Source organism: Eriocheir sinensis, chromosome 13 (genome assembly GCF_024679095.1).
Source record: "Eriocheir sinensis breed Jianghai 21 chromosome 13, ASM2467909v1, whole genome shotgun sequence".
NCBI classification, from domain to species: Eukaryota; Metazoa; Arthropoda; class Malacostraca; order Decapoda; family Varunidae; genus Eriocheir; species Eriocheir sinensis.
The window spans coordinates 5,914,338-5,982,732 of record NC_066521.1 but is presented as its reverse complement, the minus strand read 5'-3'; the positions used below and the strand labels follow the sequence as shown (position 1 = coordinate 5,982,732).

Genomic DNA, 68,395 nt, shown 5'->3' with positions numbered 1-68,395 from the left:
CATATGGTAAGTTTAGTAGCCACTCAGGATAATATTTATGGGTCACTTTATACACCATTATGCACTGATCGAATTTCACTTTTTCTTTCATCTTTATCCACTTTAGTTCTTGTAACACAGGAGTAGCACGGTCGCGTCTTTTGTAGCCCCCAGCAGCAACTTTGGCAGCGAAGTTTTGCAGTTTTTGCACTCGCTGCATGAGGGTCTCATTGGTGTTGCCCCATATTTTTAGTCCGTAATTGATTAGACTTAACACTAGTGTCTTGACAACAATCACTCTGGTGTCCTTATCAAATATGTTCTTAATTCTGTTTATGAACATTATAACCCCTATTACTTTTTTGTTGAGTTGGTGTATGTGTGTGTCGAACGTCATGTACTTGTCAAAGTAAACACCCAATATTTTAACATGTTTGCTTATTGGTATATCACTTCCGTCAAAGTTGATGGTCATATCATCTGGTAAGCTCGATAACAGTTGCCGTGTGCCGATAAATATAAATTGGGTTTTGTTAGAATTCAACATAAGGCCACTTTTTAGGAAGTAAGTCTTGGCATTCGACAGTGTTACTTTAGCTCTGGTTATTAGAGAGAGAGATACCGACAGAGATAATGAGGTGTGAGCTTGACCGGCCAAGGGATAGAGGGGTCAGCTCAGGTGAGTCATGGGCTGGCAACGTGGAGAGAGGGAGTGTGTGTTTGTTTGTTTGGTAATGGAAGTATAGTATTTCCACGAGAAACTGGCGGGTGGGATAGTGGCGGCTGTGGGGTCAGCCCCGCCCCGCACACACTCAAAACCTCTCGCTTCCTCTCATATGTCAGCTATTTACTACCTTTAAATGAATTTAACTAAATAATTGGATAATCCAATAAGGTCATATAGTGTTAAGATTGTTTCGTTTTTAGGATAATAGCAAAGATTTTGTATAAATACTACGACACTTGACATGGTTGTATTCCAACGTTGTCACTGTGCTCAACCTGAGCCAGACCACTTCCCTCAAGGTCACGTACCAGGATGGAAGGCTCAGGGGGTGTCCCACCTCTCCCAGCTCTCCCTCTCCCTGCCTCTCCACGGAGGAGGAGGAAGAGGAGTAGAGAATGAAGGGAGATTTAGGCGGAGAACAAAATTAATTAAGAGGAGGTAGGGACTATGTAACTATGAAAGATTCTGGGAGTGGTTTCCTTTCCACAAGCTGATCTACTTAACCTCAATTTCTCATTTTTTTTATTTTATGGAATGTATGAAATAGTCCTCATAATTTTCATATATGTTGTCTTATAAGCAGAGAGAGAGAGAGAGAGAGAGAGAGAGAGAGAGAGAGAGAGAGAGAGAGAGAGAGAGAGAGAGAGAGAGAGAGAGAGAGAGAGAGAGAGAAAATTACATAGAATTACATAGAATTACATAAATAACCAGACCACACAGGCCTTAAGGCCCAAACTATAGGTGGTCTGTCCTAAACCTAAGTGAAAGTTGTTATGCGGCCACCATGACGTTGAAACTGACCTATAGTCCGCCCAAAATGTCGACTCCAGTCTGGTGGTGCCCCGAGAGGGGAATTCTCTTTGTGCGGCGTTGCCTGGTGTACTAGCAACAATTATTGTCTTATTGTTAGATTACTTCTAAATGAAACTTCATAATAATGCATTTATATAAATTTCTAATAAGGATGTACAGAGAGCTTTGAATATTGTTCTAGTGGAATGATAACAATGACTTTGTATAGATACCACAAAATGTGGCAGTCTGTTCTCCAATGTTGCCATTTTTGAGACTGGGTCAGGGGTACATTGACCGCGCTAATCCGCAGGTAAACGGAGAGGTCGATTCTCATGATAACCTGTAATGTGTATATTATAATGTACATGTGTATGTATGACTGTACGTGTGGCGACACCCGCTCGGTGTCGCACAACAGGATGTCTAACAACACGTCGTGCTTTTGGCCGTGGGAAGCTGTGATGAACTGACACTAGGATCAGCAAATGATGACTTTCACCAACAGTCATCAACCGAAACCCACTCCCTTCCGGACGAACTACAAGCAAATAAAACGGGCGAACAACGCGGAGAAGGGAGAGAAGACGGGTGACGGGCAAGCGAGTGGTGCTCTGCCGCCCCGCGCCCTGCAGTGGTGTGGCTGTCTCTGATTTCGTGCGTCTCGCTCACGCAAACTGTAAACCTTGTATACAACTGTTAATATAGTTAAAATACATTTGGTATTTGTATTAACCTGAGAGAGAGAACTAAAGAGAACTAAAGTGAACTTATAACGGCTACCGCTCGGCCACACATCACTTAACTAAAAGGCTATTTTGTTGTCTCACGACTTCTATCAACTGGAGAAAGCAGGCAACGGTATATCGGACCTGACGTGAGATAGCAGCTCGCGCCTTAAAATGATTAAATATTAACACATAACACAAACCACTTAAAGTTGGTAACAAGAAAGGCTTACAAAAGTGGTGGATAGCGTGGATACGAACTACTCCGAATTGTTATATATCTCTCTCTTAAACGTAGCTTCAGTGACAGTGTGTGGGGGCAGTGAACGGTATCGGACACAGCAAGCATACGCTGACATCAGCGCGCGGCTTTTCCTGCCCCAGTGAGTCGAGTCAGCACACAGCAGCGCCCGAGAGCACACCCGCCCTGCCCCGCACCTCCACAGTCCACACAGCCCGCGCGCCCCGCCTCGCACCTCCACACAACCAAGTTTCCTTGGAGGTGTTCAGGCATTTGTTTCTTCCTACGACACAACTCGTCGTAGGTGCACACTTATCTTCGCCAGGCAACTCGGACCTTTGAGGGTGACTGGTGGGCGTATATTGTCTGCCCGCCACTACCAGACGGGGGACGGCAGACCCTGCCACCCCTGCAGCCCTGCCCTTGCCACCGGCGAGGCGAAGGACGCGAGCGTGCTGAGTAGTGGGGCATCGAGTTGCTGTCTTCGAGGTTTTTAACACATTATAGCTGACACTCATTGATACGGTCTCAGTAATTACACCACTTGCAACATTATTTCAGGTGCATTACTATTATTATGTTCACATGTTTAGGCGTGTGGGGCCGTATCTAATCCATTAGATTTTTCAGCTGTTGATTTTTCTGGCGTGTGGATGTTTAATATTTTTCTTGAGTAACATTGTTACGCATTTTATGTATAATCATTCATTTTCTTTTCTCCTTTCTTTTGTGTATTTTATTGCACAGTGGAGATGTTTAATATTTTTCTTGAGTAACATGGTTACGCATTTCATGTATAATCATTCATTTTCTTTTCTCCTTTCTTTTGTGTGTTTTATTGCACAGTGGAGAAGTTTTGTCTTGCTAAGCCTCACTCATTATTCTTTTTCCTCTTTTATTATGCATTTTAAAAGCATCGGGGAGGAGTGAGCACATACTTAGCGGTGAATGATTATTACTTTACTTATTTTTGCAGCAATATTTTTTTTCTTTTACCATTTTACTCCTCATTTTACTAGTAACTCTTTTAATGGCAGAGAAACCTGACCCGAGGACTAAGAGAGGTGGGTAGAGAGAAAGAACAGTGCCGTCAAGGATGACGGTAACTGTTCTCATGTAAGGAGTGTAGCAGTCTTCAAAGGGTGCTTGCTCCTCCTACGCTGCATGTGCAACCAAGAGGTATTTACTTACCTTACCAATCCCACAATGGCTTCTGCCCCTAATCACCCACTAACAGCAACAGCAGTTAGGCCTTTCGCAGGGTAGCAAGGGAGGCAGATTATTCGGCCAGGGACTTCTTGTTTCAAAGTGAGATTGTCATGGACATTTCATTCGTGTCAAATCCGGGAGATTAAATATCTCTCAGCCGCTCGAAGGTCAATCCCGGGAACGGGCGCAGGGCCCTCATAAACAGGAGCGCGTTCACTGGACGGAAGGATTATGATGCGTTTCGGTCACTTTTTCTTGAAACATTTGGGGAAGATGGGCAACACAGCCTCGTAAAGGGTATAAATTTTGCTGTGGACACTGTGCAAACGAGTGGCCTTTTTAACAGTGGACGCCTATAGGCTATCTACTGTCTTTTTCATTTGATGTTTATTAATGCTCGAATTACTTTAATCAATTATGCTGGAATTATATATTTCAGTGAGATTTGTTACAACAGTGATTTCACAACTTGGTGACAGGATTTTCTTTTATAGTACTGTAGACCTGAAAAACGGAGTATTAGGCGTTAGTGGTGCTGACTGCCGATGCTTCTAAGGTTCTCCAGACTTGTCCTTGTTATCACATTGTAACTATTAGGAGACTCTACGGATAACATTACCTCTTTTCACACAACCTTATCTATTGTTGTAAGCCCCACCCGTCTCGAAGGCGTGCCGAGGGTAACGACACTGGCAATTAATTGTCACGCAACGGATGAGTGTTTCTCTGCGAGAGTTTTGTGTCCAGGTGTGACTCGAAGGTTCAGTTTGTAGCAGATCTTCTTCAAGGATTGTTCCTTTTTCTTTTTACTATTCCAAATAGCTCCATTACCATGTATCCTAATGACAGTTTAGTCAATTTAATTTTTCTAGGATGTATCATGTAAATAATTTTTCGAGCTATTATTTTGTTTTCTCGGAATAGTACTGAGCTTCCATGTCCACGACTCTAGCCCTGTTTACCTCGCCCTGTATGTACTTTGCCCATTCCTTGTTACTTCCATGATTATTTTTGTTATCATTGTCATTTCCCGATGTTGTATCGTTAGGCGGGCTCTGACTTGTATATGTTTTTTTTTAATGCAATAACAGGACCTCGTTTAACTAGTACACATTGTGCGATAATGGTGCCTTATAAGACTGGGTGAATAAACTACTAATTTTACTCTGTGGTTTAAATGATCAATAATTAATTCTACTTTGAGGTATTATGAACCTACATAATTAATTAAAAAGAGTGCCCATGAACGGCACGACACTGGGAAAACTTGAGATTAGACGCGACTGTGACGACAAGATTTTTGACCGAGTGAAAGCTTTTGATTTTAACGCCGCACATTTCATAGTCCTTTATATTTCTAGATCCAGCCTGCAGAATCTGGCACTTGTTTATATTAAAAGGCATTTCCCATTTTACTGACCAATCTGATATTTTACGCAAATCTTCTTGTAGGCTCCGCCTGTCACATTCTGTAAGTACCGCATTGACGATCGTCCGCAAATTTACTAATGAAATTATTAAGACCTAGGTCAATGTCGTTGATGTAAATGACAAAGAGAACGGGTCCCAGGACAGAGCCTTGGGGGACACCACTAGTGACTGGCATCCACTCAGAGGTCACTCCATTTATTGCAACTCTTTGCTTTATATTGCTTAGCCAGTGCTTAATCCATTCGTGAAGCCTAACCCCGATGCCTATTTCCTTGAATTTATGAAGCAACTTGTAGTGTGGAATTTTATCAAACGCCTTCTGGAAGTCCAAATAAATAATATCAAGTGATTTAGAAACATCATAGACTGCAAAAAGCTCTTTATAGGACGTTGATAGATTCGACAAACAAGATCTGTTGTTACGGAAACCATGTTGCGAGTCTAGGATTAGCGAATTACACTCTTGGTAGTTAACTACTTTATCTCGAATAATTGTCTCAAATAAATTACCAACCAACGGATATGTTGATTTTAAATTGAGCGGTATTTGTACTCACGCTCAAGTGTTCTACATTACTGTCCTTTAGTGTTTTATCAACGGGCTGTAAGTTACTTTTGACGTAAAGAGCCACTCCTCCACCTCTACGATTATCTCGGTCTCTATTGAAAAATATAAAGTTATTTAATTATATTCAGAAATTAAGTCATTAAGCGATGTCAATAAATGTTTCAGTTACGGCAATTACATCAAAGTCCTCTGCTTTAGTTAGGCACTGCAATTCATCGATCTTATTTCATAAGCTTCGAGCGTGAAAGCTAAGAACCCTTAAATTGTCTTTTGTTATAACTTGAGAAACGGAGTTGTTAGTTGTTTTACGATTTAGTGAAGTGGTGGCCGCATGACAACTATTTATATTTAAGTGGACGGGGTGTGAACGCGCGACGCGTTTTTTTGCTTTAAAGTCTCGAACAGCGCCGTGAAGCAGCCTCCCAAATCTTGCCTCTCCGACAACAGGCAAATGGAGTCCATCTTGTTGAAATAGACTCCTCATGCCATAAATTTGATCACAAAAGTTTACGTAGCCGACGTCCATTTCCCTGCAAAGAGTTTCAAGTCTGTTATTTAGGCTAAAGGCCTTACTGTAAAAGACCGAAGCAGCCGACATTCTGGGGAGAACACCTGAAATGATAACATTATTTGATTTAGTCTTGTACTGCTGGATAAGTTTACGGTACTTCTCCAGCAGTTCCTCAGACCGGACATTGCAGACATTGGTACCTGTGTGAATAACAAACAGTGAGTCATTACTAGCCCGGGGGGTAGATCTCAAGAGCAGCTGTTACATCGTCGATCCCAGCACCAGGATAGCAATAGTTCCGTCTTCGACGAGGAACTCTGCCGCAAAACTCAGCGACCTGCTGGCGAATCATGGAGTCACCCACCAGGAAGGTGCTCTCCTGCTCGTGCTCCTCCTCCAGAATGGCAAACCTATTGAAGCAATGAATTGGATAAATTGCTTGTCTGGCTGGTTTGGCTCCTCCCTTCACGACGGTGAAGCCATCATGGGCAGTGTCACCACCACCCTCTCGCTGCGTGGTGTTGTCCGCTGGTGTCGACGGTACTGCTGAAAGCCTGTTGGCGGTAGTGAGTGTTCTGAGTGCTAATCGGTTCACGGATAGAGAAAGTCAATATCCGTCAGGGTTACTTTATTCACAAAATCATACATAGGTCATTGACATGGACAAGACACATAAAAGAGGTGGTTGAGTGTATATGCGTGTGTATGAATGCTGTTAAGCGTGAATAACATTTACGTGTTGGTGTGTGTGGTAATCAACATGCAGAAGGTGTGTACAGCAGGACGAGGACAGACAGTAGAAGATAAACGAGTAACAAGAAGAGTTAACAATGAAGACGCGACACAACAGACAGGGAGACAGGGACAGCGACAATGAAAATACATAGACGGCACAGGAGATACAAAACGAAGGGAGACGAAAACATTGCACACGAATACACTTAACGAGTCTGTGCTGCAGCGCCACATTTACTTGGGTAACCGGGAAAGCAAAGCACACAGCTTTCAGCGGTGGCTGCTACAGATACTCCCCCCCAGTGACGAGAAAGGAGGAATGAAATCTTCCTGGTGCGAGGATGCTGTGGCACAGACGGTGTTGCGTTGCGGTGAGTAGCGTTGCACGGTGAGTTGAGCTGAGTTGAGTTGCGTTGCGCGGTGAGTTGCACTGAGTTGCGCTGAGTTGAGTTGCGTTGAGGTGCGCGGTGAGTTGCGCCGAGATGCATTGCGTTGCGTTGCGAGTTCAGCTACGGCGAGTCGAGGTGAGGTGATTAGCGCAGTGAGGACAGCTACGGTGAGTCGAGCTGAGGTGAGCTGCGCGGTGAGGACAGCTACGGTGAGTCGAGCTGAGGTGAGCTGCGCGGTGAGGACAGCTACGGTGAGTCGAGCTGAGGTGAGCTGCGCGGTGAGGACAGCTACGGTGAGTCGAGCTGAGGTGAGTAGCGCAGTGAGGACAGCTACGGTGAGTCGAGCTGGAGTGAGGTGCACGTTGCGTTCAGCTGCAGTGGGTCGAGCTGAGGAGATGAGCAGCGAGTTGAGCAGCTGAGGGGTTGAGCAGCGAAAGTGGGGCTGCGTAAGTTGGGCTGCGTAAGTTGGGCTTCGTAAGTTGGGCTGCGTGAGTTGGGCTGCGTAAGTTGGGCTGCGTAAGTTGGGCTGCGTGAGTTGGGTGGTTGGCCGTTTTAAAAATCCTGGAAGGCTTGAATCCGCACTCCAAAATCGCGAACCACGTAGACGGGTCCTGAGCAGAAGAGTGGTGCTCTGGAGGACACCGCTGTTGCAGAGGAAGAGTTGCATGTCGTCGACAGGTATGGTGAAGTCGAGCGGCGTGGAGATGGGCAAAAGGCACTGGCGTAAACGCGCCGGGGGCCACGGCAGTCCGAGAGAGCGTCGAGGGAACTGCGTGTGAAGGCGCTAGCTGCCAGCGGTCCAGGGACCACTGCAGGTTGAGGAGTGAGTGGCGCTAGCATGTGGCAGGGGTCGCGGCAGTCCGTGAGAGTAGAACGAACTGCGTGTACTATAGGCGCTGGCGCGTGCTAGGGGCCTCAGTGGCTCAGGGAGCGAACCAGTGTTCAAGAAGGCAGTGTAACACAACACTGCACGCTTAGAAGGTAACACTGTGACACTAACTGTTGGTGGGGACTTGCTGCACTGAGCTGTTGATAGACACTGCACTGTACACAAGGATCCACAGGTGTAGGATAATCCAAGAGGGCGGTGGTTAATCCAGGGGGCAGCTAGTATTCCCAGTGGGACGTCACACTGTGTTTGCGTGTCACTCTGAGTCTGTGTGGCGTGTGTTGGCGTGTACACTGAGTCTGGTGTGGCACTGTGTCTCAGTAATGTGTCGCACTGTGTTTGAGTGTTCACCGAGTCTGTGTAGTGTCACACGGTGTGCGTGTCTCAGTCGTCGTACCAATGGGAGGGCAGGGAGGAGGAAGGGTGGGGTGGGGTGGGGGGGAGCGCACAGAAGGTGCCTGTAGAAGGCGCTGAAGGTGCACTGAAGGTGCACTGAGGGTGCCTGGGGGAGGGGGGGCACAGAGAGTGCTGTGGAGGGCGTGGGAGAACCCTGAAGGTGGCTACTATGCCTAATGCGTAATGCTTCTCCTGGCCTGAGGCTCAATCTCACGGACCCCTTGTTGGAGGTGAGACTTTTTGCCCCGAGGAGAGGATAGACAAATAGCTCAGATGCTCTGACCTAGGTCCACCACTCTGGGAGAGAGTGCCCTTGAAACGACACCGGTTTATAAGCCACCTTAAACCAAAGCAACACTGCAGGGTCACCAGTTGTAAGTGCCGTTAGTGAGTGCTCTAAGCGCTAATTGGTTCACGGATAGAGAAATGCAATATCCGTCAGGGTTACTTTATTCACAAAAACATACATAGGTCATTGACATGGACAAGACACATAAAAGAGGTGATTGAGTGTATATGTGTGTATGAATGCTGTTAAGAACATAAGAACATAAGAACGCAGGAGTTGACCCACCTATTATCGCTGTCCATGAATTTATCTAGTCTATTTTAGATGTGACAATTGTATTGGCACTCACCACATGAACTGCTAAGCCTATTCAACTCATCCACCACCCTGTTAGTAAACCAATTTTTGCCTATGTCCCTGTTGAATCTGAATTTATCCAGTTTAAACCCGTTACTTCGTGTCCTACCCGGTTCTCTTACCAACAAAACCTTATGAATGTCTCCCTTATTAAAGCCCTTCATCCATTTATAAACCTCGATCATGTCTCCACACCCTTCGCCTTTCTAGAGAATGCAAGTTTAACTGTTTGAGTCTTTCCTCGTATGGCAAGTTTCTCAACCCCTGAATCATCTTAGTCATCCTCCTCTGCACCGATTCTAACATTTTGATATCTATTCTATAGTAGGGTGACCAGAACTGAACCGCATAGTCAAGATGAGGTCTAACTAATGCCAAATATAGTTTGAGAAATAAATCCCAGTACCCTATTAGCTCGATTTCTAGCTTGAATGCATTGTGCCCTTGGACGGAGATCAGAGCTCACTAAGACCCCTAAATCCAGACCTACTTATGAGAGTGTCATTTAAGCAATAGTTATGTGAGGATTGAACTCCATCTGCCATTTATCCTCATATAATCTGTTGAGTTCACCTTGGAATACTAGCGTCCTGATCCGACTCAATTACTCTACCGATCTTCGTATCATCTGCAAATTTACTAACATCACTACTAATTCCTGTGTCTAAGTCATTGATATAAATAATAAACAAAAGTGGACCTAATACCGAACCTTGTGGGACCCCACTCGTAACACATCCCCAGTCAGATCTTTTACCATTGATTTGCTTTGCTTCCCTATGCTAAAGCCACGCCTTGACCCAGTTCAAAACTTTACCCTCTACTCCGTGAGCCTGTAATTTAAGCAACAGTCGTTGGTGAGGAACTTTGTCAAACGCTTTACTAAAATCAAGATAGATTACATCATAATTTTCATCTCTGTCAACCGCCTCAAATACTTTATTGTAGAAGGACAAGAGATTGGTGAGGCATGACCTACCTTTTGTGAACCCATGCTGCGAGTCGTGAATTAAGCTATGTTTCTCTAAATGCTCCGAATGTTTCCTGGCTATTATGGACTCCAGCATCTTCCCTATAACCGATGTTAAGCTAATTGGGCGATAGTTTGAACAACTGACCTGTCCCCTTTTGAAAATCGGCGTCACATTAGGACATCTTAAAGATGTTGATTATATCACCTAGCTCCTTTAATACAAATATCCCGTCAGGACCTGGCGACTTGTTCTTCTGCTTATCTATCTCATCCTGAACTACTTGCCTGGTAATGATTATATCCCTCAATTTATCGCCATCCCGCCCTCGTACACCTGAACTCTTTCCGGTATAGTCGTTCGATCCTCCTGTGTGAATACTGAAAGGAAGTAGTCGTTCAACAATGTGCTCATATTTTCGTAATTTTCTACTAGCTCCCCTGTGTTTGTTTTCAGCGGTCCAATTTTCTCCCGTGTTTTTGTTCTATACATCTGAAAGAAGCCCTTAGGATTACTTTTCGCCTCATTTGCTACTTTGATCTCATAGTTCTTTTTGCTATCCTGGTGTTTTTCTTAACTAATCTAGATAGTTCGACGTGGCCCCCCTGATGTGTTTCCCCATTCTTTATTTTCTGATAAATTCCTTCTTTAACCCAATCTCGTGTTTTAGTCCACGAGTCATCCACTTAGGATCATTGTTTTCTTTTCTAAGTGTTCGCTGTGGTATATGCTGTTCTTGCCCTCTACTATTACTCTAACTAAATTATTACATTTCTACCTGGTTCTCCTGGCTCTCCAATCCGCAGTTCTGGCCCTCATGAATCCTAAATTATCCCAGTTTACCCCTTCAAGATGTCTTCAAGCCCCTCGTAGTTTGCTCTTCTAAAATCTGGCACTAACACTGGGTGGATCACGGGGTACCGCCCAGTCTAACCTAAAACGAACCGTTCTGTGATCACTATTTCCTCTCCGCCCACCTCCAACTCACGTAGCAAGTTCCCATTATTGGTTAGGACTAAGTCTAATATGTTATCTCCTCTGGTAGGCTAAACTACCTGCTTAAGGAAATTATCTTGTATAACTTCAAGAAAGTCCTCGGCTTCCAGGTCACCCACTAGATCTTCCCAGTCTATATTCCTATAATTAAAGTCCCCATTACGCAGACATTTCTACTCATACTCCCCTCCAATCTCCTGTAGTAATATACTCGTGTCCTGCCTGTTAAGGTTGGGTGGCCTGTATATAACTCCTAGAGTTAGTTTTTCCACCCAAACTGATTCTGAATCCATGTTAGTTTTGACTGAGTTGTTAACTAAACATTTAAGTGAGTCTTTAACATATAGCGCAACTCCACCTCCCTCTCTGCCCCTTCTGTCTTTGTGAAACATCTGATAACCCGTTATTTCAAATTCTGACCTAAAATTTCTATTAGCAAAGTCTATCCATGTCTCAGTGATCGCTATTATGTCAAAATTTTCTGAACAAGCTTCACCCCTTAGTAAGTCTATCTTGTTTCTGAGGCTCCTGCTGTTAGTATAGAAGATTCTTAGCCCGTCCTCTGTTACTCCTCTAGAATTACTTCTAAGCTGCCTGGTTATATTATGAGCTAGTTGTCCCCTCCCATTACTCCTCCCATTGCTCCCATTACTTCTCCCCCCCTCGCCTATACTAAAAAATCCCTCAGGTCTGAGAGAGCCTCAACACCCTTGAACGTCAAGTGTATCCCGTCACGGGCGTAGAGGGCGTCGTTGCCAAAGAAGAGGTCCCAATTGTCGACGAACAGCCACCCATTGCGCTCGCAGTGCTCAGCAAGTCTGCTGTTCACTGCTATCGCCCTGGACAGCCATCCATCGCCAACGCCCCTCCTTGGCAGGACGCCACACACTACTGGTGACCCACCAGCGTCACGTATCCTGCCTAACAATTCTCTAAAACGCCTGAGAAGGTCCTCGCTTGGCACGAGAAACGTCGTTTCCGCCACAGCTGAGAAAGACAATGGGGTTCGATCCTCGCTTGCCATACACGCCTCAATCCTGTCTGATATGTCCTGTTCTTATCCTTGGAGCAAAAATACCTGTCAACATAACGAACCTGACTATCACCAACAACAAGAACCCGACGGTCGGAAGGGGAGGGAGGGACCTGCCTGAAGAACGAGGAGAAATTGTGGAAGAGGTGGAAGGTGGAAAGGGGAGGAGGAGGAGGAAGAGGAAGAAGGAGAAAGGGAGGGTGGGTGTGGTGGAGGAGGAATGGGAGAGGAGGAGGAGGAGAAGGGGGGAAAGGAGGTAAAGGGACAGGTGTTGGAGGGAGGGACGAGCGAGGAGGCGGAGGACAAGGAGGAGAAAGAGGAAGGCGAGGAATTTGAGGCGGAGGAGGAGGAGGAGGAGGAGGTGAAAGGGAGAGTGAGGTGGGGGAGGAGGGACGGACGAGGAGGAGGAGGAGGAAGGGGGAAGGGGAGGAAGGTGAAGGACAGGTGTGGGAGGGAGGCAGGCGGAGGACAAGGAGGAAGAGAGAGGGAGGAGGAGGAGAGTGGGGGGGGGGAGGGGGAGAGGGGGACGGAGGAGGAAGGCGAGGAGGAGGAGGAGGAGGAGGAGGAGAGGAAGAAGAGAGGGAGGGTGGGGAAAGGGGAGAAGGAGAGGAGGGGTGGGAAAGCAGGAGATCGGAGATGGTCGAGGAGGAGGAGGAGGAGGAGGATGGGAGGGGCTGCTGTGGTTGAGGAAGAGGAGGGGAGGAGGCCGCGGACGAAGAGGACGAGGCCGGGGAGGCGGCGGAGGCGGGGCTTGGTGCTGCTGCACTAACCAGTAAGTGTACCTGGGCGGCGAGAGTCGTAACCCTATTCTCTAACTCTATGATCCTCTGATCATCCTTCTGAGTCTTAACGCAGAACAACGCTTGAGGGACGTCATGGTGAAGATATGGGCGAGGCAAGACGGAAACAATTAGGCGCGTTAAGACGATAACAAAGTACGCAGCTGCGGTGAGGTCGTCAGGTCAAAATGTATCTAGGAAAACAAACCAACAGCTGGGGTGGAGGTCGTCAGGTCAAAATGTGTATCTAGGAAAACAAACCACAGCTGCTGTGAGGTCGCAGTCAGGTCAATTCCTTATTTCTACCCACCAAGACAAAACATAGGCCAATATTAATACACTGAGAAATCACTTATGTAAAGAAGATAATAACTGTGTCACTAGGTTTTGCGCGGAAAGTGGATTATCTAGTGTTTTGTGTGGACTTAGAAATTAACGTAGCTTGGCGCGCCTGATTCACGTAGTCCTATTATCACAGCACAGTAAAGTATCCTAATAATAGAAGGAGAAGAAAACACAAAAGCAATATAAAAAACACAAAAGCAATATAAAACCGTGTAGCACTGGGTTGGCGTGAAAGAATGTTGAATTTAGTGTAGATGTGGGAAGCTTAATATACTTGTCCTAGGAGTAACTGTGGATCACTATCTAACTAAGTAAATACTAAATCAGAACACTTACGTGAATAACATTTACGTGTTGGTGTGTGTGGTAAGCAACATGCAGAAGGTGTGTACAGCAGGACGAGGACAGACAGTAGAAGATAAACGAGAAACAAGAAGAGGACGCGACACAATAAACAGGGAGACGAGGACAGCGACAATGAAAATACATAGACGGCACAGGAGATACAAGACGAGGGGAGACGAAGACATTGCTCACGAATACACTTAACGAGTCTGTGCTGCAGCGCCACATTTTCTTGGGTCACCGAGGAAGCAAAGCACACGGCTTTCAGCGGTGGCTGCTACAAGCAAGGGGGCGGTGGGAGAAGGGTTAGGCACCACAGCAACGTTAGCCTGGATGAATTCCTGCAAGGAGGCTACGGTGCGAGAAAGCTCTATTATTTTATTCCGACTTGCTTCATTCTTCTCTTCTTGCTCCTTCAGTCTTGTCTCGAGAAGCTGCCTGGTGAGACAGTCGACAAACAACAGAACGCCCTGTAAAAAAGTGAGCTGAGAAACTTCCGCTCCAAGTACTGCACTTCTTTAGCTCCATCTTAGCTGAAAGTGATTATTAATTGCCTGAAATGAAAGAGAGAAAAACAAATACTATTAGTAGTATATAATCGTCAGTAGCACCACTAGTCGTCGGCAGCACCTGAAGTAATAAAAAGAAGACGCGGAAACAATACCAGCAGACAGTGTTGCAGCGGCAGCAGCAACAGCAGCAGCAGCTGTAAGGAATGTTGCGAGGGATGAGTACGAGGTACGAGGTAGACTAGAGTGAGGTGAAGTTAAAGTGATGTGAGGTGAGGTAGGATAGGAATTAGGGTAGGTACAAGATAAAGTGAGGTGAAGTTAAGTGAGATGATGTGAGGTGAGTGAGAGGGGGTTTAGGAAAGGAGGTGAGGTGAGGTGAGTGAGAGGAGGGATAGGAAAGTAGGTGAGGTGAGGTGGGTGAAGGGGTGGGTAGAAAAGGATGTGAGGTGAGGTGAGTAGAGGGGTGTTAGGAAAATATGTGGGGTGAGGTGAGTGAAAGGGGGACTAGGAAGGGTTAAACCTCTAGGGAATTTAAAGGGAAAGTGTAGTGAGGTGAGAGGATGGCAAGGGAAGGAGGAGCAGATTGAATCCTCAAGGGAATTCAAAGGGTGAGGTGAGGTGAGAAGGGGGCCAGAGAATCAAGAAGGGGGCCAAAAATCACTCTCACACGCACGCAAATTACACACGCAACACACAAACACACGCACAGAAGTCACCCAAAACCACGGCAAAAAGCGTGTCGGCAAGCACAACGCAAAAACACTCGGAAACACAACACACTCGAAACACGCGAAAAACACTCAGAAACTCACGCAAAAACACTCGGGAATACCCAACACACCCAAAACACACGCAAAAACACTCAGAAGTACAACAAAGTTCTCAATTTCTGCACCAATTGCGGTCTTCGTTCTAATTTTCATTCTGTGGAACACCATCTCTCCTCCTCTAAACCTCACCTTCTCTTCCTCACCGAAACACAGGTTTATGAGGCTACTGACAGCAATCTCTACTCTGTTCCCTCCTACGATCTCTATCCTAAATTTCAATCCAAAGCTGGATGTTGCGTCTACGTGCGCAACGACATCACTTGTTCTCGTGCCCACGACCTTGACTCTTCAGAATTTTCCACCATCTGACTAGGACTTCATTGTCATTTTATTACTAAATACATCTGTGCTGTTTATCTCTCACCAAACTCTACTGACTATGTAAAATTCTTTGACTATATGAACTCTAAAGTGGAGCACATCTTGACTCACTCTCCCTTCGATGAAATCTTCGTCTTGGGAGATTTCAATGTTCACCACCAGCTTTGGCTTTCATCCTCTTTCACTGATCAGCCTGGTGAACAAGCCTACAACTTTGCTCTCCTCAACGATCTAGAGCAGTTGGTTCAGCACCCTACACGTATCCCCGACCTTCTTGGAGACATGCCCAACATACCAGACCTTTTCCTTTCTTCTAACCCTTGTGCTTACTCTGTCAAACTGTTTTCTCCGTTGGGCTCCTCCGATCACAACCTTATATCTGTATCCTGTCCTATCGCTCCTGTACACCCTTTGGACCCACCGAAGAAGCGATGCTTCTGGCATTTTGCTTCAGCTCGGTGGAACGACCTGAGGATGTACTTTTCCGATTTCCCTTTTAATGAGTACTGCTTCCAGGAGAGAGACTCCTCTGTGTGTGCCCAGCGCATCTTTGGAATGGAGGCATACATTCCACGTACTTTCTCTACTCTTCATGCTAAAAAGTCTTAGTTTAATCACGTTTGTTCTCGTGCTGTCGAAAATAGAGAGGCAGCTCACAAAAGGTACCAGAGCCTTCGAACTCCCGCTAACCATGATCTTTACATTTCTGCCCGGAATCGTGCCAAATCTATTGTCCGACTTACCAAAAACTCCTTCATTAATAGAAAATGCCAAAACCTTGCTTTTTCTAATTCTTCCCGGGACTTCTGGCATCTAGCCAAAAACATCTCCAACTTCACTTCTTTATCTTTCCCTTTTCTCCTTAGTCCTGACGGCAGCACTCCCGTCTCATCTATCTCTAAGGCTGAACTCTTCTCTCAAACTTTCTCTAAAGACTCCACTCTGGACGATTCTGGGCATAGTCCTCCTCATTCCCTCTCTGACTCCCTTATTCCTGTTACTAAGATTCTTAAGAGTGATATTTTCTATGCCCTCTCTGGCCTCAATCATCAGAAGGCTTACGGACCTGATGGAGTGCTTCCTATTGTCCTTAAAAACTGTGCTTCCGTGCTGACACCCTGCCTGGTCAAACTCTTTCGCCTCTGCCTGTCAACATTTACCTTTCCTTCCTGCTGGAAGTATGCCTTCATACAGCCTGTGCCTAAGAAGGGTGACTGTCCCAATCCCTCAAACTACCGTCCTATACTTTACTTTCTTGTCTATCTAAAGCTTTTGAATCAATCCTTAACCGGAAGATTCAAAAGCACCTTTCCACTTCTGATCTTCTATCTGATCGCCAGTATGTGTTTCGCAAGGGGCGTTCTACTGGTGATCTCCTTGCCTTCCTAACTGACTCTTGGTCATCCTCTCTTAGCCGTTTCTGTGAAACCTTTGCTGTTGCGCTGGACATATCAAAAGCCTTTGATAGGGTCTGGCACAAAACTTGTTTGTTTAATCTTGTTTTATTGCCCTTATGCCTCTGGGTGGGCTTTTGCAAGAGGCCAAATTCTTAAACACTTCAGCGCCCAAGCACACACATTTGATAAGGCTGTCGTAGGAATTGTGGCATTTCCAGGGGTAGTTTTTAGACCCAGGTGGAAGATGACCCTTCATCTGTACCATGAACCTACAAAAACACTCAATAGAACCCGACTAATCTCCTTTTCGGCCTTTTTATTCTCAATTCTCACGCCTCAAAAAAACAATTTCTCAACCTATCAACTCGACACAATCTTCCAAACACCTATCCCCTATTCTTTGACAACACTCAGCTGTCACCTTCTTCAACACTAAACATCCTCGGTCTATCCTTAACTCAAATCTTAACTGGAAACTTCACATCTCCTCTCTCACTAAATCAGCTTCCTCGAGGTTAGGCGTTCTGTATCGTCTCCGCCACTTCTTCTCTCCTGCACAGTTGCTATCCATATACAGGGGCCTTATCCGCACTCGTATGGAGTATGCATCTCACCTGTGGGGGCCTCCACTCACACAGCTCTCTTGGACAGAGTAGAGTCTAATGCTCTTCGTCTCGTCAGCTCTCCTCCTCTTACTGATAGTCTTTTACCTCTTAAATTCCGCCGCTATGTTGCCTCTCTTTCTACCTTCTATCGATATTTTCACGCTGACTGCTCTTCTGAGCTTGCTAACTGCATGCCTTCCCCCTCCCGCGGCCTCTCCACACACGACTTTCTACTCAAGCTCATTTTTTTACTGTCCAAATCACTTACGCACGAGTTAACCATCATCTTTACTATTTCATCCCTGACGCTGGTAAACTCTGGAACAATCTTCCTTCATCTGTATTTCCTCCTGCCTACGACTTGAACTCTTTCAAGAGGAGGCTATCGGGACACCTCTCCTCCCGAAAATGACCTATCTTTCGGCCACTCCCTTGAACTCTTTTCAGGAGCAGTGAGTAGCAGGTTTTTTTTTTTCATTATTGTTTCCTTTTTTTTTTTTGCCCTTGAACTGTCTCCTTTGCTGTAAAAAAAAAAAAGTGGGTTTATTTTTTTTACCTTTTATCTTTTGCCCTTAAGCTTCACTCAAAAAAAAAAAGATAGTCGTTGCTGCATTGCTTGTCACTTTCACTTTTGCGCCTTGTATCTAACACGGCTTAAAGGTTTGCGCAAAAAAAAAATTATGGCGTAGCTTGAGGAGGGGGAGCGTGCGGACGCGGTGACCTGGTGGACCTGGGTTCATATCCCGGTCGCCGTTACAATCTGACAATTTTCAATCATCGCCGAGTGGCCTAAGACTACTCACATGAAGTCCTGATGACCGCCTATCAACCCGGACTTTGGATAAACTCTTTAAAGAGGATCAAAGATGAGCTCCAGGGGGCAGCATGAGCCAAGCAAGATGGCGCCATTATAAAACACTTGTTTGCGCCACTAATGGGCTGGGACAAACTGTGGCGTCAAATCTCATCCCTCCGTCATATTCCATCCCATCCTGAACTGCACATGCGCGGGCTTTGCTATTTTGTCCATTTCATTCACTGTAGTGTCTTTCACTAGCTTATACTAAGCTTGCCTTTGATCTAATCATAGTTTTCATGAAAAAGATGCCAAATTCGAGGCTGCCATGGACCCCGTAGCTCAGCAACTATTGAATGGAGAGTATTTCATAAACCTGACTTCAATCCGAAGAAAACACTGAGGAGACAGAAGGACAATCATGAAATCAAGGGTGAGCATTGTATAAGCTATTAAAAAAACAGTGCAGTGAATGAAATGGAGAAAATAGCAAAGCCCGCGCATGCACAGATCAGGATGGGATGGAATATGACGGAGGGATGAGATTTGATGCCACACCGACCACCAGGTCCCACCAAGAAAGCCTATCGGCCAAACGTAAATAAATAAATAAAACACAGGTCAGGCTTGTGTATGAAGGAGTGTCCGGATCAGGCGGCCACGGGCAAAGTAGGGAAATCGCAGGAGTGAGAGTGAAAGTGTTAGTGGCTCCGCCTGCCCTGTGCACCGCCTGCTTAGTTGTGCCTGGGCCGCGCCTGGCTAGTGAGTGTTGCGACGAGCTGGCCCACGCAACACCTGTGTGGCGTCGAGCCTCGTTCATTTGCTTTAGTCCGTCCGCCTTGTTTACATACACAGAGGGATGGGTGAATTTCGGCACGGTACCGTGTCTATTGTCGACTGCTTATCATGCAAGGGGTGCAGGTTATCTCCTTTATCACATTTACCGGCATACAAGGGGTGCAAGAACAAACTTTCATATCTCAAGCATTTTTCAAATTCAAAACATACGTCATCATTTACTTTTATAAAAATAAAAATAAACTTGGGTGCATGGGACAATGTCGGTAAATGTGATAAATAAAATCTGCACCCCGTGTATGTCGGTATAAATGTGATTAATGAGATAACCTGCACCCTTGTATAAACAAGCAAAGTGACAAACAGACAACAGACAGTGTGATGCCGAAATTCATCCATCGCTGTGTATGTAAACAAAGCGGACGGACTAAAACAAGGGGACAAGACTCGACGCCACACCGGTCTGGCTGTGTTGGGGGACTAGTTGTGTGTATGTGTGTGTGTGTGTGTGTGTGTGTGTGTGTGTGTGTGTGTGTGTGTGTGTGTGTGTGTGTGTGATATATATATATATATATATATATATATATATATATATATATATATATATATATATATATATATATATATATATATATATATATATATATATATATATATATATATATATATATATATATATATATATATATATATATATATATATATATATATATATATATATATATATATATATATATATATATATATATATATATATATATATATATATATATATATATATATATATATATATATATATATATATATATATATATATATATATATATATATATATATATATATATATATATATATATATATATATATATATATATATATATATATATATATATATATATATATATATATATTCATATAGTTAATCCATCTCATTAGCTAATCTGAGTGTTAGGGTCGTATTATAAGACATTTCGTCACCCAAGAACACATATTTGACAAGGCTTTCGTAGGAGTTGTGGGCATTTCCAGGAGTAGTTGTATGACCCTGGTGTTAGTTTGACCCTTCTTCTGTACCATGAACCTGAAGAAACACTCATTAGAACCCGACTGACCCACTCTTTGACCTTTAGAAAGAGATGATGTGAGAAGCGAAAGTGTCTACCAATACCAACCTTAGTGTCATGAACAAGCACCCCCAGTGAACCTACCGAGGCGCCACTGTCACCGTCACAATGCGGGTCACTTTCTCCTGGCTGGACTACCTCGTCTTCAGCCTCGTGCTCCTCCTCTCGCTCCTCATCGGCGTGTACTTCGCCCTTCGCTCGCGAAATGAGGCCAACGAGGAGTACCTACTCGGGGGCCGCAATTTGCATGCTGTCCCCGTGTCCATGTCCCTTGTGGTCACGTATATTTCAGCCATCGCGGTGCAAGGTATATGTATTAATAGACTTCCTTTATCTTCTTGAATTTTCCTCTGGTTAAGGAGTCGCAGGTTAACTTGTCTCCCTGTGTCCTTGCTAGACTCTATATGAAGTGCCGTGATCCTTATAACCTATCTCATTATGTTACATTGTCTCATTGTCTACATTGTCTCCACTCAATCCGGATGTTGCACCTGCCCTGTGTCCCGAGGTAGTATAGTCCTTATTCTTAAATGTATCGACCCCTCAGTTCGCCTGTTTGAAAAGCCTCTCGACGTTGAAGAATATGGACCAACGATTTTTCACACCCCAGACTCAAGGGCCAATGTAACAGAAATGAGCACCCAGGCCACGCGCAACTAAACATATGCCCCTAACTTCCCCTTCTCCCCGCCGCAGGAGGCCCGGCGGAGACGTACTACCACAGTATCCAGATCCTGTGGGGCAACTTCGGTGCCCTCGCCATCCCCGTCGCCGCCCTCGTCTACGTCCCCTTCTACTATGAGCTCAGGCTCGTCTCAGTCAATCAGGCGAGTGTTCACCTTCTGGATGTTTTTTACCGGTGTGGCGTCGAGTTTTGTCCCATTGATTTGGTCCGTCCGATCCTGATCTGCGCTTGCGCGGAACCCAATGTTTACTATCACAGAGTAACTAAGTGAAGCATCTAGTCAGTTACTGTAAAGAAGTACCAAGGAGGACCTAAGAAGAGATACAAAGCGGAACAGGTCAAAAGTAGAATTGTTTATATCCTAGTTTGTCCAGGCAAGACTCTTTGACAGCAGATTTTATAGGAAAATGGCCAAATTCAAGGAAGAAATGGACCCCATTATTCAGATACAAGTGGTGGAGGTTATCTCATTTATCACATTTACCGACATACAAGGGGTGCAGGTTATCTCATTTATCACATTTACCGACATACAAGGGGTGCAGGTTATCTTATTTATCACATTTACGGACATACAAGTGGTGGAGGTTATCTCATTTATCACATTTACCGACATACAAGGGGTGCAGGTTATCTCATTTATCACATTTTCCGACATACAAGGGATGCAGGTTATCTCATTTATCACATCTACCGACATACAAGGGGTGCAGGTTATCTCATTTATCACATCTACCGACATACAAGGGGTGCAGGTTATCTCATTTATCACATCTACCGACATACAAGGGGTGCAGGTTATCTCATTTATCACATCTACCGACATACAAGGGGTGCAGGTTATCTAATTTATCACATCTACCGACATACAAGGGATGCAGTTTATCTCATTTATCACATCTACCGACATACAAGGGGTGCAGGTTATCTCATTTATCACATCTACCGACATACAAGGGGTGCAGGTTATCTCATTTATCACATCTACCGACATACAAGGGATGCAGTTTATCTCATTTATCACATTTACCGACATACAAGGGATGCAGGTTATCTCATTTATCACATCTACCGACATACAAGGGATGCAGGTTATCTCATTTATCACATCTACCGACATACAAGGGATGCAGTTTATCTCATTTATCACATTTACCGACATACAAGGGGTGCAGGTTATCTCATTAATCACATCTACCGACATACAAGGGATGCAGTTTATCTCATTTATCACATTTTCCGACATACAAGGGGTGCAGGTTATCTCATTTATCACATCTACCGACATACAAGGGATGCAGGTTATCTCATTTATCACATTTTCCGACATACAAGGGGTGCAGGTTATCTCATTTATCACATTTACCGACATACAAGGGGTGCAGGTTATCTCATTTATCACATCTACCGACATACAAGGGGTGCAGGTTATCTCATTTATCACATTTACCGACATACAAGGGGTGCAGGTTATCTCATTTATCACATCTACCGACATACAAGGGGTGCAGGTTATCTCATTTATCACATCTACCGACATACAAGGGATGCAGGTTATCTCATTTATCACATTTTCCGACATACAAGGGGTGCAGGTTATCTCATTTATCACATTTTCCGACATACAAGGGGTGCAGGTTATCTCATTTATCACATTTTCCGACATACAAGGGATGCAGGTTATCTCATTTATCACATTTTCCGACATACAAGGGATGCAGGTTATCTCATTTATCACATTTTCCGACATACAAGGGATGCAGGTTATCTCATTTATCACATTTTCCGACATAGAAGGTGCAGGTTATCTCATTTATCACATTTTCCGACATACAAGGGTTGCAGGTTATCTCATTTATCACATTTTCCGACATACAAGGGATGCAGGTTATCTCATTTATCACATTTTCCGACATACAAGGGATGCAGGTTATCTCATTTATCACATTTTCCGACATACAAGGGATGCAGGTTATCTCATTTATCACATTTTCCGACATACAAGGGGTGCAGGTTATCTCATTTATCACATTTTCCGACATACAAGGGGTGCAGGTTATCTCATTTATCACATTTTCCGACATACAAGGGGTGCAGGTTATCTCATTTATCACATCTACCGACATACAAGGGGTGCAGGTTATCTCATTTATCACATTTTCCGACATACAAGGGATGCAGGTTATCTCATTTACTGACATACTTAAAAGGGGTGCAGGTTATCTCAATTATCACATTTACCGACATACAAGGGGTGCAGGTTATCTCACTTATCACATCTACCGACATACAAGGGATGCAGGATATCTTTTTTTTTTTTTTTTACAGCACAGAGAGGCAACAAAAAGAAAATGTAGAAAAAAAAAATGTAAATAGCAACAAAAAGAAAATGTAGAAAAAAAAAATGTAAATAGCACAGAAACTGTGCTAGATCGGCGTCACATGACCCTCCAACACCCCCCCAACAATCTATATTATGCAACTCGTATGGAGTATGCATCTCATGTGTGGGGGGGGGGCTCCACTCACACAGCTCTCCTGAACAGAGTGGAGTCTAAGGCTCTTCGTCTCATCAGCTCTCCTCCTCTTACTGATAGTCTTCTACCTCTTAAATTCCGCCGCCATGTTGCCTCTCTTTCAATCTTCTATCGATATTTTCATGCTGACTGCTCTTCTGAACTTGCTAACTGCATGCCTTCCCCCCTCCCGCGGCCCCGCTGCACTCGACTGTCCACTCTAGCCCATCCCTATACTGTCTAAGCTCCTTATGCAAGAGTTAACCAGCAGCTTCACTCTTTCATCCATTACACTGGTAAACTCTGGAACTGCCTTCCTTCGTCTGTATTTCCTCTTGCCTATGACTTGTCCTCTTTCAAGAAGAGTGTATCGAGACACCTCTCCATCCGAAATTGAACTCTTTTGGCTACTCTTATTTATTTTCTTTTGTGGGAGCGGCAAGTAGCGGGCTTTTGTTATATATATATATATATATATATATATATATATATATATATATATATATATATATATATATATATATATATATATATATATATATATATATATATATATATATATATATATATATATATATATATATATATATATATATATATATATATATATATATATATATATATATATATATATATATATATATATATATATATATATATTTATATATATATATATATATATATATATATATATATATATATATATATATATATACATAATTTTTGTTGCTCTTGAGCCGGCTCTTTTGTTGTAAAAAAAAAAAAAAAAACTTAGGGTCTCAAATGGAAAATGCTGAAAAGTAAAGATGGCGCCACTATAAATACTTGCCTGCGCCACAACGGGCTGGGGCCGACCATCAGGCCCTGCTATAAAGGCCTACCGACGCCACAGGCCAAGACGTAAAAAATAAAAAATAAAGAAATTAAAAAAAGCTGACTTTGTTTATAATGCCATGCTGTAGGGTTCATCAGGGCTAACAAATGTTATTATACAATGTTATGTCTACAATGCATGGGTAAGCCAGGAAAACAACTTGAAGAGAACAACAGCAACAAGATGGACAATCTGTTGATAAAAAGCCCGCTAACTGTTGCTCCCACAAAGAGAAAACTATAAAGTGGCCAAAAGAGAGGTCAACTCTGGATGGAGAGGTGTCCCGATACATTCTTTTTGAAAAAGGTCAAGTCATAGGCAGGAGGAAATATAGACGAAGGAAGGCTGTTCAAGAGTCTACCAGTGAAGGGGATGAAAGAATAGAGATGCTGGTTAACTCTTGCATAAGGGGTTTGGACAGTATATATAGGGATGAGCTTGAGTAGAGCTCGGCTGGAGGAGGTAGGAGGACACCTACCGAAACGGGCGCAAGCCACTCCCGGTGAGGTATATATGGGAAGTGAGGAGGGTGCTGAAGACCTCCAAAGACCCTTCCCATGTCCTCACTAACCGTTTCCCTATTGTCTCATCAACACCAGAGAGTAGTTCAGCATGCTCTCTAAAGATAAAGCCTCTCTCAATCCACACTACACTACCTTCACACAACGTACACACCTTTTCCCAAAATTCAAAATTCAAAATGGCGCACCTTTACCCTGCCTCGGAGTCCCCGCCTAGGGGGATGGGACCACAAACTCCCCCAGGGAGGACTCCCCTTCTGGCTGGTGACTTGAGAGGTGTCTTGATAACTCCTCGAAGCTCTTTCTTATCAATTTCTGCAACATTTGCGGTCTTCCTTCTAATTTTCATTCTGTGGAACACCATCTCTCCTCTAAACCTCACCTTCTCTTCCTCACCGAAACACAGGTTTCTGAGGCTACTGACAGCATTCTTTACTCTGTTCCCTCCTACTATCTCTATCCTAAATTTCAATCCAAGGCTGAATGTTGCGCCTACGTGCGCAACGACATCACTTGCTCTCGTGCCCACGACCTTGACTCTTCAGAATTTTCCACCATCTGGCTAAGACTTCATTTTCATTTTATCACTAAAATGACTAAATACATCTGTGCTGTTTATCTCTCACCTAACTCTACTAATTATGTAAAATGGGAAGAAATATGGTTGAAACTAAAAGAAAAATATAAATAACATGTATAATAAGGCTTTATATAGGTTGATTTATATATTGAAATGATTATATAAAAATAGTAACATTTTATATAGATATCTTAAAATGGCTGTAATACAAGATAGTCAACATATTAAAGTGTTCATTTATGATTTTTTATGCAGATATATTAAATTTTTGTGGCGTCAGGAAGGTTTTTCGACGCGGCGCGTGAAATGAATCAGATTCGGCGAATTTTTGTTGCGAGTTCTGGTCAAGCTCGAGCAAAAACTAATGAAGCTAGGAAGGCGTGTTTGGTGGCAAATGAAACCTCTATTAATATAGATTAATAATCAGAAAAACAATTGGAAAGCACTAAATAAATAAATAAAAAGTTATAAGCAAAAAACTAGGACGTGTCCAAATCGCGGCAAAAGGGCCGAAAAACAGGCTATTTTGTGACGGCTCGACGACAAACTTGGAATCCAGCTATCAAAAAATCCTTCGAGCAGGTCAAACTACATTGCTAAGAGGGGTTACATGCCAAATTACAGCCTTCTAGAGGCAATAGCAATGCCACACTAGACAAAAACGTCAAAATCGCTCTCAAAAGGGTTTACGTTTCGGGCTCTAGCGACGAAACTACTGGGAGTAGGGAAATGTTTAGCATCATATTGGAAAGCAAATTGGTAGGGCTAAAGTATTTGTTAAATAAGTTTATTGAAATTCTCAAAAAATGAGTGGGTTTCAAGGTTGGCAACTCAAAAATAGTTTTTTTTCTGTCGTTTTTTGCGAATTTACTCGATTTTTTACCCTTTCGAGTCGGTTTTTGAGCCCGGTCGCTTTTTAAACCAATATAGCCCTTTCATTTTGCCGTCGTTTGATACCAACAACATTTCTGTAGCCCCAGAAATAAGGGAGTTATGGCGACTCGCACCAAAGTGGTTGATTTTCCAAATTTCGCGGCTTAATGACAAGGGCCGGGGCAAGTTTCCGGTCCATAGTGTAGAGTTAACTGGTTCTTCCTACCACAGGCTCAAGGGCCAATGCTACGGAGATGAGCACCGCGGCCACACTCATCTATAGCTTATGCCCCCATCTTTACTCTTTTGGTTGGCCCCAGCCAATTGTTGACGCAGGCAACTGTTTTATAGTGCCGCCATCTTGCTTGGCTAATCCGCCCCCCCCCCCCCCTCCTTCTCGGAGCTTCATTTGATCCTCTTTAGAGAGTTTCGCTGAAGTCCGGGTTGATAGGCAATCATCAGGACAGCATGTGAGTAGTCTTGGGTCCCTCCAAACACTCAAATGAACTAAAGAAAAGATATTAAAAGGGACAAAAAACACCAACTATAGGAAGTGGCAGTAAAGGAAATATTTGAAATATATACCCCTATTTTTCAACGAATCACTTCACATACATACATGGATCATCCATTGACTTTTCTGATACTTTCATTTGAAGCTGCTGTCATTTTTCTTTGTGCAATTTCAGTCAGAACATGTCCAAAAACATGACATGATCTGGTAAGACTGTTAAGAGACTAGACAGAGTCGTGGTGTGGTGCTAACCATGGCTGGCTGGCTGTGGCTGGTCAGTCTTAGGACTGGCTCACACAGCCAGCCAGGTTAGTTATGATAATGGAATATGATACAAGAATACTCCAACATGTGTTTTAAACTAATGTAGAGAATATAGAGGTTTACATTCCTTTACTTATTTTCATTAATAAGATAAATGAAATAAAAAAAAAATTAAATAAATAAAAAAATCTGATTTAAATAAAAAAAATCCGATTTTTTTATTTAAAAAAAAAAATCAAAAACCCTGCTTTGCACCCTTGCATTTGTATCGAACACTTCTGTCCTCTTTCAGCATCTGGAGATGCGGTACAAGTCGTGCCGGCGAATATATAGACGTAATAGTTTATTCCACCTCAGGTAACAATGATTCAAGCGAAGTGCAGGGACGATAGCTTGTTTTAAGAGTAGACTGGATAGCTACATGGACGAGGACGACAGGTGGCAGTGAGGTGTGTGTGCAGTAAGGTGACGGGGTGCTGGATGCGTGCCTGGGTACTGCCGGTATAACGAGGATCAAGCCTCTACCTGTAACCCCTGTAACTACACCTCACCCACCGTGAGTAGTGGGGGGGATTCTGGAGCTGCCCTGTGTAGGCCACCCGGCCTCTTGCAGTTTCCCTATGTTCTTATGTTCTTATGTTCTAAAGACTATGAAGGAAGATCATAGCCGCTCTGTTGCTGGTGATTGGTTACAGCTAACCCGATGGGCGTTGGGCAAAACCTTTTGGAGAGCGGGCACTCAACAACGCTTCCTCATTTTATTGAAGTTTCTTCGTATTCGTTGTCGCCTGAGGTGGAATGGACTATAGAACATAAGAACATAAAGACGTAAGGAGTCTGCAAGAGGCCGGTTGGCCTATACAAGGCAGCTCCTGTACACTCAACCCCACCTTACCTCACCATCCATGGCTTTATCTAACCTCATCTTGAATGTTTCTATGGTATTGGCACCCCCAACATGGCTCCCAAGCCTGTTCCATTCGTCCACCACTCTATTGGTGAACTAATTCTTGCCTATGTCTTTGTTGAATCTGAATTTGTCTAACTTAAAACCATTGCCATGCGTCCTACCTGGTTATTTAACTATCAAAATCTTATTGACATCCCCTTTATTAAAGCCCTTCATCCATTTATAGACTTCGATCAAGTCTCCTCGCAACCTTCGCCTTTCTAGAGAATGTAGATTTTAGTGCTTCAGCCTGTCTTCATAAGGCAAGTTTCTTACCCCCTGAATCATCTTTGTCATCCTCCTCTGTACAGATTCTAACATCTTGATATCCATTCTATAGTAGGGGGACCAGAACTGAACTGCATAATCGAGATGAGGTCTAACTAGTGCTTGGTAAAGTTTGAGGATGACTTCAGCGCTCCTATTGCTTACGCTCCTTGAGATGAAACCAAGTACTCTGTTTGCCCGATTTTTATCCTGAATGCATTGAGCCCTAGGACGGAGGTCAGCGCTCACTAGAACTCCTAAGTCTCTCTCACGCCCAGACCTGCTTAGAGGAGTGTCATTTAAGGAGTATATATAATTGTGTGAGGGGTTATTTATGCCTACACTCAAAATGCTACACTTCCCGACATTGAATTCCATCTGCCACTTCCCCGCCCAATCATATAGTCTGTCAAGCTCATCCTGGAGAACGGTAGCGTCCCTGTCTGATTGGATTACTCTACCGATCTTGGTATCATCTGCGAACTTACTGACATCACTACTAATTCCTTTGTCCAAGTCATTGATGTAAATAATAATAAAAGAGGAGGAGGACAGCGAAACCCTTGTGGGACTCCACTCGTAACACTGCCCCATTCAGATTTTTTTACCATTGATTTGCAAAGATATCGGTAAGAGGGCCACTAAGGACCTATTTGCACTCTTTCAGAACCCTTGGGAATACTTTGTCTGGGGCCGGCGATTTGTTTTTCTTCAACCTACTAATTTCATCCTGGACTACTTACCTAGTATGATCACATCCCTCAACTTGTCGTTCTCTTCGCCCTCATATACCTGAACTCTCTCCGGAATGGTTGTTAGATTTTCCAGCGTGAAAACTGAGAGGAAATAGTCATTCATTATTTGACTCGTATCTTCTCCATTCTCAACGAGCTCACCCGTGTTTGTTTTCGACGGTCCAATTCTGTCCCTTGTTTTCGTTCTGTACAATTTGAAGAAGCCCTTGGGATCGCTCTTGGCCTCGTTGGCTACCCCAATCTCATAATTTCTTTTTGCTAGGCGGATGTTCTTCTTCACCGACCTGGCTAGCTCAGCATACCTACCCCTGAGGTGGGTTTCTCCGTTCTTTATTTTTCTATAAATTCCTCTCTTCAAGCCAATCTCGTGCTTAAGTCTGCGGGTCATCCATTTGGGGTCGTTATTTTCCTTCCTACGTGCTTGGTAAGGGATATGCTGTCTCTGACCCTCTGCAATTACTCTAACTAAATTATTGTAGGTCATTTCTACATTGTTCCCCTGTCTTTCCGGTTCCATCCCTGAGATCTGGCCCTCATCCAGCCCTGAGGTTCCCCAATTTACCTCCTCAAGGTGTCTTCTGAGCCCCTCATAATCAGCTCTCCTAAAGTCAGGCACCAACACAGGGTTGAGTTCATGGGTCACTGCCCAGTCTAATTTAAACCTAATTTCCTTGTGATCACTGCCACCTAATTCTACCCCAACATCTAGCTCGCTGATCATATTCTCGGTGTTAATTAAGACCAAGTCTAGAATGTTGTTACCCCTAATGGGCTCAGTTACTGTCTGCTAGAGAAAATCATCTTGTATTACTTTCAGAAAATCCTCAGATTCTAGATCACCCACCACGCCTTCCCAGTCTATATTCCTATAGTTAAGATCCCCCATTATGCAGACATTTTTGCCCCTGCTATCCCTGCCTATTTCTTGGAGCAATATATCAGTGTCCTGCCTGCTAAGGTTGGGTGGCCTGTAAAGAACCCCTTGAATTAGTTTGTCTTTCCCTTTGTGGACGTCCACCCAAACTGATTCTGAGTCGCCATATTTTGTTTGAACAGAGTTGTTAGCGGAACATTGAAGTGTATCTTTAACATAAAGTGCCCCCCCCCCCTCCCCTTCTTCCCTTTCTATCTTTGTGAAACATCTGATAACCATCTATTTCATACTCCGACATGAAGTTTTTGTTTGCATATCCGCCCATGTTTCCGTGATAGCTATAATGTCGAATTTCTCGACACATGCTTTCCCACTCAGTAGATCTATCTTGTTTCTGAGACTCCTACTGTTGGTGTAATAAGCCGTTAGCCCATCCTCTCTTACATCCTCTCCATTACTCCTGCGCCCCCTAGGCCCAGTCTGCGATGCATAGCCACTGATGATTGGCCCTACCCCCTCGCCCACTCTAAAAAATCCTGAAGGGTGTTAAGTGATCGCTCGAGGGAGTCTGCGAGAACCTCCACCCCCTGGAGTGACAGGTGCACCCCATCCTTGGCATACAAGGTGCCTTTATCGTAGAAGAGGTCCCAATTATCAAGGAAAAGCCAACCATTTCGCTTACAGTGGGCCGCCAGCCTGCTGTTTATTGCTAAGGCTCTGGAAAGCCATCCCTCACCTACCCCCCTCCTCGGGAAAACACCACAAACGGCCGGCACCCCTCCGAAGTCTCTCACTTTAGCAAACAATTTCCTGAAGCTCCGAAATATCTTTTCGCTACCCACTATACCGATGTCATTACTTCCGAAACTGCAGAAGACGATATGGTGTGTCCCCTCCCCTGTTAAAATTTCTTCCATCCTGTCAGATACGTGCTGTATGCCTGCCCCAGGAAAGCATCTCATGTGTGGGGGGGCTCCACTCACACAGCTCTTCTGGACAGAGTGGAGGCAAAGGCTCTTCGTCTCATCAGCTCTCCTCCTCATACTGATAGTCTTCTACCTCTTAAATTCCGCCGCAATGTTGCCTCTCTTTCTATCTTCTATCGATATTTCCACGCTGACTGCTCTTCTGAACTTGCTAACTGCATGCCTCCCCCCCTACCGCGGCCCCGCTGCACTCGACTTTCTACTCATGCTCATCCCTATACTGTCCAAACCCCTTATGCAAGAGTTAACCAGCATCTTCACTCTTTCATCCCTCACGCTGGTAAACTCTGGAACAATCTTCCTTCATCTGTATTTCCTCCTGCCTACGACTTGAACTCTTTCAAGAGGAGGGTATCAGGACACCTCTCCTCCCGAAACTGACTTATCTTTCGGCCACCTCTTTGGATTCTTTTTAGGAGCAGCGATTAGCGGGCTTTTTTTTTTATTAATGTTTACTTTTTTGTGCCCTTGAGCTGTCTCCTTTGCTGTAAAAAAAAAAAAAAAAAAAACACTCGAAGCCTATTTTCCTTATCCCTTGAACAAAAGTAACTGTCAATGAACCTGACTTGACTGTCGCCTACCACCAGGACTTTCCTCTTAGAAACTGTGTCAGTAGACGGAAGGGAAGCCGCTACAGGAGGAGAGGGAGGGGCGGCAACAGGGGAAGGGGAGGAGGAGGAGGAAGAGGAGGAGGAGGAGGAGGAGGAGGACGATGAGTGGGAGAAGGAGAGAGAGGAGGGGGATGACGTCGAAGAGGAAGGAGGAGAAGAGGAGGTGGCTGAGGTGGTGGCGGAGGTGGCGGAGGAGATGGTGGGGAAGGCGGGGGAGGAGGGGAAAGAGGGGGTGGGGTGGAGGAGGGGACAGGGTGGGAGCTAGGGGAGGAGGAGGAGGAAGAGGAGGTAGCGGTAGCAGAGGAGGGGGGAGGTGATAATTATGATGGAGGACAAGGAGAGAGAATGCGAGGAAGAGCAGGAAGAGCCGGAAGGGGGGGAAGAGGTGGAGGAAAGGGGAGAGGGGGGTGCTGAATGAGAGTCAGCGGAGGCAAAAGGGAAGAGAAGTATGGCGGGTGAGGAGAGGGGAGAAGCGGCGGAAGGAGTGGAGAGGAAGAGGGAGATGCAGGGGGAGGGAGAAGTGAAAGGAACAGACACTCGCGAGGAGGGGCAGGCAGGCGGGAGAAGAGCGGCGTGTTTTGCTGTTGTATGGGAGAAGCAGGGGTGGAAGGAAGTGGGGGTGAGGTACCCCCGAGAGTAGATGAGCAGGAACACCCGCGACACGCTGTGACTCGCTCCGCCAAATATTTAATGTTCCGTGTAAACGAGTGGATCGTGGATTCCAGGTGCTTGATTTTTCTTTCATCATACCCTGCCTTGACGCAGAAACGGCAAGTCTCGCTTGTCCCGTTACTTGTCCTAAAGTATTGCGGAGCTTGGCGAAGGCCACAATTAAAACAACGTTTCAAATTTGAGGGCATATTGGCTGATCCTTCCGCGGAGCGTATAGTGAAATAAAGGGTCCCAGATGAAACAAAGACTCCCAGAAGAATACGGCCGGCGAGCGGGGAGGTGTCTGGTGGCCTGGAAATCTCCGTTTATCAAGGAAAATTACAGCCTGAAACAGTATCTAATATAAACACTTCCTGGAAAATTAATAGGAAAAAAATACGTGTAGAACGTTTAGAAGTAGCTTGCGTGCAGCACTGTGAAGTTGTGAGATGTATGGGGTTAGTACAGCAAGGGAAAGGAAGTGTGTTAGGGTGAGGGTGATGGAATGTAATGTATCAGAAATAACACTTAGCAGAGCAGAGTGTTGGGTAGTAGTAGGTGTTGTTCAGTCACAGCAGCAGCACTACAGCAACAGAACAGCCTCAGGAACCCCTGAGAAGCAGATAAGGAGAGCCAAAGCGCCGAAGCACTGAGAGCAAGCTGACACACGTGTACCCACGAGGCTTTAGCACCCTCGCACGAGTACCTAACGCCTCTTCTCTACTCTTTCAGTACCTGGAGATGCGGTACAAGTCTCTATGGGCGCGTCGGGTGGGCAGCGCGCTTTTCATCCTCCAGATCTTGCTCAACCAGGCGGTGGTGATCTACGCGCCCGCCCTCGCCCTCGCCGCCGTCACGGAGTTCCCCATCTGGCTCTCCATCGTGGTTGTGGGCACTGTGGCCTCACTATACACGGCAATTGTTCGTTTCAAGGCATAGTAGGCCCTATTGTTACAGTTACAGTATTTATCACGAACGTTATTCTCTTTCGCCATTATTCTCTCTCTTCTCCTCTCGCTCGTGTTTCCAAGGCTGCATGAAGGCGATGGTGTGGACGGTCGCCTTCCAGTTCTGTCTATCACGCCATCATTTTAATTTGTTTTACGTACTTACTCTTCCATTTCATACACTACAGACCTTCTTCTCTCAATATACTTCGATGCTCTTGCTATCGTTCCCAGGGCGGCATGAAGGCGGTGGTGTGGACGGACGCCTTCCAGTTCGTCGTGCTCTTCGGTGGCCTCATCGTGGTCGTCGTGAGCGGTGTGACGGAGGTGGGCGGCCTCGCGAAGGTGTGGGAGGTGGCGGTGAAGCATGAGAGGGCAGGGCCGCAGATTAACAAGTAAGAATCATCCTTTCTTGCCACTTAATGAGTAACAACAGGTAAAGTTATGTTGGGGGAATACAGCCCATATAACGACATATCGGTTACCGCTTTCGTGAGTAGATATGACCAAACCTTCTATGAAACCCTTGTTAAACGTGGGTATGTAAAGCTTGAAACGTTTAAGAATACGTCCAGAACGCGGTTTCGCGCCCCGCCCGGTGCCACAAGCTGGGATTTTTCAGTCACCGCCGAGTGGCCAAGACTATCATATGTTGTCCTGAAGACCACTTATCAACCCGGACTCTAGATTTTCTCTCTAAAAGAGAGAGCCAATGTTGAGCTCCGGGGGACAGCATGAGCCAAGAAAGATGGCGAAACATCGGGCTAGTGCCAACCATCAGGCCCACCAAGAAAGTCTACCCCAGCCATAAGCGGAAACGTTAAAAATAAAAAAAAATAAACAAATACCAGGTGACGATTGATTGATAGTTGGCAGTGATTGATAGCAGGTCAAGCATATCGAAAGGGGGTGTTTAGGCCCCGAAATTTTCAAGAAAACGACCCATAGATGACACATCAACCAGTACCATACCCACAGACAAACAAATACCAGCTGACGAGTGAGTGTTTGTTTATAAGTTGGCAGGTCAGCATGTTCGAGAGGCATACGGTGTGGGGTCTCGCGTGGGCTGGCTTTCTGAACACCCTGTCCACGTATTGCTGCTCCCAGACCGCCATTCAACGATATTCCAGCATGAAGAACCTCAAACACGTCTATATGTGAGTATTTATAGTGGTGGTGATGGTAGTACGTAGTAGTAGTAGTAGTAGTCCTAGTAGTAGTAGTACTAGTAGTAGTAGTAGTAGTAGTAGTAGTCAATTTGTAACTGTCGGAAGAAGAAGAAGAAGAGCTGATGAGAGGAAAGAAAGGAAGGAAAAGGAATTAAGAAAAAGAGAAAAAATGAGGAAACTGATGAAACAAAGTAAAGAAAATGAAAAAAAATAGGAAGAAAGGGAAAGATAGTCTAAATAATATATAATGATTCTCTCATTAATTGGGGACTCACAGCATGGCTTCCGTAGCAAAAGATCCTGCCTTTCAAACCTATTGACCTTTTATAACGACCTCTTCTCAGTTTATGACGTAACCATTGGACGTAGTCTATCTTGATTTACAGAAAGCGTTTGATAAAGTCCCACATCATAAATTACTTTACAAATTAAAGCAAATAGGTATTGACGGTCAAGTACACCAATGGATCGCGAATTGGTTGAGCAACAGACAGCAAAGAGTGGTGATTGACGGATTTAACTCGGTGTGGGCGCCGGTCACTAGTGGCGTCCCTCAGAGCACGGTTCTTGGCCCAGTGCTCTTCATTATTTGCATCAACGATATGGAGGTTGAACTCAATAATCGCATTAGTAAATTTGCAAACGACACAAAGATTGGTAACTCGGTTCATACTGACGAAGACAGGCAAAGCCTCCAAGAGGATTTGCACAAAATTTCAGCTTGGTCGGATAGATGGGAGATGCCCTTTAACGTAGACAAGTGCCAGGTCCTTCAAGTCGGAACAAGAAATAAGAAGTTTGATTACGAAATGCGCGGCGTTAAACTCAAAAATGTTCAATGCATTAAGGACCTGGGAGTCAAAATCGCGTCAAACCTCAAATTCTCACATCAATGCATCGATGCAGCAAATAAAGCGAACAGAATGTTGGGCTTCATTAAAAGAAACTTTTTATTCAAGAATAAAGATGTAATACTTCCGCTCTACAATAGTTTAGTCAGACCCCACTTGGAATATGCGGTACAGTTTTGGTTTCCCCACCATGCAAAGGACATTGCTAAATTAGAAGGTGTTCAGCGTCGGGCAACAAAAATAATTCCTTCCTTGCGCAACAAATCCTACGAAGAAAGACTTTCCACCCTTAACATGTTCTCTCTTGAGAAACGTCGCCTCCGAGGAAAACTGATCGAATGTTTTAAAATACTTATGGTGTCACGAATGTAGACAGATCAACATTGTTTATGATCGATGACACTTTGCGTACGAGGAACAATGACATAAAACTCAAATGTAGACAAGTAAATTCAGACTGCACCAAATTTTTCTTCACCAACGTCGTAGTGCGAGAATGGAATAAGCTCCCACCTTCAGTGGTCCAGTGTAACACGATTGACTCCTTTAAAAACAAACTCGACCGTCACTTCCTTGAACTTAATATTAACTAGAATTGAAATGCAACGATTTGGAGCCACCTGATTAATATAAAATCACTTAGGTTTAAGGACAGACCACCTAGTCTGGACCATGGGGTCTGTGTGGTCTGATTTTTTATGTAAATCTATGTAAATCTCTCTCTCTCTCTCTCTCTCTCTCTCTCTCTCTCTCTCTCTCTCTCTCTCTCTCTCTCTCTCTCTCTCTCTCTCTCTCTCTCTCTCTCTCTCTCTCTCTCTCTCTCTCTCTCTCTCTCTCTCTCTCTCTCTCTCTCTCTCTCTCTCTCTCTCTCTCTCTCTCTCTCTCTCTCTCTCTCTCTCTCTCTCTCTCTCTCTCTCTCTCTCTCTCGTTGCAGATCAGTTTTTCTCTTACTTCCCTACGGTTTCCTCCTCTCTGCACTCTTGTCCCTCACAGGTAACTATATTTATGTTCTCCTTTGTTATATTATAATAAGTAAATGAAAAAGATCTTAAAAGTCCTTACCCTGAACAATATATAAGGCCAGTTTGGTCAATCTTTGACTTTCTACTCTAACTCATCCCTATTCTATCCTAATCACTTCTGCAAGAGTTAACCAGCATCTTCACTCCGGTAGACTATTCAACAGTCGTCCTTCCTCATTATTTCTTCCTGCCTACGACTTGAACCCTTCCAGGAAGGGAGTATCAAGGCACCTCTCCATCCAAAATTAGTCCTTTCTTCAGTTCACTATTTATTTTTTTATTTTTATTGGAGCGGTGCTTAGGGAGCTTCTATGATTCTTGTTTTTGTCCCTTGAGCTGCCCCCCTTCCTCTTTAAAAAAAATCTCTCCTTCAGGACTGGTTCTTTTTGCCACCTATGTCGACTGTGACCCTCTCGCGGCGGGCCTCGTGGAATCCAAAGACCAAATCCTTCCCTACTATGTGATGGACCGCCTCAGCTCCATCCCGGGCGTTCCCGGAGTATTTGTGGCCTGCATCATGTCCGGGGCCCTCAGGTAAGGCTTGTACTACCTGGGGATTTGTTGGGAACGAGATGCCCTCAATTAGAGGTTAGATATAGATAAGGAAGATTAGTGATGACATATTTTCGGGTGATAAGCGTTGGATAAGGAGGTGGATTGGTAGTATTACGTTTTCGGTTGTTGGTTTTCTGGCATCTTGGAGACTCAGGCAAAGTTCACACTACCTGGGGACTTGTTGAGGACGAGATGCCTTTAATTAGAGGTTAGATATAGATAAGGAAGTTTGGTGGTGTGGTGCCGTTCATGGGCACTCATTAATTATTTGGGTTCAATATACCTCAAATTAGTAGAATTAATTGTTGACCATTTAAACCCGAGATAAATTAGTAGTTTACTCACCAAGTATTATAAAGGACTTATCATACACCTGATTAGCATCTGCCAACTAATAAGGGTAACTTGACTCAAAGAGCATTACTTGAGGTAAATAGATTTCTTCCGGAGTTTCTGATGGTGGACTAACTAAGAGTCTAGGGACAGGGTCCAACCATTTGAGACAATTTCACATCCCTCATAACATTTGTAAATATCCCCCGCATACAGGTCAACATTAATAGCTTAAACTAACATGCAAAAAATAAAGACATGAGAATAGGTAACACCGACAAACAGGGAGAAACATAACTAGTGTTACCCCTAGTACAGGGAAACAGCCTCCCAATCTGACTCTGCACCACTTAACACCTTAAGCCCTAACTAAACTAGTGTGTTTGCGCTTAACCATTGTTACCCCTGAGAAGGACACACAATCACACATACCACCGTTTTGCCCTTTCCTTCCTTCCTTTCTTCACACATCCTGCCAACCCAGCCACACGCAGCTTCAAAAGTGTTTACGGTCTTGTTGGACTTGATCTTGGCGACGCCAAGCCTGCCATGTCAGGCTTGCCTTCAGCATACCTGAAGTGGCGATGGTTCGCGTCAGAGTCTCGGATATATTATTATAGCCAAAGTATGTTGAACACTGAGAACGGCTCCTTCCTCACCTGTCAGCGGCGATGGCTCGTGTCAGAGTGAGTTCGCTCCCTCTGCCTTGGGCGAGGGAGAACAGTCAGTCTAGGCCCCAAAATACTTTGAAGGGCCTAAAAATGCTATGGTGACGTCACGGAATACACAAGTATTTGTAAATAAAGCTTGCATGAAACCGATTTTCTTGGCGGGCCTCTAATATCAAAACAAAGCTACTGGTATTTTAATTTCATTATAAATATTCGCCGTTCTCACAATAATCAAAGAAAGCTGATTAACAACCCTCAGCAACGCGACAGTTACACTATGTCTCGCCATAATTACACCATGTTTCTCCCTCGGCGTGACGCCTGAAATTTCACTGATGTTAGCAGATTTAGGGGAGATAAGGCACAAATGTCTTCGATCCTTGTTTAAATTCAATCCAGGAGAAACTGGTGGATTGGGGGGATTCTGCGGGGGTCTCTCCTTCCGTACCACTCTGCCACATCTGTCTCCAGTTGTGGGATTAGAGTCAAGGTGTTAATTGGACCACCATTAACCTCCCTTCATTTCCTCCTCCTCCTCCTCCTGCCAGCTTTGGCTGCGGAGGGATGGGAGAGTGGGGAGGAGCCTTCGCCTTTGCTGTCCTTCATCTTCCACCTTTGATTAGATAGTTAGTGTAGCTTGTCACAAACAACCTCGTAAGGACCAGCAGGTTTGTTCTCCCTTTGTGTTCCCTTTGTGTTCCTTCTCTCTCTCTCTCTCTCTCTCTCTCTCTCTCTCTCTCTCTCTCTCTCTCTCTCTCTCTCTCTCTCTCTCTCTGCCTATAAGACAACATATATTTGGTACATTCCATAAAATTAAAAAAAAAAAAAAAGAGAAATTGAGGTTTAAGCGGATTAGCTTATGGAAAGGAGGCCACTCCCAGAATCTATAGTTTTATAGTCCCGGCCTCCTCTTAATTATATTTGTTCTCCGACTATAATTATATTTGTTCTCCGCCTAATCCTCCTTTCATTCTCTAATCCTTTTCCTTCTCTATCTCCTCCTCAGTTTGGCGCAGACTCTTTCAATAGTTCTTGCACTAACATTAGTGGCTTTCGCTGTTCTTGCAGTTACTCTTGTGAGTGGTATGATAAATCCTCTGTTGTTTTTTTCGTCTAAAAAGTACTTGTTTACTTTGTAAATGAGTTCTTTCCCGCGGTTGAGCAGCTAACGACGTGGAGAGGCAGGGAGATGGAGGGAGGGGAGAGGCAAAGGCGGGAGCGGGCCACCCATGGGCCTGTTGGTGGTAGCGAGTGTTATAAGTGCTAGTCGGTTCACGGATAATGAAACTCAGTATCCGTTAGGGTTGCTTTGTTGCACAAAAATACAACAAATCATTAAGACAAACACAACACAAAAAAAAGGTGTTTGTGTGGGTATGCGTTTGTGTGAATGTTGTTTGTGTAGGTTAACATTTAAGTGTTGGTGTATGTGTATAACAATGTGTAACGGTGGACAACAAGAGAACGTGGACGGACAGTCAAAGGTAAACGAATACAAGGAAAGTTAACGATGAAGACGCGACAAGACAGACTGACAGACACAGTGACGATGGACATTACATGAAAACACTGAGAATCTTAGTCTCTCTTTGTAGCACCCCGTTTTCTTGTGTCACTGAGGGGAAGGAACACGCGATTCGAGCGGTGACTGCTACAGATATTCCCCCCCAGTGACTTCATAGAAGGAACGATATCTTCCTGGTGCGGAGTGGTGCAGATGGTGTTGTTTCGGCGACGGAGAGATGGGGCGCCTGGTCTGGGGCCAGTAGGTAAGCCGGCTTGACCCTGTCTACGGAGACCGCGTCCTGAGAACCCAGTCTGTCTATCGTGACAGTCTTTCTGGTCCGTCTCAGGACGCGGTAGGGTCCTTGGTAGGGCTGCTGCAAGGGCCGCCGAACGGCATCCACGCGCACGAAGACGTGGGTGCAGGTGTCGAGGTCCTGGTTGACGAAGGTCTTCTTCGGGGAAGAGCGAGGCTGCACCGGCTGGAGGCTCCTCATGGCACCTTTGAGGCGGGCGGCGAAGTCCTGGACGCCGCAGGGGGCGGTGTCAGGTGTGGGCGCCAGAAGTTCGCCTGGGAGCCGGAGGTTGGTGCCGTACACTAGTTCAGCCGAGGAGTGGTGCAGGTCTTCCTTCAGGGAGGACCTGATGCCGAGGAGGACCAAGGGAAGAGCCAGGGACCAGTTGTCGCGTTGGGTGGATGCCATGAGGGAGGATTTCAGCTGCCGATGGAAGCGCTCGACCATGCCGTTAGCCTGCGGGTGGTAACTTGACGTTCTGTAGCGGCGGATGCCAAGGAGGTCATGACTTTGTTCCACGTTAGCCTCGAACTGGCCGCCGCGGTCTGAGGTGAGGCTGAGAGGACGCCGAACCTGGAGACCCAAGTAGCAATGAAGGCGTGGGCGACGGCGTCCGTAGTGATGTCAGCGATGGGGGCGGCCTCAGGCCAGCATGTGAAACGATCCACGCAGGTGAGGATGTAGCGGTGGCCTGCGGAGGGCGGCAGGGGACCAACAAGGTCGATGTGGACATGGTCGAACCTCTCCGTGACGGGCGTGAAGGTGCCGGGTGGAGAGTGTGTGTGTCGCGTCACCTTGGAGGCTTGGCAGTCAGTGCAGGTTTTGGTCCATAGTCTGACGTCTTTGTTAATTCCCTCCCAAATGAAGCGGGACGTCATCAAGCGCTGCGAGGCTCGAATGCCAGGATGAGAGAGGTCGTGAAGCTGACGGAAGGCCTGGTAGCGGTGTCGCTGTGGCAGGTAGGGACGGATGGTGGCCGTAGAGACGTCAGCGTAGAGAGGACCTTGGTGCCTGGAGTGTGATTTTCTTCACTTTAAGCGCCGGGTTGTTCAGAAGCCTCTCCAGCTCTGCGTCGCCGGACTGATCGGCGGCTATGGCGGCGTAATCAAGTGAAGAGGACGTCACAGCGGTAATGTTGCGGAGAGGGCGTCAGCTGGAGCGTTGTCTGCACCTTTGATATACCGGATGTCAGTGGTGAACTGCGAGATGTAGTCCATGTGGCGGAGTTGACGTGGTGTATAAGTCTTTGTTCCTCAGGAAAGTTGTAGTGAGGGGCTTGTGGTCGGTGAACACGTGGAAACGCCGGCCTTCAATGAAGTAGCGGAAACGTTTGACAGCCTTGAAGATGGCGAGAAGTTCCCGGTCGTAAGCGCTGTACTTGGCTTCAGACTTGGAGAGCTTACGGGAGAAGAAGGCGATCGGCTTCCAGGCGTTGTCGACGAACTGTTGAAGGACAGCACCAGTCCCAGTGTCGGAGGCGTCTGTTGCAATCGAGATCTCCGCGTCATGGGCAGGGAAGGACAACATGACTGTGTCGCTGAGAGCCTTCTTAGCAGCGAGAAAGGCGGCGTCAGCGTTCGGAGTCCAGGCGAGAGTGACAGACTGGCCACGCTTGCAGGGCTTCACCATGGCGTAGAGGGGCTGGAGCATGAGAGAGCAGTGTGGGACGAAGCGGTTGTAGAAGTTAACCATACCCAGGAATTCCTTGAGTTGGCGCTGGGTGGACGGCTTCGGGAACTGCTGGATGGCTTCAGTCCAGGAAATTCCCTTAATACTATATATATATATATATATATATATATATATATATAGATATATATATATATATATATATATATATATATATATATATATATATATATATATATATATATATATATATATATATATATATATATATATATATATATATATATATAATTTTTATTTTGTGCAGAACCTGTTCTTAAACAGAGGTATAATGGAAAAATTACAGTTAAACTTAAATTTAAACAGACTACACCCAGCATAGAAGTATAATATAATCAACACACAGCTTTTGAGGATATTAGTTTCTTTATTTATTTAAACCCTCTCATAGTAGTGAAGAGAGAGACCAAACCTTTTTTTTTCAATAAGCGAATGTGTGAATAGGGATGAAAATTATAACAGTACGTATGTGCGAAAAAAAAATCGTTAACGGTCTCTGCATTTCGCACAAAACAGAACTTCGAATGACTGCTCCGAGATCTCAAAAGCATTTATTTATATGTGTTTTGTTTCTAAGTACTATTTTATCGCCTTAGGAAAGCACAAATGTTAGTCATCACGAAAATATAACATGAAAATAGAGTTCGAGTGATACATTTCTTTTTGTCATCTATCTATCTATCTATATATCTATATCTATCTATCTATCTATCTATCTATCTATCTATCTATCTATCTATCTATCTATCTATATCTATATCTATATCTATATCTATATATATATATATATATATATATATATATATATATATATATATATATATATATATATATATATATATTTATATTGTGTGTGTGTTGTTTGTGTGCGTGTGTGTGTGAGAGAGATTTTGACTGTCCTTTTTTCAAGAAAACTTGAGGACAAACAGGCTCAAAAAAGGACAGACTGTCCTTAAAAGGACAAACATGGCAACCCTGCCACACACAGTACGAGTCTGGTGACTGCGGCAGTTTCAAAAGAGCAACCTGCATTGTGAGTCAGTAAATTTAATTTTTGTGGAATGAATGACACACAAAAGTTGATGAATGTGGATTTTTGGTCAAGGTGCTGAAGGTTAACGAACATTATTCTCTCTCTCTCTCTCTCTCGACCATTGGGCCACCACAACTTAAGTCCCCAGGACCCCAGTGGGCCCTCAGTTACCAGTGGGCCCTAGGCCAATGGCCTATGTTGCCTATTGGCAAATCCGGCCCTGTCGGGAACTGCTGGATGGCTTCAGTCCTTGAGTTGAGTGGAGCGATGCCCTCTGGAGTAACAGTGTGGCCAAGGAAGGTGAGGGAAGTAACACCGAACTCAGACTTGTCCACGTTGATCTGTACTCCGTAGTCTTGCATGCGGGTGAGGACTTGGTGAAGGTGCTGTTTGTGAGAGGCTTCATCCGGGCTAGCGATGAGTAGATCGTCTATGTAGGCGAAGCAGAAGGGTAAGCCGCGGAGAACTTCGTCGATGAAGCGTTGAAAGGTCTGGGCCGCATTCATGAGTCCAAACGGCATCCTGACGTATTCAAAGAGACCGAAGGGCGTGATGACGGCAGTCTTCGGTATGTCGTCAGGATGGACTGGAATCTGGTGAAAGGCCTTGACGAGGTCCACACGTGAAAAGATGGTGGAACCAGCAAGTTGAGACGAGAATTCCTGGATGTTTGGCACCGGGTATCTGTCCATCTTGGTGCGCGAGTTAAGGGCTCGGTAGTCTCCACAGGGACGTATGTCGCCGTTCTTCTTGGGGACGACGTGGAGGGCTGATGACCAGTTGCTGCTACTGGGCCGTACAATACCTTGACGCAACAGGGACTCGAACTCTGCCTTGGCTTGACGGTAGCGTTCAGGAGCTAAGCGACGGGCCTTGGCGTGTACTGGAGGTCCTGTAGTCTCTATGTGATGCGTAACGTGGTGCTTGACGGGCAGGCTGGCTGAATAGGGCTGTGTCAGCGTGGGAAAGGACTTGAGCAGGGCGGCGAACTGGTGGTCCTTGTGAACGACGGCAAGTTGCGAGCTGTCACCTGGTGCTGGTTGAGCATTGGAGAAGATTGAAGTGAGCGGGTCAACCAACCTCCGTCCTTTGACGTCGACTAAGAGGTTGAAGTGCATTAGGAAGTCAGCTCAGAGGATTGCCTGCGAGACGTTCCCGACGTAGAAGGTCCATTCGAAGCAACGTCGTAGGTAAAGGTCCACTTGCATGGTGTGTCGCGAGTAGACAGGTATTTTGGTACCGTTGGCGGCGTACAGGTGCAAGAGTGGAGGTAGAGTTCGCTGACTGGCGGTTGCTGGGATTATACTGACATCAGCGCCGGTGTCAATCAGGAACTTTGTGTTGGAACGGCAATCATGAAGGTGGAGCAGCGCTGAGGGTTGATGACGAGCGCTATGCTGCACTAGTGCTCGTCCTTGGAGTTTGACGCCTTGTAAGTGCACGGGGTGGTACACCTCGTAGCTTTCTCGCCGAAGTTTTTGTGGTACCAGCAGAGTCCTGGGCTTTTCGAACGGGAGCGGCGCCGACGTCGGTGAGGAGTGGGGGAGCGAGAGCGGCGGCGATCGAGCCGCTCCTCAAGAGAGGTGACTTTCGTCGCGAGCAAGGAGACTTGCTTGACGAGTTCGTCAAACTGAGTGGTCCTTTCGGAGACGACGGAAGACACTGAGGAAGTTACCGGTCCAGGTAGAGTTGCCATGAATTCGTCTGCTAACTTGGCAATGGCGTCGGGCTTCAGGTCGTCCTTAACGCTGAAGAGGCTGCGCTGGACAGCTGGGGTCAGACGTTGGTAAAACAGCTGTTTGAACAAGTCTGGGTCGAAAGACTGGTACTTTTCGCCGAGCAGCTGCTTCATGCGGCGTAGGAGGTCCGTCGGTTTCTCATTACCCAACTCTTCTTTGGAGAGGAGTTCACGGAGGCGGGTGGCGACAGAAGACTGAAGGCGTTGGAGTAGGGCAGTCTTCAGGTCTTCATAGGCATGATCAGAGTTGTAGGCTGAGGCGATGACGTCAGAGACTTGTGGAAGGACGTCGGCGGGCAGGAGGCTAACAGCGTGAGTGTACTGAGTAAGGCTGTTAGTAATTTTGGCGGTCTTGAATCCGCACTCCAAAATCGAGAACCATATGGACGGGTCCTGTGAGCAGAAGGGCGGCGCTTTGAAGGACACCGCCGCCGCAGCGGAAGAGTTGTCGTCGTCAGACATGGTGAAGTTGAACGGTGTTGGCAAGGGCGCTGGCGTACAACGGGCCAGGAGCCACGGCAGTCCGTGAGAGTAGAACGAACTGCGTGTAGTATAGGCACTGACGCGTGCTAGGGACCTCAGTGGCCCGGGGAGTGAACCAGTGTCCAAGAAAGCACTGTAAAACAACACTGTACACTTAGTGGGAACACTGTGACACTAACTGTTGCTGGGGACTTGCTGCACTGAACTGTTGCTGGACACACTGCACTGTACACATAGATCCACAAGTGTAGGATAATCCAAGAGGGCGGTGGTAGATCCAGGAGGCGGTGGTTAATCCAGGGGGCAGCTAGTAATCCCAGTGGGGTGTCACACTGTGTTTGCGTGTACACTGAGTCTGCGGTGTGTGGTGGCGTATACACTGTCTGTATGGCGTGTACAATGAGTCTGTGTGGCGTGTACACTGAGTGTGTGGCACTGTGTGTCTCAGTAATATGTCGCACTGTGTTTGAGTGTTCACTGAGTCTGTGTAGTGTCACACGATGTGCGTGTCTCAGTCGCCGGACCAGCAGAAAAGCAGGGAGGAGGAAGGGTGGGGGTGGGTGGGTGAGCGACGGGAGAAGCACCATGGGGCACAAAAGATGCCTGAAGGGCGCTGAAGATGCCTGGAGGAGGCGCACAGAGGGTGCCTGGCAGAGGCGCACAGAGGGTGCCTGGAAGAGGCGCACATGAGGGTGCCTGGAAGAGGCGCACATGAGGGTGCCTGGAAGAGGCGCACATGAGGGTGCCTGGAAGAGGCGCACAGAGGGTGCCTGGGGAAGGCACAGAGGGTGCCTGGGGAAGGCGCAGAAGGCGCCTAGGGGAGGGCGGGGGAAAACCCTGAAGGTGGCAACTACGCCTATGGCGTAATGTTTCTCCCGACCTGAGTGCTCAGCCCCACGAACCCCGAATGGAGGCGAGGATTTTTGCCCCAGGAGAGGGCGGACGAATGGACAAGTTACCCTGCCCAGGTCCTCCACTCTAGGAGAGAGTGCCCTTAAAACGGCACCGGCTATAAGCCACCTTGAACCATAGCAACACTCCAGGGTCACCAATTGTTGGTGGTAGCGAGTGTTATAAGTGCTAGTCGGTTCACGGATAATGAAACTCAGTATCCGTTAGGGTTGCTTTATTGCACAAAAATACAACAAATCATTAAGACAAACACAACACAAAAAAAAGGTGTTTGTGTGGGTATGCGTTTGTGTGAATGTTGTTTGTGTAGGTTAACATTTAAGTGTTGGTGTATGTGTATAACAATGTGTAACGGTGGACAACAAGAGAACGTGGACGGACAGTCAAAGGTAAACGAATACAAGGAAAGTTAACGATGAAGACGCGACAAGACAGACTGACAGACACAGTGACGATGGACATTACATGAAAACACTGAGAATCTTAGTCTCTCTTTGCAGCACCCCGTTTTCTTGTGTCACTGAGGGGAAGGAACACGCGATTCGAGCGGTGACTGCTACAGGCCCACCTGCTTTGCCTTCCATGACCTTTAGAGAAGTGACCTGGGCAAGCTGGGCTTTGGATGTGTAGAATGACAACGTTGGAATACAACGTTGTCAAGTGTCGTGGTTAAATACAAAATCTTTGTTAATATCTTAAAATCAAAACAATCTTAACGCTATATGACCTTATTGGATTATCCAATTATTTAATCAAATTCATTTAAAGGTAGTAAATAGCTGACGAGAAGTGTTGAGAGTGTGTGGCAAGGTGTGGGGCGGGCATGGAGGTATAAAGGGTGGAGAGGCCGTGAGGCGCTCGGGCTGATGCCAGCGAACTGTCAGTCGGCCATCTTTTTGTAGGGCTCGGCAGCGACTGCTGGGTAGTGATGAAACACGTCATGGAAGTATTTCGCTACGTTGGAATGCATGTTTGTCCCCTGTCTAAGAAGTGGGGTTGGGGTGAGGTCACATAGTTAATGGGGAGAGTCAGGTCTGTTTATGGGTTGGGCTATGATGACTCAGGTCGAGAAAAACCGAGGTCAGGGTGAGGACAGATAATTAATAAAGGGTGTCAGGTCTTGACCCAAGTCGATCCACACATATTCTCTGTCTATAATTCAGTAGAGCTCTCGTGCAGCGAGAGTAATAAAGGCAGGAGTGTCGCTCCGTGTGTGGTCTGGAATGCTGACTACCTGTAATTCATTTGGGTGCAATGAACAAGCGAACAAAAATCTGATCCATCCTTTACTTTTCACCAGTAAGTTATTTATTAATTCATTTTTATATCTGATGTTGAAGCAAGCGTGCATAACTTTTATAAACAAGACTGATGCACAGGACATATGCACATTGATTATTTGATCAAAGTGTTAGCAACATCTCTCTGACAAGATCGTTGGCTATATAGCCGGATTTGTCAGCTTAAAACTTAAGAGATCTTTAAAGTGTGAGTCGTGCTGCAATGCTTTATTTACCCAACATCTGGATGCAACTCACTGATTTATCTCAGTTGAAAATAAAGGCCACCTATCTTTTCCATCCAGAGATGTTGCCATTTGTCTTGTGTGTGAAAAAAAAGTCAGAGAGAAAGTTTTACAGTATAGTGACCAGCCATATGCAAAGTTGTCAACACATGCTTGGCACAACATTGTAACACTTGTACGGTACTGTCCGAGTTCCAGGAGAGGGCTGTCTTCTCCAGCCTGGCACAACACATGTTAGAGTTAGACAGTGATCCGTTCACTAATCATCTTGTGTTACTGATATCAAGGCTGTAGGCGAGACCTGTCTGCAGGTCAGGTACAGATATGCAGCCAGACAGTTTACTGCACGACTAATATCCCTTACAGGCGCCAAAAGTAGAGCCAGGATGAATAAATTAAGTACTATTTAGTGTAATGTGATTCTGTGTATAATATATAATATCTAGTCTGAAGGACCTGTTGGCATGCAGTATATGGGTAGCAGTAACACTGTAGTTCATTTGACACGCCTGCATATTATAAGTAAGTATAAACAGTGTAAAATGGGGTAAAAAAAAAAAGTGCTACTGAAGTGACAGCCCCTACAACAATATGGCGGACGGGGGAGAGCGGTGGGCTCACCCAAGACAGTACTGACCGCGCGCCTCACAGCCACTCTACCCTCCATGGGGGCGGGGCTGACCCGCACCTTTCACCACCCCCCCCCCCACCCCACCCGCTACTTCCAAACAGATTTACTATAAATATCCTTTTCCTCTCTCTCTCTCTCTCTCTCTCTCTCTCTCTCTCTCTCTCTCTCTCTCTCTCTCTCTCTCTCTCTCTCTCTCCTTCACAAGTCATGAGAAAACCACGTAATAATGGTTGCGCAAACATGTTGCCAACTATTTACTTGGGAAAAAAATACAATTTTTTTTTTTACATTTCGGTCCATTACAGTGGTGTCATGTTTTCGGGTGTAGGTTCTCTGGGCGCTTGCAGAATCAGGTGAAGCTTAAGTCCATATTATTAAACTCTTCAAAGGCTTAGTACATCTATTTACAAAGGCTCTCGTGGTTTCCTGAGCCTGGTGGTAGTTTTGCAAGGCTTCAGCGCAGTGAATGAGAAAAATGCTCATAACCCGATGTAGCTCCTCTCTGGAATTAAAAATAGTCGTAACAAGACCCTGTAGCGTTTGATAATACCAATCTTACACTACCTGACAACTTGTTAAAGACTAGACAACTGCCAGCAGAGGTTAGATAAGCATAAAGTGGTACTACATTTACAGGAGCTGCCCAGTGTTGGCTTTTGGACCTCTTGCAGACTCCTTTTGTTCTTATGTCCTTTATAAGTCACTCCTTGCAGCACCATCTCGTCCGGGGTCAACTCGCAGGCCGCCGTGACTTGGGAGGACTGGCTCTCAATGACGGACTATTTCGGCAAGCTTTCCTCCAAGACCCAAGCCTTCATCACCAAGCTTATGGGTGAGGAATGTGTGAGGAATGATTAGGTGGTTGGATGCGGTATGAATGTGGAAGCAAGAGGTGTCAAGAGTGAAATAGTGGAAGGAGTGAGGTATAATAATATATGATTATCACATCTATGGAGCAAAGAAACCTGAAACTAGAGACTGAAGTGTTTTCTCAGCCTTCGGGTACGGCATGGTGGCTATCGGACTTGCCTTCATCGCCGGCAGCATGGGCGGGGTGCTGCAGACCGCCGTAGCTGTCACCTTCGCTGTGGCCGGGCCCCTCTTTGCTGCCTTCACCCTGGCCATCTTCGTGCCCTTTAGTAATGCCAAGGTGAGTCTTAGGAGACGTTAAATCCTTAGAGACAGACAGATTGGTTTGGGATGGTCAAAGCCACACTTATTTCTGCTGTTTCTATAGTCTTTCGATTCTAACTTGAGTTACTTGGGTTCCGTGTCGCCGTCAGGAGACTCCGTGGGAGGGAGATATGTAAACACTTTGCACAGCTTCTGTAGTTTAATATTCTTCCTTAGTAGTACACTTCACTCCAAGGGCGGATCCAGCCTTGAGTTTTGGGGGGGGCCAACTGTTCATCGACGACGGACTGTACACATGGAATTAAGCCTAATATGAATAATCGAGCTGGTAGGAAAGGATGCCTACGTACTGTGTGATGGCGCGGGGCGAGGCAGGAGACCAAGGCCCAGGTCAACAGCACCCGCACGAACAAGTGCGCTCGGCTTGGCCGAAAATGGTACCTCTTCCCAACATCATATCTCTGCCGTGGTTCAACCTAGACACTTCCAATATCTTTCATCATGAGGAGCAGAGGAGGAAGGATTGGCGATGAGATAGCAGTAAAAACTATTATGTTTTCGTTTGAAATTACCACACAGGGCATTGGTGAACAACACCTATTTTTCCAAAAATTTGCAGTATCGCTCGCGCGCTGGGAGAGTGACAATAGACCCCTAGCCCGAGGTTTATGGGCTAAAGATTCGACAGCGCACGCCCTGAGTAAATTCTATATTTAGAAGTCCTTGCTGAAGCTCAACCTTGGTATTTTCCCTAATCGCTGATTGGCCGAAGAGGCCTTCCTTCTCAGCGCTTAATTCCGATTCGCTTGTGCATTGAGGCCATAGAATTGGATTTTGTTTTATGTAGTAGAGCGATGCAGTATCGACTATCGAGTTCTACATGATATGTATATGATTGAGGGAGGCTGACAGTATCTGTAACGAATTTCTTTGGGGGGGGCCAAAACATACTCTCAGAGCGTTTGGGGGGGGCCATGGCCCCGTGGCCCCCCCCCTGGATCCGCCTATGCTTCACTCTGACTCTTCACTTACCACTAGCTTACTATGACTGGGACTGGACTCCTCTCGCCCTCTTCTCCTATATATATCCAGAACAGTACAGTCTAGAATGTTACAGTATATTTTAGATCATACAAGAACATGTAGCAAAAGTATGTGCGAGTTGGCAACACTTCCCACCTGGCGCCTGGCCGCGCCCCGCGGGGCGCGGACGAGACTTTGCTCCCTGCCCCCCTGCTCGCTCTTCCCGGAGCCTTCTAGAGCCCCATGGACGCCAGGGGAAGCATCCAGCACAACAATATATATATATATATATATATATATATATATATATATATATATATATATATATATATATATATATATATATATATATATATATATATATATATATATATATATATATATATATATATATATATATATATATATATTCATAATTATTACGACTGCATGGTGTTATGAATGACTTGGGATTCGAGGGAAAGACAACGACTCTGTAAACCTTCCATTTCACTTGGCAACGTGGCTCATGCGATGGTGCCGCACCATTCACCCTTCCGCCACCATGGAAGACTCAAGTAGGTCCTGCACAGCCAAGCAAAAGATATTATATATAACGCAAATAAGAGAGAGAGAGAGAGAGAGAGAGAGAGAGAGAGAGAGAGAGAGAGAGAGAGAGAGAGAGAGAGAGAGAGAGAGAGAGAGAGAGAGAGAGGGGTGGGGGGGGTAACGGGCTCCTCTGAGGAGAGTAATGGGGGTGATGTGGCAGTAGCGCGGCTCAGGAGAGCCGTGCTTAAAGGCTCAAGTTAGAGTCGATCGACTATAGTTTGAGAGGCTATTACATTTACTTTTTGTGTAAGGTGTCAAACCCTTAGTAGAAAAACACTGACTGATTTACGAGGGTCACTGCCACACTCATTTAAGCAGTTTCTAGTTGAAGAGGATTTTTACATTTACTTATTTTGTGTGTGCTTTCTAAGGGATCGGCTGAACCTTTAATCCCTTTTTTTTGCAGTTTTCAGGCTGTTTTATTTTACTTTTTGATGCTTTTCCTTTGTGTTACGTCACCAAGAGAAGGTAGTTCAGTGAACTATGGTGCGTTGTTGTTTAAAGGTATAATGTTAGTACAAGGGGTTCAGTTTGGCAGACTTAATAGAAAGGTATGAAAGAAAGGAATTAAAGCCATTATACAGGTATATTACAATTCAATCACACGTAAATCTCTCATACAACCAATAATCACTCAAACACAACTAATAAAATAAATACAAAGATCAATGGAACTGGAAAACCACGGCGTCGGAAATAGTCACGGTGAACACTTATGTAATAGACTCGGGTCTGCTATGCTGATTCACCCACTTGTCACTTTAAACGTCCTAAAGTGTTGAGAGGGTCAGGAGAATGGTGAGACTGATTTGAGGGTGTCTTGTCTTAAAGATTTTCCCCCTTAATAGGGGGACAGGGCCTTTGGCCAAAAGGCGGCCCTGTAAGGAGGAGCGAGCGATGCAAAGCTCGTTACAGGGGTGGGGATACCTCCGACGCCGCCACAGACACGAGTAGCAGCCGTCGAGTAGCGACGGAGGCACGGGCCCCTCGGGCAGGCGCCCAGAAGCAGCCCGACGAGGGCTGGCGTGCCACTGATTTCAGGGTGGGGAGGGGAGATTGCTCCCTCTTGCACGAGGGAGCACGGGCCTTTGCCAAAGGCGGCCCGTAGCAGGGAGCCGACAGACCGACTCTATCGGCAATCGAAATCTAGCCGACCAAGTCGGTCCGTCGACGAGGACTGGCGTGTCTCTGAGGGTGGAATTGGCCTCCTGTTTATAACCGTGGTTGGGGATGAGTCTCGAGCGGAGGCTGGTTCTAGACAGTGAGTGAGAGGCCGGCCCACTTCGAACAAAGACGGGATCGAAGCAGTGAGGGTGATAACTGTGTGTGTGTGCGTGTGTGTGTCACATTCAAGTAGGGCGAAGCTTCAGGTTGCCCTAACACACTCTTCCTAGCTGAAAGGTTCATGCTGTCTTCCTTTACACTGCCTTTGCTGCCATCTTTGAGATTCATCAGCTTCCGACATGATTTTCAAAGCAATGTTCGCCCCCAGGGGTCCTGCGCCGCCATGCTTGGGGGGACGATGCTCTCCCTGGGGCTGTACTTTGGGGCCACAGGGATCGGCCTCACCCCCGAGCTCCTGCCCACCTCCACAGACGGCTGCCCGGCCAACATTACCATCCCACCTCCGCCAACCACCCCAATCTTGAGGTAATATAGTCGCTGTACACTAAATTGATCCTGAGGTTGGTACTGTCAGATGCTCCCACCTCTCTCCTCAATTATTTACAAAGCCCAAAAAGGTCCATTGGAGAAGGGTCAAATTACTACCAGGGTCATAAAACTGTCCAAGGCAATGACCCAAACTCTTATGAAAGCTCTGTCAAATATGTGAGCTTGAGTATCGAAAAAGTTTAATTTAAATCCTTTCAGATTAGTTTGATGTTAACGTTTAATCAAATCCCCTATCAGAGTGGAGGACCTGGACTACCCTAAGAAGCTGCTTGGCGTATCCTACACCCTCCTGGGCACGATTGGGTTCCTAGCGTCCTGCATCATCGGGATCCTGGTCAGCCTAGCCACAGGTTGGTCTAACAAGGCGTCTCGCTTCACATACCACAAGGAAATATTTTGCCTTCTCTCTTTGGCAAATCGTTGCCAGCTTCAGGAAACCAATTCAGTCAATGAAAAGCATCACATCAGTATACTTGAATCATCAACTAAAACACTAAAGAGATAATATAAACATAGAATAAACACTTAAAAACAATCCACCATAACCAAAGTCCCAACTGATTCACTACTATACCTTTACTACTACTATTACTACTACTACTGCTATATACTACCGTACCACTTCATGCGTCTTTATTTGTATTTACTTGTATGGTCGTCTAGTCAGTCAGGCAGTCATCTTGTTAATCAACAGGAGGTCACAACGGCAAGCCAATCAAGGAAAACCTAGTGCACAAGTGGGTAAGGTGGGCCCTGCCTGACCCCTACCCTGAGGAGTCACCCGTGTCCCCTCGCTACACCGCCAACACTCGCTTCTGAACTCAACCTTGGCTTTCGGGGCGGCTCGGACACAGCCTGGAGAACATCAGTTGGAGAAGTTGGGTTGTATGGGCGTTGGATTGAATGGGTGTTGAGCTTTGCCATTTTATACGCATTGTTGGAGTTAGTATCTTAGGTTTTGTTTTTATAAAGCCATTTTCTACGCGTGTTTTTTAATTAGTATTCGTATGTAGGAAAAAAATAGTATAACTAATATAAATAATTAATAGTATATATATATATATATATATATATATATATATATATATATATATATATATATATATATATATATATATATATATATATATATATATATATATATATATATATATATATATATATATATATATATATATATATATATATATATATATATATATATATATGTGTGTGTGTGTGTGTGTGTGTGTGAATTAGCTCTATGTTAATATTATAGTGAGTTAGTGTGTATTATAATCGTTTTTCTTCTTTTCCTTCTTTCTTACTCATTTTCTTTCTCTTTTTTTTATTCTCATTCGTACACTTTTCCTTCTTTATTTATTTATTATTATTATCTCTTTTTTCTTCCTTTTGTTCTCTTCTTTTTCTTCTTTTTCTCTTTTCATTCTTATACGTCTCCATTTCTCCTACTACTACTATTACTACTACTATTACTATTACTACTCTCTTTCAGACATTCGGGTATAGCCTACTATCGCCGCCACGGCCAGTCTCTCACATCCACCACACCTACTGAGAATATCCTACCTCACACGTGCCCTCCTTCCCCCCCCATCCCCCCGTGTGGAGACGTAACAGGCGGTGTTACACTCACCGTTTTCCTCTAACCGTTGGGCGTACGTCCAACCGGGAGCGAGTAGAGTCCCTTGATAGAGAGAGTACCGACAAGCTAGAATTTGGACGCCATTATTGGCCCTGTTATTCGCCCCGCTTTTCAAACACTCGCACACGCTCTCTCTTGCATTTCTGTTCCACAGCCATACGGGTCGTCCACTGAAACTGAGGCACTTAGTAACCCACGTAGCCTGTGATATAGAGGTTTTGCAGTGACGTCACGAAATAGCGTCGTCTACACCTTGTGAGTCGTCTGCAAACCCGCTGGTGGTCACCTCCCCAGCAGAGTGAGCAGACGCACCACGTGTGCCCCATCCCTAAGTCACTACCCGCGGGTCAGATGGCAGGACCTTCAGCATCATTTGTGTTAAGTGATTACGCGAGATCGCTCGAAAATGCTGCGAAGCTAAATACATCGAAAAAATCAGTGCTTTTGGAGGAGGAGACTGGTAGACTGGCTGTCTAGCTGGCTGGCTGGTTGACTGGTGGGTCGACTGGTTGCCTGGTGGATTGATTGGCTGGCTGATTGGTAAAGTGACTGTCTGTCCAACTGACCGATTGGGTGGCTGGCTGGTTGACTGGGTGACTGACTGGGTGGTTGACTGACTGGCTGATTGGTTGGCTGGTTGACTGGCTGTTTGGTTGGTTGGCTGACTGTCTGGCTGGTCGGTTGACTGGCTGTCCCTCTGCCTGGCCGATCTGTTGCTGACCAGTGATGCCCAGGTAGGCAGCACAGGCAGGCAAACAGGTGAGGGCAAGTGACGACAGGTGAGGGCAGGTGACGGCAAGTCACCTTACACTATGCACTCTTGGTCACTTCCCTGCGTACACTTATATACTCCACCCAGCACTGAGCTCTGTCCCTCTGCCTCCACTGAAATTCCTTTCCTATTTTCTTCCCCTGCTTGAGCGCCGCCATGCGTGTTTACCTCCGACAGTTCATGTAAATCCTGTTCCGGAGTAATCCCCCGCCACACAATAAGCTAGGGAACCCGGGGCAATACCTAAATGAATGTTACCTCATGTAATAATCTGACAGTTTTGCCTGTAATATTTACCTCTGACAAAATGAGTACTGCAGAGTCGAGATGAAGCAGACGGCCGCCAGTTTTGCCTCCTATCACAGCTGCTATCCGTTTCCCCCGCTCTTCTGGATTAGCTGGAAATCTATAAAATGACACAGCATCTCTCCCGTGAACATCCAACCGCACAGCATACGTATCCCATGACGAACACACAGAGCACTTGTTTAGCCGCCACCAATTAAGGTTTGCTTTGATAAGTGACTACCACCACTGACCACCAAGATGGCCGTGTAGGCCCGCGCTACCCCCGCACCCCCACTGATGACGTCCCTGCAAAACCTCTATAGGCGCGAGTCACGGCGGGCTGCTGACGACCTTGAGAGGCGGCAGCGCTCAAAGGGTTCTGAGAGACTTCAAACAAGTCTACTAAAAATAGGTTCTTCTTTTGAGTGCTGCTGCTGTGATGGATGGATTTTAACAATACTTATCGCTGCAAAACATTATCGGCAGTAGTAGAGGAAGTCTTTCTCTTACCCACAAATCCCTTCTTCACGTGATCCTTGCCTGCAGGGAGGGACGCAGTCTCCTGAACGTCGTAAACTGTTCGGCCTACTAATATACTTAATTGTCACAGGCTACGTTACTAACACACCACCAAAGCTCCATCAACGCCAAGGCACCTCGTTTCCTTTATGATACTTGTTTGCAGTAAACTTTAGCCGATGGAAAGAAAATTAGTGCAAAGTAATGACGAGGGGATGGAAGGGGAAACTGATTCCATTACTCGCCGTGCTGCTCTCCTGTGTTAACATACACACACACTAGGATGTAGCTAGTGCAATAAATGTAGCCTTCTGTGCAATTCCAAGGAATTGTGAAGATAATTCATCAGTGATTATAGTTCAATAACACTGAATTTAATTGAATATTGAAATGTTTATTGTTGATGAAAAAAATAATACAATAAAATATTAAGGCCAGGTATTTAAACATATTTCATTTTGTTTGAAGGTCAAAATAGGTTAAGAGAATATTGTAGAAAAATGTCCATCATATTATAATGACATTGGTACCCATGGAAATGAAGAATGTGCAACCTTATCTATTAGGCTATTAAACAAAGAGGGACTTATAGCTTTACTTAGAGGAGTTTCTAGCTGAAGAGCTGTCACATGAGCAAATAGTACCTAAGCAATCACTCTAAAACAGTAACTTTCCCCGCATGTTAAAATCTCAGAAACGAGTAATAATAATGGAAACCGGTATCAGTGATGCTTGGTAAATATATCTAAAAAAAATAAATGTTTTCACCATTAGAGTGAGTTGGGTGTGATTCTGTTGAAGTTTTACCAGAGACGTATGACATACCAGAGGTAGGAGCTAACATTAATTCTTTTTATCCAAAATCTTGTAACATGTCCAGTCCGTGAGACTGACATTTATGAGACTGTGAAATATCCATTATGAGTCTAAAGCCCTGTGGGAGAGATCACATCCAATAATATTGGCCATATGGGCGACAGCTTCCCTCATCAGCAACGATGTCTGGACCTCTGATGACAGTGAGGTGAACGATTGTTTCAGCCCTTGTAGCATTATCTCTCTCAAAGGTAAAGGTAAAGGTAAATTCATTTAGTTAAAAATTTGCGTAAATATTATACAATATATATGTATGTATAAAAAAATTACTTGCATTATATATATGATAGGATTAGCTACCCCTGCAAATTAAGTTGTAGAAAACTAATATTAATAAAAGTTTAGAAAACGTAGGCATCGATGGTAAAAAGAGCAATATTTCTGCAGTTTGTTTACCATGTTTCTCACATTATTTATATTATTGTATACTATTAGCCAACACAACAGCTAATTTAATTACTAATCCTTAGCAATCAAAAAGGCGCAAAATCTGACCATGAATATGAATAAATAAAGGTTTTCTAGTACATTTTATACCGTGAGAGCAGGGTGAGTGTGATGATGATGATGTGAGGATTTACCCCCTAAAAAGGGGGAACGGGCCTTTGTCTTGTGCGACGGCCCGTCGCAGGGGGGAACCCGCCGCTGACGTGCGGCGGGTGTGGGGAAGCCTCCGCCGCCGCCACAGCCACGAGTAAAAGCCGGCGAGCAGCGACGGAGGCACGGGCTCTCTGGGCAGGCGCCCAACAGACACCCGTAGCTGACTCGTGCGGGCAGCCGACTGGTCGACTTGACAACGGAGGGGTGGCCCTAAACGAGGATGACCCCACGGGTCCACCACGCCTCCGTAAAAGGGCCACCCGGCTGCTCGCCCGAGGAGTGCTGGCGTTCCACTGGGTGAGTGTGAACCAGATCAAGGATTATATAGAGGTTTTGCAGCTGACGTCATTAGTGGGGGTGCGGGGGTAGCGCAGGCCTGCACTGCCATCTTGGTGGTCAGTGGCGGTGGTCACTTATCAAAGCAAACGTTGGTGGGGGCTGCACAAGTGCACTGTGTGTTCGTCATGCGATACGTATGCTGTGCGGTTGGATGTTCTAATCGACACGGGAGAGATGCTGTGTCATTTTATAGATTTCCAGCGAATCCACAAGAGCGGGGGAAGTGGATAGCAACTGTGAGGAGGGAAAACTGGCGGCCGGCTGCTTCATCTCAACTCTGCAGTGCTCATTTTGTCAGAGGTAAATATTACAGGCAAGAATGATCAGATTATTACATAAGGTAACACTCATTTAGGTATTGCCCCGGGTCTCCTAGCTTATTGTGTGGCGGGGGATTACTCTGGAACGGGATTTACATGAGCTGGCGGAGGTAAACAAGCTGGCGGAGCTAAACACGCATGGCGGCGCTCAAGCAAGGGAAGAAAATAGAAAAGGAAATTCAGTGGAGGCAAAGTGCACAGAGGGACAGAGCTCAGTGCCGGGTGGAGTATATAAGTGTACGCAGAGAAGTGACCAAGAGTGCGTAGTGTAAGGTGACTTGCCGTCACCTGCCCTCACCTGTCGTCACTTGCCCTCTCCTGTTTGCCTGCCTGTGCTGCCTACCTGGGCCTACCTGGGCATCACTGGTCAGTAACAGGAGATCGGCCAGGAAGAGGGACAGCCAGTCAACCGACCAGCCAGACAGTCAGCCAGCCAACCAATCAGCCAGTCAACCACCCAGCCAGCCAACCAATTAGCCAGTCAGTCAACCACCCAGTCAGTCATCCAGTCAACCAGTCAGCCATCTAGTCGGTCACTTAGACAGACAGTCAGCTTACCAATCAGCCAGCCAATCAACCCACCAGGCAACCAGTCAGCCAGCCAGCTAGAAAGCCAGTCTACCAGTCAGCCAGACAGCCAGTCTATTGGCTGTACTATACCCAGTCAGTCGGTCTATCAACCAGCCAGTCTTCTGGCCAGGCTACCCACCAGGCAGCCAGTCACTCAACCAGCCAGCCAGACGGGCAGTCTACCATTCACCTCGAGGCTCTTGTAGGCCTTAAGCGACTGCCCTGTAAACAGCTTGCTCTTGCTGTTCACCAGATAGCTATATATATCATGGTAACCGATGTTGGGCAGGTCGTTTGAGGACGAGCAGACTCGGGTGTTTCCCTAATAAATAAGGGTCTATACCTTCAGAAGCACTGATTTTTTCGGTGTATCTTAGCTTCGCGCAGCATCCTCAAGCGATCTCGCGTAATCACTTAACACAAATGATGCTGAAGGTCCTGCCAATTGCCCGCGGGTAGTGACTTGGGGATGAGGCACACGTGGTCCGTCTGCTCACTCTGCTGCGGAGGTGACCACCAGCGGGTTTACAGACGACGCAAAAGGTAGGTGCAGACGACGCTATTTCGTGACGTCACTGCAATACCTCTATACTGTAAGGATAGCTCACTGAAACGTCATCGATGACGTCATGACTGCGGTGCGCCATCTGGTTAACACTCACCCTGTCCTCACGGTATAAAATGTACTTGAAAACCCTTATTTATTCTTATTCATGGTCAGATTTTGCGCTTTTTTGATTGCTAAGGATAAGTAATTAAATTAGGCAGCTGTTGTGTTGGCTAATAGTATACAATAATATAAATAATGTGAGAAACATGGTAAAGAAGTTGCAGAAATATTGCTCTGTTTACCATCGATGCTTACGTTTTCTTAACTTTTATTAACATTAGTTTTCTACAACTTAATTTGCAAGGGTAACTAATCCTGTCATATATAATGAGAGTTTTAATTTTTTTTATTTTTATACATACATATATATTGTATAATATTTATGCAAATTGTTAACTAAGTGAATTTACCTTCACCAAACTTTCACTATAGAGCTTTATTGGCTTTTCTTTAATGTTATCACTTTCTTGGAAAATGTTTAGACCTCACCAGCGCAGACTTCACCTTCACTTTATCTTTTCGTTTGCAGGCCAAAATCCATTTCTTCAAGGTGTGTTCGTCTCTAGGAAACCTAATGAACTTAACACTTTGACGACTTTCCGCAGTTGAGCCACTGTAACACCCATATACACCACAAATCACCATTTTCACTGAGCACGCTACGGTGAGAACATAGTGAAGTGAACCAGTTTGCCGCCGAGCACCATTTGTTTACATGTGTGACGTCATCCGCGGTGCATTGTGGGTAAAACAAAAGCTTAGTGAGCTATCCTTATAGTATTGTTGTGCTGGAAGCTTCCCCCGGGGTCTATGGGCCTCTGGAAGACTCTGGGAGGAGCGAGCAGGGGGGCGGGGAGCAAGGCTCCGCCCGCGCCCCGCGGGGCCCGCGGCCAGGCGCCAGGCGGGAAGTGTTGCCAACTCGCACATATTTTTGCTACATGTTCTTGTATGATCGAATATATTCTGCAACGTTCTAGACCGTACTGTTCGGTATATATATAGGAGAAGAGGGCGAGAGGAGGCAGCCCCAGTCATAGTGAGTTAGTGGTCAGTGAAGAGTCAGAGTGAATTGTACTACTAAGGAAGAATATTAAACTACAGAAGCTGTGCAAGGTGTTTACATATCTCCCTCCCACGGAGTCTCCTGACGGCGACACGGAACCCAAGTAACATGTCCGGCATAACATTGGCGTCAGGAGTGTAGGCATTTGTTTTTTCGCCATGGAGACTCGTTCCCAAGCTGCCCAGAAGGACGATGTGTTGACTGAACTCTTGGAAGCTTTGAGACTACAGGGGGAGAAACAATTAAGATAGAGCACACCAAGAACTCAAAGAACAACAAGAAAGAGCACAGCAACAACAAGAAAGAACACTCCAAGAACTAAAAGAACAACAAGAAAGAGCACAGCAACAACAAGAAGGAACACTTCAAGAACTCAAAAAACAACAACAAAGAGCACAGCAGCAACAAGAAGGAACACTTCAAGAACTCAAAGAACAACAAGAAAGAGCACAGCAACAACAAGAAGGAACACTCCAAGAACTCAAAGATCAGCTAGAAGATCGCATCACGGGATTACAGCAACAGCTACAAGCAGTACAAGATGGAAGTGAGTTAGTGCGAAGAGAAATGACTGATGTGACCACGACGTTAGAACAATGCCTGATAGAAGTGGAGAAAGAACACACAAATCTTCAACAAGAGATGGAGGTGGTACGGGAGACGACACACAAAGAAATATTAGAAGAGCAGGGAAAGGTGAACCGTACAGAACAGGCAGTTTGTGACGTAAGTGACAGAGTGAAGGCCCTTGATGACTGTTTGGCTGGAAACGGACAGCCAGTGCCTGCAGGGGCTACTTGTACCCAAGATGCTTCTCCTACGCAAGTCCGGGGTAGTTTGAGCCCTGTTTCGCCTGAGTTCATCCCCGCAAGAAGTTCCGCCAGACCCATGAGTCTGCTGGGGTCGCCTGTTAGAAAGAAGCCACAGGAGTTTGATGACATGGTCTCCTGGGAGGCTTACCGCGCTCAGTTTGAGCTGTTGGCAGCTCGGAATGGATGGGATGACCAAGAGTGCGCGGTTCAGCTGGCCACTAGACTGAAAGAGGCGGCGCTGGAGGTCCTTGCTCAGCTCGACAATGTGACAAAAGGCAGCTACAGCGGGCTGGCACAGGCGCTGGAGCAACGATATGGGACCAAGCACCAGAACGAGCTCTTCAGGATTAGGTTCAGAACCCGCAACAGGAGGCGCGGCGAGTCTCTTCAGGAACTCGCTCAGGACCTTGAGAGCATGGCGCACAAGGCATACCCAGGTGCCACCCCTGACCTGCTGACGGTTTTGCTGCGTGATCAATTCATCGATGCCCTGGACAGCCCTCAGCTGAAGATACAAGTGAAGCAAGCTAAGCCAACATCAATGCAGGAAGCTCTTGCACGTGCCATGGAGTTTGAGTCCCTTGTTAGGTCTAGCTTGTCAAGCTTCAGGGACGACTCGACTTCTGGCTTTAGGGCACGAAAGGGCGCTGTCAGCGACACAGACAGGTTCCAAGGAACGTGCACTGATACTGCGAGAAGGTTGGGCACAAGGAGAACGAATGCTATAAGAGGAAGAAGGAATATGAAGGTGGCGCTAGGAAGAAGCCCAGGGAAGGACCTGTGGAGAAAAGGGGCACTGGAAGAATGAGTGTCGGAAAAATGTGCCCCCACCGAGGGACCACCACTCGGGCGAGGGAAAAAGGAGGACTGGTTCACGGGGGCAACGACCAGTCTGTCCTGTACATGCCCCGAAGATATCAGTGTGCAGGAGAACCACCATGACGAGCTGCCAAGTGGAGGGCAAGGTTGACGGAGTGTTGTGGCCTGTGGTTGTCGACACAGGCTCGGAACGCACACTGGTGCGGCCTGACGTGGTGAGTCATCGTCGGCTTCCTAAGACGCCGCATCGACTGTGCGGAGTCACTGGACACTATGCAGAGCTCAGTGGCCCAGTGGACGTGAAGTTTGAACTCGGAGGAAAGGAAGAGTTCCTCTCAGTGTACGTAGCTGATATGGACGACCCCTGCATCCTAGGTATGGATTATCTTGTCTCCCACAGGTGCAAGCTGGACTTCCGCGCTAAGCAGCTGACTGTAGGAGGAAGGAGGGTGCCACTGACGACTGTGAACAAGGAGGGCCTGCCAGTGACGATCAAGCGCACCACCATTATTCCTCCGAGATCAGAGATGCTGTTACCCTGTCAAATTACGGGTGCTACCCCAGCTAGCCTGTGTGTGGTAGAGTGGAATTCGATGCCCGGTAGAAAACGGGGTGATTGTAGGCAGTACTTTGGTAGACCCTGCTGCAGGGGAAGTGCCTGTCGTCATGGCCAATGTCTCCTTCAGCCCAAAGAAAATAAAACAAGGGACCATGGTGGGGTTGTGCCAAGAGATCGACCAGGAACCGAAAACCTGTGTCTGCAGGAGAACCCTGACGAAGCCCCAGGAGGAGCTGCCCGACTACCTGCGCGACCTGTTTGCCAGGAGCTCCCAGTGTCTAAAGGAGCCCCAATTAAGTGGAACAACTCAGGGAGCTTCTCGTGAGGAATGCAGATGTGTTTTCCACAGGAGACCTGGACTTGGGGTGTACGAACCTGGTAGAGCACCACATCGACACAGGATAGCCACCGCCCAGTGAAGCAAGCTCCTCGAAGGATGGCACCAGCCCGTCGCAAGGAGATGGATGAGGTGATGGATGATCTCCGGCAACAGGGGTTAATCGAGCGGTCCAGCAGCCCGTGGGCGTCTGCTGTAGTGCTCGTCAGGAAAAAGGACGGTTCCCTCAGGTGCTGCGTGGACTACCGAGCCCTCAACGATCTCACCCTCAAGGATTCATACCCACTCCCACGGATCGACGACACGCTCGACGCTATGGTGGGCTCCAAGTGGTTTTCAACACTAGATATGAAGTCTGAGTATCACCAAGTCAAAATGGCGGAGCAGGACAAAGAGAAAACAGCCTTCTCCTACGGTCAAGGCCTGTGGCAGTTTAAGGTCATGCCCTTTGGCCTGTGCAACGCGCCGGTCACGTTCGAGCGGCTGATGGAGAGGGTGCTGGAGGGACTTCATTGAAAGACGGCACTCATCTACCTCAACGACGTGATTGTCTTTGGCCAGACCTTCGAGCAGGAGATGGAAAGGCTATCAGAGGTTTTCGCCCGGTTTAGAGCTGCACACCTTAAGCTCAGCCGGAAGAAATGCTGCCTATTCCAAAAGGAGGTCCAATACTTGGGACACATCGTGAGCGAGGCTGGAGAACGCACTGATCCTGAGAAGCTGGCTGCGGTAAGGGACTGGCCAACATCCACCAACGTGAAAGAGCAGCGGAGCTTCCTCGGGTTGTGCTCGTACTACCGCAGGTTTGTGAAAGGCTTCGCTACGATTGCTGCACCACTGCACCTCCTGACGAAGAAGGGGCGCAAGTTTGAGTGAACAGCGGAAACTCAGGTTGCCTTTGAGGAAGCTCAAGGAGGCCCTCATCAGCTCGCCCGTACTCACCTACCCAGACCCCTCTAAGCCTTTTATACTGGATTGTGATGCCAGTGATGAGGAGATTGGTGGACTGCTGTCCCGAGCATGTGCCGACATGGAACGGATTGTGGCCTACTTCAGCAAGAAGCTCACCCCAGCCGAGAAAAACTATTGCGTGACCCGGAAAGAACTCCTGGCAGTAGTCAAGGGCCTTGACTTTTTCCATGCTTACCTGTACGGTGTAACTTTCACCATCCGCATGGATCGCGCTGCATTGCGGTGGCTGAAGTCATTGAAAAACCCTGAGGGCCAGCCTGCTCGCTGGATAGGTAAACTAGAGCAGCATCACTACACTATTGTGCACCGATCTGGGCTAACACACGGTAAGGCGGACAGCTTGAGCCGCCGCCCCTGCCTACCTGAGTGTCAACATTGTCTCCAGAGGGAAAGCGTCCAGAATATGTGCCGCCGCACTACAGTGGAACAGACAGCGGAGGTGCCATGGGAAGACTTGGGAAAACTGCAGCGGGAGGACCGAGAGCTGCGACTAATTATGGAGTGGCTGAGTCAGTCGTCAACGCGATCTGGGTGGGAGGTAATCTCGAGAGAAAGCCCTACCACCAAGAATACTGGACTCAGTGGGACACTCTTCGGATGGACAACGGGGTGTTGCAGCGACGCTGGGTTTCTCATGATGGTCTTGACCACTACTGGTCCACGGTGCTACCTATGAAGTCCCGGGAAGGCGTCTTGAAAGAAATGCACGACAGCATCACCAGCGGACACCTTGGGGTAAAGAAGACACTGAGTCGCCTGCGCCAAAGGTTCTACTGGGTTGGCATGAGGAAGGATGTGGAAGAATGGTGTCACGCGTGTGAGGTGTGCTATGCAAAGAAGGGCCCCAAGAAGCGTCACCGTGCCCCATTGCAACTATACCAGGTTGGAGCCCCCATTGAACGGGTGGCAGTGGATATAGCAGGACCCTTATTGCCTCTAACGACGAACGGAAATAGGTACCTACATCTGCGTCACAATGGATTATTTCACCAAGTGGCCGGAAGCCTACGCCATCCCTGACCAGGAAGCCACTACCATCGCTATAAGGTATTGGTGGAGGAGTTCTTCTGTCGCTTCGGTGTGCCTAACGAGCTCCATTCCGACCAGGGAAGGAATTTTGAGTCAACAGTCCTTGCTGAGTGCTGCAAGCTTCTGGGTATCAAGAAGACCCGGACCACCCTTCTGCATCCACAGTCAGATGGAATGGTGGAGAGGTTTAATTGGACGTTGGGACAGGAGTAGGCCAAGCAGTACAACAATGACCAGTCTTCATGGTATCAGAAGCTGCCTGCGCTCCTCATGCCCTACAGGTCTGCCGCCCACGAAACTACGGGGTATTCACCGGCAAAGCTGATGTTTGGACGTGAGCTGCGATTGCCGCTGGACCTACTGACAGGAAGGCCTCCTGGGGAAGGCCCTCCAAGGGACGCCTCCAGTTTTGCCCGTCAACTAGAGGAACGGCTGGAAGAGGTGCACCATCAAGTCCGTGGTGCCTTGAAGTTCTCCAGGGAGGCCATGAAGCGCGGTTACAATATGAGGGCAAGCCACGTTGACTTCAAGGAAGGAGACCAAGTCTGGCTTTACAACCCACAGAGGAAGAAAGGACAGTCTCCGAAGTTACAAAGCCCCTGGGAAGGCCCTTATACTGTGCTAGAACGCCTCTCCGACGTGACTTGCCGAATCCGGAGAACGGAAAGGACCAAGCCGAAAGTTGTCCACGTCAACCGGCTATGGAGGTACCACGGTCCGGGAAACTACACCTGGAAAAACTACAGACAACCAGCAGCCGACGAAAAAGCAAGGGACGTCCAGGACCGAGAGGAGGTCGACGACTACATAGGTCTTCTGGACCTTTCAGCCGAGGGAGATAACCTCCCGGCTTCGGCATATGTTCCAGGGACACCCCAAGAAGAGGACGACGACGAGGCGCACCAGGAGACAGACGCGCAGGAAGCAGAAAACAGAAGACAGAGACAACGCAGGCGTCCACGGCGATACGGCGATTATTATGTTTTTGATTAATTTTTTTATGTTTGTATATAGTTAAGTGTGTGATCGGGACGATCACAATTTAGAGGGGGGAATAGTATTGTGCTGCAAGCTTCCCCCGGGGTCTATGGGCCTCTGGAAGACTCTGGGAGGAGCGAGCAGGGGGGCGGGGAGCAAGGCCCCGCCCTCGCCCCGCGGCCCGCGGCCAGGCGCCAGGCGGAAAGTGTTGCCAACTCGCACATATTTTTGCTACATGTTCTTGTATGATCGAATATATTCTGCAACGTTCTAGACCGTACTGTTCGGTATATATATAGGAGAAGAGGGCGAGAGGAGGCAGCCCCAGTCATAGTGAGCTAGTAGTCAGTGAAGAGTCAGAGTGAATTGTACTACTAAGGAAGAATATTAAACTACAAATCGAAGCTGTGCAAGGTGTTTACATATATTTCCCTCCCACGGAGTCGCCTGACGGCGACACGGAACCCATGTACGTCCGGCATAACAATATATAATCCTTGAACCAGATGACATACCGCAGTCATGACGTTTCAGTGAGAATTACAGAAGCCATGAAGAGTTTTAAATTTCTGGAAAAGATGTGGTATGCAAGAAATAGGGAATAGGAAGATTTTAATGGATATTGCTTAATTGTTTTGTTTTTATCATTACAGGTTGTGCCGATATAAGGCCATGACTCCCAAACGAGTCACCTGTGTACACCATAAGCAGGAGCGAGAGCAGGCCGCGGCCTAAAAAGTCCCGCTAACTATCTTTTTTCTCGGGGCCCTTGGGGAAGGGATAAATTAGTGGGCGCTTGGCACGGTAAACAGCCCAGCACTATAAGGTGAGTCGGTGAGTGTGATTTCGGCAAAGTGTATTGCAAAAAAATAGCAATATTTTTATAACACCGTGCAGATTGATCCGCTGTCCTCCTCTAGCCTCCTATCTCATTCCTCTCCGCCTATTACTGTCACTACTGAGGCTATTGACTCCCCTCTCTACATCTACAATAAACTGATCCTTTGCTGTAAAAAAAAAAAAAAAAAAAAAAAATGAGGGCGCCGCCGCCGTTGTAAGTGCAGAATATCAACAATAACACCGAGAGCCGGACGGAGTGCCACGCGGAGGGAACTGGCGCTGGGAGAAAGCGGCAAAACCATCTTGTTACCTATTTTTAGCCATCTTTACTGAACCTGCTAAGGATGTACCGGTCCCCCAGGCTGGTGGACGTCCCGGTGGTGGTGGAGCTGCCCACTACCATGTACAAGGCGCCCGTGTTGAATGGTTTAGGCGGTGTTGAGTTGGGGGCCTCCTGTTACAGAGGTCACGGACCATGTAAGGTAAGCGGTTGGGTACGAGAGAGAGAGAGAGATTTAAAGTGGAGGCGGTGGCTTGAGTCGACAGCGTGACGACTACGCGTTCAGGACGACGCGAGTTCAGTCCCCGCCCGGTGCCACCAAGCTGGGATTTTTCGGCCGCCGCTGAGTGGCTTAAAACTATCCACATGCTGTCCAGAAGATCACCTATCAACCCGGACTCTAGATTCTAGGATTAAAGATGAGCTCCGGGAGGGTAGCATGAGCCACTGCAAGATGGCGCCACTATTAACACTGGCTTGCGCCACAACGGGCTGGGCCATACCATCAGGCCCCTCCAAAAACAAGCTTACCAGCGCCACAGGCGAAGATGTAGAAAAAAAAATAGTAAAATATGGAATCGTTCCATATTGGAGAATGAAATGATGCATTCCGTTTTGAACCAATACGGAACGCCATTTGTTCTGTATTTGACTGTCTGAAAGGTCAAGCAGATAAATTCATTTTTTTGATATATGAAATTTTAAATTTAAAAAATCAGAAAAACTGTCCATAAAGTTATGTATTTCTCATGGGATGTCCTAAAATATGTGTTAAGTAAGCGACGTAACTTCTCTCCCCCTGCCTCCTTCTTCCACCAGCAGCAGGCAGTGGCTGTCAGGCAGGCAGGGATAGAGGTGGAGTAGTGACAGATAGGGTTACCACCTATTCTTCTATTATAGAGTGAGGTGTTGTGTTCCATTTTGAATCAACTCGGAATGCCAGTTGCTCCGTATTTGGCTGTCAGAATGTACAAGCAGTTAAAATTTAGCACTATAAAACTGTAGTGATGTCATTTTTCAATCAATCACAAAACCAGTCTGTAAAATTGTGTTTGTCAAAGGATGTCCTGAAATACGTGTAGAGTATGTGATGTAACGTCTCTCCCACCTTTCTCCTGCCTCTACCAGCAATGGGCAGCAGCTGTCAAGTCCGGGCAGGTTACAGAAATTTTAGATTTGCCACCAGTCCCTTAAAATACACAGATTCGTTCCGTATTGGAGAGTGAGATGTTTCATATTTTTCTGACCTCAAGGTGGCAACCCTATACACAAGTCTTGGACCATGTAAGGTAGGCAGCTATGTACAAGAGGGAGAGAGATTAACCCTTAAAGTATGGGCTTGTTTTGCCGTGCCTGTCCTCCCACGTGGGCATATTCAGGCAAAAAAATACCTCACTTCAACCTTTCATACCTTCACTCCTACTTAACTTGCGTGACTGAATGAAGTATCATTGTAAAGTATATACAGTTAACTGTCCTTCGACGTCAAGTTGAATACTATATGACCATTGGGAGAGCAAGTACAGAATATTAAAGTAGGATCACTGAAAGCACATTTTTATAGACAGTTTTCCACCCCTAGTGGACTTCCCTTCTATGATTTAATAATAAAAAAACATAACTTTTATACAGTTTATGTGAAACAAACTCCCCAAAAATTAAGTATCAGGCCTTCTTGATGCCCTTGATGGGTGTTGAAGTCGAAAGGCCCCCATCTTGTAGATGAAATTCACTGGAAGGTGGGAAGAGATGGGATGTCCAGCTAACACAAGGCATACACTGATCAATTATTAGTCAAGGGAGCTTGGTTGGGTATTGTTTCAAAGAAAACGACATGTTTACCCTACTTCACCACAAAAATACTAAATTTGACGGCACGCTAGGTCAAAAATTGCCAGCTGTCGACTATTGTCGACATCCGTGCTTTAAGGGTTAAGATCCAATTTCACAGGCCAACCCAGTGGCTTTGTAATTGCCCAAACAAAACTTCAATCTTTTACACTCCATAATGGTTAGGTTTTCAATGCAACACCAGATACACAACAGGTTTCCTGTATGGCTTCCTCATTTCTTAACTTAAATATGAATGCAAAACATTACACAAGGAATTTTCGAAGCCTTTGGTATTGGCTTGGAGGTTTACTAACCCATCATGGTGAACTGTGAAAGTGGCCCTATGTGGAGTGTCCTTAATGGACCATATTGGCTACACAGGCAGTGTCACATGTGGCCACTCAACTCCAAGTTGAATTTTCCATAGAGTTCAAGTTATAGACTAGAGTGGGTCTGAGGCTGTCTCAGGGATACACAGCCATGATACCACCGTTGCCCCAAGCCGATGATTGCACACACTTCACTCATACCCAATTTTTTT

At 46.1% G+C, this 68,395-nt stretch overlaps 3 protein-coding genes across 9 annotated transcripts in view; all 3 read left to right on the top strand.

Moving 5' to 3' along the window:
* The first annotated feature begins 18,915 nt into the window (after positions 1-18,915).
* LOC126997918 (sodium-dependent multivitamin transporter-like) lies at positions 18,916-52,775 on the top strand. 2 transcript variants are annotated; one of them, XM_050859140.1, is made up of 13 exons: positions 18,916-18,933; positions 20,100-20,400; positions 20,790-20,920; positions 32,746-32,934; positions 33,195-33,355; positions 33,980-34,120; positions 35,918-35,976; positions 36,380-36,539; positions 48,088-48,206; positions 48,370-48,524; positions 51,612-51,769; positions 52,031-52,143; positions 52,488-52,775. In XM_050859140.1, the coding sequence occupies exons 2-13, from the start codon at positions 20,202-20,204 to the stop codon at positions 52,610-52,612; spliced, it is 1,710 nt and encodes a 569-aa protein (XP_050715097.1). In that variant the 5' UTR covers positions 18,916-18,933; positions 20,100-20,201; the 3' UTR covers positions 52,613-52,775. The 2 variants fall into 2 exon arrangements, with proteins under 2 accessions (XP_050715097.1, XP_050715098.1); XM_050859141.1 differs by lacking the exon at positions 18,916-18,933 and adding an exon at positions 19,388-19,459.
* LOC126997919 (uncharacterized) lies at positions 20,940-23,734 on the top strand. 3 transcript variants are annotated; one of them, XM_050859144.1, is made up of 3 exons: positions 20,940-21,869; positions 21,912-22,541; positions 22,792-23,734. In XM_050859144.1, exons 1-3 carry the CDS (start codon positions 21,654-21,656, stop codon positions 23,152-23,154), a joined length of 1,209 nt encoding a protein of 402 aa, XP_050715101.1. In that variant the 5' UTR covers positions 20,940-21,653; the 3' UTR covers positions 23,155-23,734. The 3 variants fall into 3 exon arrangements, with proteins under 3 accessions (XP_050715101.1, XP_050715102.1, XP_050715099.1); XM_050859145.1 differs by having other exon boundaries at positions 20,940-22,499; XM_050859142.1 differs by having other exon boundaries at positions 20,940-22,541.
* Positions 52,776-65,967: 13,192 nt separating the features above from the next.
* Positions 65,968-68,395, top strand: part of LOC126997916 (aminoacyl tRNA synthase complex-interacting multifunctional protein 2-like) — a 37,364-nt gene continuing 34,936 nt past the window's right edge. For 3 of the 4 annotated variants that reach the window (XR_007752469.1, XM_050859138.1, XM_050859137.1), the window contains exon 1: positions 65,968-66,223. Coding sequence is in view for 3 of the 4 variants with exons in the window: in XM_050859138.1 (XP_050715095.1) it covers positions 66,086-66,223 (138 nt within the window). In the remaining variant the exon portion in view is untranslated. The remainder of the gene's footprint in view (positions 66,224-68,395) is intronic. The other variant, XM_050859139.1, reaches the window with a different exon arrangement.

Bases quoted from the DNA above. Each gene is read 5' to 3' on its own strand.
- LOC126997918 (XM_050859140.1), top strand. From the start codon at position 20,202: ATGCGGGTCACTTTCTCCTGGCTGGACTACCTCGTCTTCAGCCTCGTG. The intron at 36,540-48,087 runs GTAAGGCTTGTA...CACTCCTTGCAG, and splicing joins ATCATGTCCGGGGCCCTCAG to CACCATCTCGTCCGGGGTCA. The intron at 51,770-52,030 runs GTAATATAGTCG...ATCCCCTATCAG, and splicing joins CCAACCACCCCAATCTTGAG to AGTGGAGGACCTGGACTACC.
- LOC126997919 (XM_050859142.1), top strand. From the start codon at position 21,654: ATGCAGTTTATCTCATTTATCACATCTACCGACATACAAGGGGTGCAG. The intron at 22,542-22,791 runs GTTATCTCATTT...CAAGGGGTGCAG, and splicing joins CCGACATACAAGGGATGCAG to GTTATCTCATTTATCACATT.